Raw genomic sequence first — 72089 nt, forward strand, 5'->3', positions numbered from 1 at the left:
TCATTATTGTGTCAGACATTGCAAATTAACAAGAATTTTCCTATTGGGGAAATCTAAAAGCCACACCAGTTAGCACTAATGAGATGTGAACTCAGAATAAGCTTGACAATTAAATAATTCAAAAGTTATATAAAAAGCAAATCTATTTAAAAATTAATTTATCCCAATAACGTACTACAATTTTCAATTTGTAAATCACTCTAGGAGTGATTTCGTGGGGCTTTACTTCTATGCCTTAATACGTTGAAAGAAAATGTTGTACCCAAGTCAGACATAAGAAAGGAATATGTCATTTAATCTAAGAACTTAAAGTTAATGATTAAAATAAATACATTTTGTCCCTTAGGAAGGCATATAATAACTGTTTAAGTCTACTAGTGCATCAGTACTCCATGTCATGGGGCGCAGTCAACATGGACTTGTCTAGCCATCTCTGCTGAAGTTGGCATTTTTATTGCAGTAACATTGATTAAGGGACATAAAGACTGGCTAACTGAAGCATATACTATCTGTTTCAGCAGTCTTCATAATCTTAGCTGAATCTCTTGAAATGTGGGTAAAAAAGTAGCAAAAACAGGAAAAAGAAGAGAAGTTTTTTTTATCAAGTAGCATTCATGGAGTGGGTGATCCCAGAGGTCTCTTCTCCCTGAATCTCCTTGACAAATTTTGTGACAAGGCAATTCACCTCCTCACAAAGCCTCTTCTTCCATTGTCAGGTAGCTTTCATTTATTAGGGAATTTGTTTTCCTATACTTTCCAAAAATCAGTGATGCTTCTGTCTTCTGGGACCCCATAGAACAAGTCCAGCTCCTTTTTGTATCTAACAGATATACAAGGACTACTAACATAGCTGTCAATATCTCTTTGTAGGTGAATGGAATTGCTATTATGGGCGAGGAGAAGGGACAGAAGGAGTTGCTATGGGTTTGATGATGCTCCTGGGACCTGGCTGCTATCAAATTAAAGGCAGTGGGAAAAAAACACAGTTGGTACTACCTAGCAAGGGATCTTGGCCTATTGTCACTGATCTATACCCCTGCAACCATTTCTCCCTGCGTTCTCTTCCTTTACATTCATACATGGAATGGGTGGATCTAAACCCCTGAGAGATAAAATAGGAAATACTCCAAGAGGCTCAGAAATAGATTATGAGGGGCCAGAAAAACAGAAAAGGGAGAATAATGAAGGAAAGAAGTCAGAGAAGCTTAAGGGAGAGATTTCATTCTATAAGAAAATTAAATAAACAACTACTAAAGTACATAGCCCACTATTGGCTAAAAAGTTGGAATCTGGATTAATATAAGTGGTTTAGAAAGTAGCAGTATGCATACTTCATACACAATTTTGTGCAGATAGGTGAGGTGACAACATCAGGTTCAGTGTAGCGAGGAAGGAGAGTCGAGAATCTAAGCTCTGAAAGAGAATGGAAGGTGGCAAGAGAAGCACCCTAAGGGGGACTCCAAGCCCTGTTGGGAGAGGGGGCAGCCACACACACATGTAGTGCTGATTTGGGCATGAATGCATGCTCTCCTGGGTGAGTTCCTGGCCTGTTGTGTGTGTGAGGGAGATTGTTGTGTGTTGTGTTTGGAGATTTTGATGGCTTTATAATATATGAATATTTTTACAAAGCAACCTCATCAACTTCCTTACGAACCGTATTTTCTTGCTGATTTTACTACATCAAGTCATTCATTTGAGAAATATTTATACAACACTTAGAAGAAACATTTTGCCATTGTTGGTGAATGGGAGGAGATATTTTAAAAAAATAAGTACACTAACAACTCTGCTTTTGAGGCACTCACAGCTTTATTTGGAGCAAAAGATAAAAACAGACATTTTGATATCATGGTGTAATAATATTACAGAGATACGGGAGCAGGGAGACCAGTGCAAGAGTCCTTTCGACAATACTAGAGAAGTCTCACTGAGGACCTAATATTTGAGCTGAGTATTGAGAGATAAATTGTAGCTTATATAAAAAAAATGGAGTGAGCGGGAATGTTTTAGGAAATGGGAAGAATTTATGCATAGGCAGTATCATGAAAGGGCCTGGTATGTCCAGGACTTGAGAAAAAATCAGTGAGGCGGTAGAGGGAGAGAGAAGAAAAGATTTGAAAGATAGAGTGCGTTGGATTGTGAAGAGCTTTGTTTGGCAAACCATAAAGCTTTATTCAATATCCAACAAGAAGCAAGAGGTTGTGTTTGCTGTTGTTGTTTTTTGTTTTTGTTACTGTGTTTTACTTGAGGAGTGAAGTGTTCAACTTTAACCTAAGTGATGTTATGATTAGGTATACAATGTGGAATGGGGTTAAATCAAGCTAATTAATATATCCATCACTGCAAATACTTATAATTGTTTTGTGGTAAGAACATTTGAAAGTTACCCTCTTAGCAATTTTAAAATCTATGATACACTTAATTATAGTTACCAAGCTGTATGACAGATCCCCAAAATCTTATATTTCCTATCTAACTAGAGCTTTGACCAACAGTTCTCAAAAATATGTTAGAAGGAAGGTTTCTCTGGAGTCAATGTGAGAAATACAGGTGAAAAAAAATCAGGAGACCTTTTCAACAGTTCTGGGAAGATGATGCAGGTTTGAATTGAAAAGTGGTGGCAGCAAAGACCAAAAAAATACACTTTTAAGAGTGCTTTCTGAGACATAACTTAAATTTGGTATCTAACTAGATGTTGATGATGAAAGACAGGCAAATGGACTTGTTTAAGCTTTTGAATAGGAGACTGGTTGGAGGGTTGCACCCTTATTGAAATGTAGATTATAGGAAGCTAACATTTTTAAAGAAATCACATTTGAGGCCCCTGCATACATGGAAGCAGAGACTGCTATAGACCGTGTGATTATTTTGGTATGTAGATTGGAAAAAACAAACACTAGGTGCCTGGCGTACAGGCACCTAGTTTGTTTACTGCCTCAGAGTACCGTATCTCAGGGAGCGCCATTCACATCATAAGACATAGCTGCTGGAGGCTCTTAGAGTAGCAGTGGGGAGCTGTCTCCTATACACATCCCTCCCTCACACACACACCAGGCCAGGGACTCACCTAGGAGAGCATGCATTCATGCCCAAACCAGCACCACATGTATGTGTGGCTGCACCCTCTCCCAGTAGTGCTCAGAGTTCCCCTTAGGGTGCTTCTCTTGCCACCTTCCATTCTCTTTCAGAGCTCAGATTCTCAACTCTCATTCCTTGCTACACTGAACCTGATGTCACCTCACCTATCTGCATGAAACAGTGTATGAAGTATGCATAATGCTAGAGGCAAGTGAGACCCTGGCGTCTGGGGAAGGAGGATGTATGAGTGGGCAGGTGTGTGTGTGTGTGTGTGTGTATGCATAGGTGTGTGCACTCGTGTGTACATCTATGTAGAAAGTGCCCACAAGCTGTTCATGTTGTACAATAATATGTAAGGTTAATTTTTTTCTTACATGTAGGTGGGGGTAACTTTTAATTCACACAAAGCTACTGTATAGGCTAGCACAGCCTTGCATAAGGGCTAGAGACACAGATTTGAGAATCATCAGCGTAAATGGCCTTCAAAACTACAGGGTAGAAGAGGTCACTCAGGGAATGTTAGTAGAAGAATACTATAAATAAAGGTAATGATAAGAAACTTTCTCATAATGCAATTGCACTCTCTCTATGGAATATTATCATTAAAAAATTATCTAGTAACGTATCATTCATGTAACTTTTTTTTTTTTTTTTTTTGAGACAGAGTTTTACTCTGTCTCCCAGGCTGGAGTACAGTGATGCGATCATGGCTCACTGCAGCCTCAACCTCCCTGGCTCAAGCAATCCTCCCATCTCAGCCTCCCAAGTAGCCAGGACCACAACTGGATGCCACCGTGCCTGGCTAATTTATTATTTTTTGTAGAGATGGGATCTCAGTATGTTGCCCAGGCTGGTTACCAGCTCCTAAGTTCAAATAATCTTCCGACCTCAGCCTCCCAAAGTGATGGGATTATAGGCATGAGTCCCCATGCCTAGTCCATTCACAAATGTTTAATGAGCACCTACTTATATGCCTTATTCCATGGAAGTGCTAGGATATAATATTGAGCCCAACAGACACAGTCTCAGCCACATGGCTTTTAAAGTCTAGTGGGAGAAATGGACATTAAGCAAATAACTTCATACAAAAGCTGAGTTGGGGACAATAAAGCAAGAAATAAGTTCTATCTATGAGGATTCTAGTTAGGCCCCAGGGAAATCCTCCCTGAGAAAGATCCAAATATGGAGCTGGAGTTAACAAGGCAAAGCCAGTATGGATGTTGGGGCAGGGAGTGGGGAGGTGAGTATTTAGGGACAGAGCATTAAAAGCTGAAAGAACAGCATGTGCATAGGCCCTAGGATCAGGGGAAACAGAGATTTTACCAGGAGGCCATTGTGAGGAAGAGGGTCTAAGACCAGGTCAGAGACGACTGTTGAGTGGGACAAGGTCATGATGACAAGTATGCATATGAAATATTTTGATCTAACGGCAAAAGAAACCATTGAAGAGTTCTAGCCAAGAGAGGTACAATAATCTAATTTATACTTAGAACTAGGTTTGATTGGGATTGAGGCATTTCCCAGGACTTGGACATTCGATACTAAAACCAGAAAGTTCTAAACAAGCTGAGTTGTTTACCCTGCTTTGGACAGAGAGCTCTCGCTGCTGTATTGAAAACAGATTAGAGAAAAACAAGCAGAAAAGAAGAGAGACCAGTCAGTAGGCAGTGGCCACCGTCCTCTTTCAAGATAATGACATAGGACCAGGATGGTGCTACAGGAGGGTCAGGAAAGTGAGGAGAAGTGAGAGAGGGACTTGGAGATGGTTTCAATGGAGTGGTAAGGAAGATCAGGTTTTCAAGGTTCGCTGCCAGCCTTGAAATCCAATTCATTGTAGAATTGGATTGATGATAGCGTCATTATAGGAAACATCCTAGGAGAAAGGATGGGCAGGGTTCTGCATTCTGAGTACAAAATAGAGTAGTGATTACACAAGCTTTGGGATAACACCGGCTGAGACTGAGTGACAGATTTTTCACTTGCTAGCTATGACCTGGGTCAAGTTATTGAATTTCTTTAGCTGCAACTTCTCCATCTCTAAAATAGGTGTTATAATAATAATACTCATTTCACAGAGATTTAAATGGATCAAATAAGATAATGTATATAAAATTCTTAAGTCAGCCTGAATATTTATTAAACTGATTGTTTTGGATATTATTGTTATTTTATCGCCCTTTCTAATATCAGAGGTTTTATATAAAGTGTTTTAGGAGTTTCATGCTTTAGAGATGCTTACAAGAATAATAGCTATGCCAAAAAGGAACAGGGAACATAACGTCTTTACTATTGCCTCAAAGAACAAAGATCCAAGATGACACTATTATTTACTGGTTGAAATACTTTTTAATTTCAGTTGATAATTACCAGGATATATTAATAGTTTTTATATTTCTCTTTTATTTCCTTTAGTCAATTACTTATTTCATTTGTTATATTTTCCATAAAAATAATTTTTTGAACCATTTGCTATATGGATATTTACTGGTACGGTGATACTGACTTTTGTTAATTTTGCAGCTTGATCTCAGTTTCTGTTGCAATTTTATGTTTGTCCCATCTGGGATTTGTGGCTTCAATTGTAGGCTCAAAGACCATGGGACCATGTTGAGCTTGCTTTCTTGTGGCTTGATTTAGGGCTGTACATACGCAAACGTTGTTTGAAAAATAATTGTGGATAAAATATACACATCTAAAATTTAGTCTATGATTATTTTGCCTGAAGTACCTCTATTAGAAAACAAAGTCCTCTTTGAAAAGTAAAATCATTCCACATTTATTTCTGAAGCACCTATCTTTTACCTTAAACTCAGAACACATGTAACTATGCATTAGAAAATCAGAAAGTATTAGAGGCTCTACTAGTTATGTATTATTTTCATGATTCAATTTAGAAGTAGAAAGAAAACAATCATTATTAAGTAATATCTGAGGCAATATAGAATTAATGTAATAGAATTAAGTGGTATCTGAGGCAATACAGAATTAATGTTTAAAAGATTAATCTCTGTTTGACAATGGAAGAGTTATTATTCATTTTGACCTTGTTACTAAGATAGATAGAAAGATAGATAGAGATATATACACACATGCTGTGGTCTGAATGACCATCAAAGTTCATGTGCTGAAACTGAATCACCCACATGATAGTGTGAAGAGGTGGGGCCTTTAGGAGATGATGATGAGGTCATGAGGAGAGCCTTCATGGATGGGATTAGCTAGCTTGTAAAAGGGCTGGAGGGAATGAGTTATGTTCTTTTTTTGTCCTTCCAGCTTCAGCTGTGGGGACATAACATTCAAGGTGCCATCTTAGAAGCAGAAAGCAGGCCTCAATAGACACCAAACCTGCTAGCAACTTGTTCTTAGACTTCCATCCCCAGTACTGTGAGACATACATTTCTGTTCTTATAAACTGCCCAGTATCAGGTATTTTGTTATAACAGCACAAACAATGCACACACACAGGCACATATATGTAGATAGAGAGATGTCTTTGATACAGTATCCTAGGCTCCCAGAATCCTGCCATCGATTGACACCGGCTGCAAGAATGTTGTCAGCAACTTCAATCCTAACCCTTCCTGGATATTCCACTTTGGAGAATCATGTAATAGGACACCCAGTTAAAGAGCTCTGGAGAGTGAAGGGGATAGCTAGCATAAGAAGAAAATCATCACAGATATTTCCATCTTTAACTGGAAGCAAAAAGGTTATTAAAGATAACATTTTTGTAAAATTTGAAATGGGCATATTTTTTTCCATCTTTATAATTTTATAAAACCAAATCAATCAATTATCATATTGATAGAACTTAATATGAAGTCATGTTGATAAAATTAAATGTACAGTGCAAGTATACTTATTTCATTATAAGTGTCTTCCAAGCCTATTTGGATATCAGAGTCATCTGTGAAGATTGTTAAAACTTAGATGCGTCAATTCCATATATCACTGCTACTTATTTTAGGCAAGTCACCTAAACTCTCTGTGCCTCAGTTACCTCATCTGTAAAATGGGTATAACAGCCGTATCTTCTTAACAAGAATGATATGCTGATTCAATGAGTTAATGTATGTAAGGTCTTTTGAAAGTGCCTGGTACATTAAAAAAGAAACACATGCCGACATATAGTGATTGCTCTTCTTATTATCTGTATAAGTTACTTGGATCTTTGTTTCTAGGGATTCTGGTCTGACTCTCACTATGGGTTTATTCCTAGAGGGAGCTCAATTTTCCTAGCCAGGTACTGTGAATTTGGGGTTAAATGGAGAGAAAATGTTGCGCATGTTGCTGCGGCTGTTGGGGCAGTACTTCTATTAGTATGTGTGTAGGGCAGCTGAGGGGCAAGACAAGGCATTCGGAGGTCAAGCTTTGGAACTGGAAGCAGGTCATCCTGTACCCTAATAATTCCCGAATGGGATTTAGCTTTGTCGTTTCCCCAAAGTGTTCCATGGCCTACTGAAACACGTATTTTCTAAATGAAAATAGATTTGTTTATGCAACCATAAATAAAACTTTGAATTTATTTCAAAGCATAGATTTGCAACCTTAAAATTTAATGACAAAATGGGGAACTAATCTTGGACACAAATAAGCTTTGGCAAATATTGTAACAGACAGGCCCCACTGAAGCTGAATGACTCTGCAGGTTGATACACTGGACATTTTTGGTGAAACCTGTGTGAACAGACAATTGGAGGGTCAGATGATTTCTCCTCTCCCCAGTACCTTGGAACAAGGTAAAACTTCTGGATGTTTGATGCAACCTAGAAGGGGTTGGTTACAGTAAACAAATGAAGTTCCCATTTCTTATGTGCTCAGCAGTGGAGGAATGAGAGGATTGAACAGAAGGTGTACAATTTTAGAAAGATACATGCTTTATTATGGAATAATTTTTCTGGTATTATTAAGAATTTTTATGCATGGTGACAATTATCAATTTATTGCCTTTCAGCTCCAAATCTACCCTTCTATTACGTGTTCTGAAACAGTGGACAAGACTTTGAAGTGTTTCCTCTGTACTAAGCATGATGCTAAGTTTGTCAGTAGAGGGCGCTGGAGGGCCATTGCAGGAGGAAGGAGTTTCCTTTCCAGGTTCCAGTAAGTTGCAGGTTTTTTGCTTCTTACTCTTTCTGCGTTGCTGCCAAACTGTACTGTCCCAGCCATGCACCCAGATTGTGCTGCCTGACTTCCTGCAAACTCAAGGCCCCATCTTAGCTCAGTAATCACCTCACTGTGGCCCCCTAGATGTGGATGCCAGGTGGCTAGGCCTCCGGTAGGCCTGTCAGGAAACTGCCTGCCAAAGTCCCACTGCCCCAGTTTGTGCTCCCGCCAAGCTCCCCCTGCTGAAGGAAGTGTGCTTCCTGTTTGTACATTGACTATGAACCAGGTCTGGCCCGGGCAATGCAGCCAGTGGCTCCACCATCCAGTATGCTGCAAACACATCTTCTGGAATAGGTTTAAATCCCAGCCTCAGGAAGATGGCCCCCTTGGCAAGTTATTCCTTTCTTGGGTGTCAGGGAATTCTTTGGAACAGGGGCCCTCAACACCACCTGTTGGAGTTTGTAAATAAAGACTTATTGGAATACAGCTGTGTGCACTGATTTATAATTTGTCTCTGGCTGCTTTGATGCTGTAATGGCAGAAACGAATAGTCGCATCAGAGACCCAATTGTCCAGAAAGCACATACTCCGTACTATCGGACTCTTTACAGAAAAAAATTTGCTGACCTCTATTTGAGAGTTGTCTTTTCTCCTTTATAGTCACTCCATTGTTATAGTTAATAATTATTTTTTGACCAGGCGTGGTGGCTCACTCCTGTAATCTCCCAGCACTTTAGGAGGCCAAGGCAGGTGGATTGCTTAAGTCCAGGAGTTCAAGACCAGCCTGGGCAATGTGGTGAAACCCCATTGCTACAAAAAGTGCCAAAAATTAGCCAGGCATGGTGGTGTGCAGCTGTGGTCCCAGCTACTTGTAAGGCTGACGTGCGAGGATGCCATGGGCCCTTGAGCCTGCAGTGAGCCATGATTGTGCCACTGCACTCCAACTTTGGTGACGGAGACCCTGTCTCAAAAAAAAAAAAAAAAAAATTGTCATTATAACTTGTGTTAAAATTTCCCAGTTCAAATTACTATGTCATTTCTGTCTACTGATTAGACCTTACTGATAGATGCAATATATACTGTAATCTGACAGATTACATCCCATAGAATGGTGCCATTTTAATTTGAAAAAGAAGCACCTACTATTTTACCTCTGGCTAATAAAAATCCCCCAGGCAAAGAAATACTCTGAGTCTGACTACTGCCTACAAAGTGGGAAAGGGAAAAAAAAAATAGAACAATCCTTTAGCATATAAGTTAATTATATCGATAAATTATTTCACTACATCTATACTTTATTCATTTGTTGCACTTGGAAGCAATCCAGATACCTAGAACGTAGTAAGAAGTCAGTAAATGATTTTGAGTGAGTGAATTAATGAGTGTATGAATGAATATAAGAAGAACTGAAAACAAACTATAGGCAGCATTTTCCTTTCAATGCAAAGAAATGATAAATAACAAAATGTAGATAAGCTCTGGGTAATTTTTTCCTCAAATATTTACTGATTGTATGAAAATTATGGAAAATATATAAAGAGATGTGTCTGTGAATATATTATCTTTAAGCTTATATGCAAATGAAGTGGAAAACACAAGAAAAATAATTTTCTCCTGAAACAGTCTGATAATTGAATCAAGTATTGCATTTTTGGTTTGAATTAGCTGAGCTGAACTGGTGATTCATTTCACTTTGCGTGTGAGGCCACAGCTATAGAGAGGTTCATACTGGGTTCACTTCAATAAACAGCTGTGGACTGGGGTCAATTTTTATTTTATTTAGCATTATTCATTCATTCAGCTTCCATATTCAGCTAATTACTTGCAGGAACAGTACTCATTAAGAAAAATAACTCATTTACATGGAAGAAGGCTGCAGTTTGCCCTTTTGCTTTTATCTCCCTTCCTTCCTGTTGCATTTATTCTTCTTGCATTTTGAGTAACATAAAGCATAAAATCAAATCAAGGCACTTTAAATTCTGATTTCTTGTTTCCCAAACATTCAAACCTTTTTATGGACAGAAATTAGCCTTTGCCAGGTAATTCAAATAAAGAGTTACATTCTATTTTATCCTCTTTTCAAGGGAGCATTTTGCCATGTTGCTCACATCTTCCTGTCTGCTCACAGACCACTTTGCAATGGTTTGCTCTGCCTTCCCTTTAGCTGATTGCAGGGCATTCAGTGGAAAGCTTCAGATGCTGGTGATATTTTCTCCACTGTTTACAAAAGCAGAAAAGAATTTCACACTTTTTTGAGCACTGCAGCTGTTTCAGCACCTTTAAATGCCACTTATAAGCCATTCTAAACAAACCAACCTGCCTACCAGAAAACCAAAATACCCGTTAGTACTTTTTTCTCTATGAGGGATGAAGAGTTTTCTTTAATGTTCCAAATACATTCAAGGAATGCATTTTCATTCTAGGCTTTCATACAAAGACAGAAATGTAGGTAGATCAACATTAAAGAGATAAAAGTAGCTCCCATTTTTATTAGCAGTAGGAATTTGAGAGAGCGAGAAAGTAGTGATTATTCTCTAAAAGCAGTCTTAAAGGAAAGTATGTAATGCTAGTTAGCTTGTCGTTTCGTTTAACCTGACCTCTAGGTTAGTGGTTCTCAACCTTGTTTGCAAGTTGGAATGACATGGGGAGATTGGAAAAAAAAAAAAAAATGGAATCTCTGTATCCACCCCCAGAGGTTGGGAATAAACTGGTCTGGGCTATGGCTGAGGTTTGGAAGTTTGAAAAGCTCCTCAAGTAATTGTAATGTACAGACAAGTTTGGGAACCAGTGCCCTGGATTGACCTTTGAGTCCCAGGTCTTGTGTCATGGCTGTCCAACAGAACTTCCTGAGATTACGGAGGTAGTAACTGCAGTGAGAGCTACTACCCCTGGAGCAGAAGAAACAAAGGGAAGAGATTGGTGGTTTTGATATAAAAGCTAAGAAGAAAGTACTTAGGCAGATAGTGAGGGTATGGGAATCCTCTGTAAGGTCTTCCTTTTAATGAAAAGCAGCCCCCAAATCATGTTCTTTTCTAATAAAGAGCGGACTGTAAAATCGAGCTGCAGACATAGGCAAGCAAGCTGGAAGCTTGCACAGGTGAATGCTGGCAGTTGTGCCTATACAAATATACCACCGGGAAGTAAGCATGTTCAAAATGGTGGCTCCATCTTCTCTTTTGGCCAGGCATGTGTACAGTGAGGACCAGACAAGATGGCACTGACCAAGTGGGAAGGCCATTTGCATAATAAGATTAGGGTGGGGCAATCAGCCTTTACCATGCCCTATGTAAACATCACACCTGGTTAAACCAATCTGTGGGCCCTACAAATCAGACACCGCCTCCTCAAGCCTGCCTGTAATATCTGCTGCCATCTGCAGCCTTTCCGTTTTGGATGCCTCTCTCTCACAAGAGAGCGGGAGCTGTTCTCCTCTCTCCTTTCTGCTATTAAACTTTCCGCTCCTTAACCCACTCCAGTGTGTGTATGTCCGTGTGGTTAATCTTGGTGCGAGAAGATGAACCCCGGGATTTACCCCAGACAATGATGCTGCTTCATTTTCACAACGAGGACTCTACAGAATTGACACTGACTCCTGAAAAGAGGAACTGCCCAGTTGGTGCTACTATCACTGGGGTGGAATGTGTCATTCTGGAAATGTGGAAAGAAAATATCGTCAACCAAGGGCTGCTGCCAGGGAAAAGAACCATTGCTGGGAAGACTGACGGGAATAGACAAGAAAGAAGTCTTTTCTCCTCTCCTCCTGCATTGTAGTCTCACTTTTAATGCCCTTAGTCATAGAATCTAACAAGACAGTAACTGGTCAAAAGGACACAGTTTGCAGAATCCCAACTCCAGTCAGCATCTCCAAGCCAGATACAGAAGCAAACTATGGACTGCACAGTTGACTGCAACCACAAAAATACCACAATGGCGGTATTTTAATAATAATTTTAGTAGTAGTAGTGAGATAATAATACTGTATTTTTTACCATATCTTTTCTATGTTTTGATATGTTTAGATACACAAATACTTATTATTGCATTACAATTGCCTACAGTATTGAGTACAATAACATGCTGTATAGGTTTGTAGCCTGGGAACAACAGGCTGTACCTAGAGCCTAGGTGTGTCATAAGCTTGTAATAACAATCATTATTTCCACAGATCAGCTGTGTTGTTCAGTTGATCTAGGTTGTGCTCACCTAACGTTTTAGCCTTCTGCAGTAGTTGGATTTATCGTTCATCAAATATCTACTCCCTGTTAATGTTGGGCTTGGCTGTCAGGTATGATACGGCTGTTGGAATTGTAAAGCAAAAATAAAATCTAAATCCTCCAGCTCACTGAATGGACCCTTCTCTTGGCTAAGGGGACCTGATAAAACCTGAAAAACTAGTTCAGGCTATGATAGGAAGGTGGGTAGATGGATATTGGACATGCTTCATTATACTCTTCTCCCTTTGGAGTTCAGGCATAAAATTGACCAGCATTAACGTTAAAATAGAAACTCTAAGACTGACAGAACAGACTCTTCCTAGCAATAAGATACAAACTCCAATCCCACCCAAGTGTAACATCACATGGCGGATAATAGGCTCTAAAAGGAAATCAAAGTATTTTACCCCGAAATGTGTATCTTTGACATATTTTGAAATTGTATCAATCTACTTAGAAGTTTATTTTGCCAAGGTTAAAGATCAGCTGTTCTTGTAGGGAAATTTACATTCTGTAGAGACTCTCCTTCCTTTACTAGGTCTTTCCAGAGAGTCTGACCCTTTGATAAGAGACATTCACTTTTCTCTGAAGTCTGCTACCTGGAGGCTTCATCTGTATGACAAGAACCTCGGCTTGCACGATTCTCCTCTTACTTTAACTCAGAGCTGATTTCACCTCTTCAGGCAGAGCTTAACCCTTTCAACCAATTGCCAATTAGGAAATCTGTAAATCTATCTATGACCCGGAAGTGCTATACCTCCCCCCCACAATCACTAAGATATCATACCTTTCTGGGCTGAATCAATCTATACCTGACATATATTAACTTACATCTATGCCTATAACTTCTGTCTCCCTAAAGTGTTTAAAACCAAACACCAAACTAACCCAGCCACCTTGAGCACATGTTCTCAGGAACTTCTGAGGTCGTGTTATGGGTCATGATCTTTAACCTCAGAAAAATAAACTTCTAAGTAGATTGATACTGTCTCAGACACTTTATGGTTTACAGAATGTTAGTGGACACAAATAGATGCCTTAAGTGTGTTTGCCAGATTTGGAGATGCACCATGAGAAGAATCTGACTGTATTAGTTCATTCTTGCATTATTATAAGTAAATACCAGAGACCGGGTGATTTATAAAGAAAACAGATTTAATTGGCTCATAGTTGTGCAGGCTGTACAAGAAGCATAATGCTGGCACCTACTTAGCTTCTAGGGAAACTTATAATCATGGCATAAAGTGAAGGGGGAGCAGGCATGTCACATGGTGAAAGCAGGAGCAAGAAAGAAGGAAGAGGTGCCAAACTCTTTCATACAATCAAATCTCACGAGAACACAAACTCACCATCATGACAGCAGTAAGGGGATGGTGCTAAACCCTTCATGAGAAATCCGCCCCATGATCCAGTCACCTCCCACCAGATTCCACCTCCAACACTAGGGATTACAATTAAATATGAGACTTGTGTGGGGACACAGATCCAAACCATATCAATGCCATTTCAGCCTAGGCTACAGAATGAGATGTGTGTCAGAAGTCTGTGACCTGGAGCAGAGCAGCCCAGTTGAGCACATACTGGATTGGAAGAACCACTTTTGACCTGAAGACTTGTGAGTGAGAATAAACACTGTTGTAAGTCACTGAGTTTTAGTTTGTCATGTGGCATTATTGTGTAAATAGCAGGATGAATCACACCCTGAGCTTGTACCTTTGGCTGTTTAGTTGAAGATGAAAAATTTTAAGCACACTAAAACTGCCTCAAAAAACAGCAGCATATTATCACACAAGATAAAGAATGTGTAGAAGTTCTCTGAATTGCGGCTAACATAATGTTATCTGAATAAATGTTGAATTCTTTTTCTTCTTAGGCAGTAATAAGTTTGCTATTGTTGTAGGATATTTCAAAATAGCAGATAACCGTAATTAGTATGTAATTTGTTGGTAATACTTTTTAGCAGTTCGAATGCACAGAAACTTAAATTCATAGTTATCAGTAATGTTTATTGTGAATGCTTTAATGTAGCAATTCTTGCATTTTTATGCATCTTGTTAATTAATGAGCTACTATTTCTTGGTCTTATGTATCCATAGTCTCATTTAATTTTAACAGTTATGTCTTCTAAATTAAGGAATTAAGGTCAGAAAAGGATGTAATCGTTGGACTGATCAAAGGGATCTATTCGGGTATCTTAGATTAGGTAGGGCCAAAGCTGAACCTAGAATCTAGGTAAGATTTGGAAAGGAGCAGAAGAGGGCATCCCTATTTGGGCCAAAACTATTAGACGAGTGACTCTTGAAGGATGAGGATAGACGTCAATTGAGATTCCAGCATACCTGGAATAGAGGATTTGTTTTAGGAACTGGTAATAAATATGTTACATAAAAATAGCAAGAGAAAAAGAAGTTTGCACTTGGTGGAGTAGGCAGTGGGAACTTGTCTAAAATAATGTTAATAATGCTTTATGGAGATTTTTCTTGTGATAATATTCAATTAAAATCTTTAAAGTTTGTAAAACATGTTTTAACTCCCTCGTATATGTTTACTACATGCCAGACACTATGCTTGGTAGTTACATTCACATAAGTGGAGAAGTAGCCATTGTAGGGGTTAAAAAATTTAATAAGATATGGCCCTTGCTCTCAATAGAGCAGACAGATGTTTTTACAGCCATAATACAAGTTATAGTTTAATAAGTACTATAATAAAGGTAAAAGAATTAAGAGAATAGAGATGAGGGAAAATTAATTACTATTAGGAGGATCAAGGAAGTTTTATAAAAGAGGTTGTAAATGGACTGCTAGTATATTACTCATAATGGACAAAAAAGAGGGCAGAATCAAAAGTGATGTCAAAACTTTTAGTCCAGGAGACAAATAATGGTTTTGTCATGGCCAGAAATAGAAACCTGGAAATTATGATAATATTAACAACAACTTTGCATCAATTTCATAATTGATGCGTGTTGTGATGAGTCCACTTAACTTTTCTGATTCAATTCTAAATGCTTTCCAAGGCATGGTTTAAAGCATTAGATCATGTTTGTATTTAACACTTAGCCTCATTGACTCAGCGTGTTTAACCCAGTTAGGCTTGGAATTTAAATGAGTAAGACATGAGAAAATACATCCCCATTTGGTTCTTCTTGTACATAAAGAGTGTTTTCAAAAAATATGAATAAACAGTGGTCTTTGCTAAAATTATATTACCTTGTGTAGGCTATCTATAGTATTTTATCTATTAGAAAGTTTTGGGCATGGGATAGAAACCCCCAAAAGTTTAAAAATAATCAAGATACATACAGATACATAGACATATAAAAAGAAGAATCTCATATAGTAGTACAACAGAAATTTAGCAAGCTTAAGCTTTGGTCTAAGGAAAGAAAAGTTTAAACCAACATCATGAAGTCTTAGAAAATATGTACAAAGACATGGCCAGTAACATTACATTCCAATCAGTAACACACGCTTTTCTTGAGGTTAAAATTACTCTTTTAAATAAGTCAACAAAGACAGTAAATTTCTGCAGATGCTATTATAAGTTCCTTATTAATGCTATAAGTGAGACTCTCCTTTCCCATATAAGATGAAAACTGCTCTGGCCTGGCTGACTCTAACATGTTACTTCAGTAAACTGGGTAAGGCCACTTTTATCTCTCAGAACTTCAATTTCCTCATCTGAGGAATGAGAAGGTAGGACTTGATTCCTCCTCCCTTTTTCCTAGTCTTCCTCTCTCTCCCTCTTTCCCTCCTTTCCTCCAAAGGGAACCTCCTTTTGGGACTTCCTTTGTGTCCTAGTTTAGATTCTTATACATTTTACCCAGAGTACTACAATCCCTAGCAAGTCTCTTTACTGCCAATATTGTCTTCCACAAAGCTATTCTCAAAAAAATGACCTGAATAAGAATCTAAAATCCTAATGTGACTATGCTTTTTTCTTAGTTGGCTACAGGTGATTCTACCTGATGTAGCCCCTGTTGTTTTTGCTATAGCTTCATTGTGGGCTACTTTCCCCTACTCTCTCATCACCTGGTTGCTGCTGTCCTCTCTGAATGTAGTGAGTGCCCTCTATGACTTTGTGTATGGGAAAACTCCTATTCATCCTTCAAACTCTTATCAAATGTCCTTTCTTCTGTGACACCTTCAAGAAGAGTAAATTCTTTCCTTCTCTTTTGTCATCATGCTTGGTTTTTGCCTCTACAGTGGCACTTATTCCATTGTATTACACTTACATTTCTGCATGTCTGACTCTTTACGCCCTGGGCACAGTGACTTGCACATAATGGGTGGTCAATACATATGTATTGATTTGTGAGCATTTTGGTGATTTTTATTGGGGACTAAACTACATAAGTGTTTTCAATTTTCAACTTCTTTCTGATAAATCTATACATCACTGAAAATTAAGGGAGCATGAAAATGTGACTTTGGTATTTCCTAATACTAAAAAACGTATCTGAGATGTGATTATTGATCAATTTCAGTATTTTAGAAACTAAATAAAACAGTAAAATTTGTGATCACTCTAAAGTATGGAAACATGTTTGGGCTTCTTCTAAGTGTAATGAAGGCATTGTGTGATTGTTCGTGTTATGAATTCCTGAGCTATTTCTTTACCAACTGCCCAAAAAGCAACACATCTGTTTCCTGAGTCTTGGAGAAAATCCTTTACTCACTTGTAGCCCAACTTCACGTTATGACTTCTGATATGCACTTGGAAAGCCTGTGTGACACATTTTCCTATGAATTTGGCTACAGAATTCATTTGAGCCAACTTGCCCACTTTGCCTTACAAAAACACTGGAAATTTCAGGATCTAATTGGCACAAGAGTTATTTTTCCAGAAAGGAAGCCAGGTTCAGAGCAGTCACCAGTTATGGTCCCTTAGCTAGAATTTTCTTTCTTGTTTTCTTATTGCATCTCTTTAAACAATATCAGGGAATGGAACAGAAAAAAGTTATTTGAGGGGCAGTTAAACTATGATTTGGAGAAATACGTAGAAAACGTTATCTTTACAATTTTACTACCTAATTTTTTTCGTGTGTGTACCTAAAACGGTTTTACTGAAACTTTACTTTTTAAATGCAGAGTGTTGCCTTTTGCTTGTTTTAAGTATAACTATCTTAATGAAAACCCTTAAATCATATATAGGTGTCAAAAGAATTATCTTTTGGAAAGAATAATATACAAATATTTTGTTTTATTAATATTAAAACATTTTTAAAAATTAAACTGTAGGTTGAGGTTGAAATCTGAAATTAAGCCAACTAGTAAAAGACAAGCAAGGTTAACAATTTTACATGCAACTTAGAGTGAACAGGCTTTTTATCCTGGTGAGTAATTACTTGTTAGTGACTTTTATATGAACAGATATAATAAAGTGGTACAAACTTAAGCTATTCTATAGTAGATAAAGACGGTAATGGAGAGTGAGAAAAATAAATCCACTATATGTAAAATGTATTGTAATAAACTTGGAAGGGAAAAAAAAATGCTACCTATATTAGTCTGTTTTCACGCTGCTGATAAAGACATACCCAAGACTGGGCAATTTACAAAAGAAAGAGGTTTAATTGGACTTACAGTTCCACGTGGATGGGGAAGCCTCACAATCATGGTGGAAAGCAAGGAGGAGCAAGTCACATCTTATGTGGACAGCAGCAGGCAAAGAGAGAGAGAGAGCTTGTGCAGGGCAACTCCTGTTTTTAAAACCATCAGATCTCGTGATTCCCATTCAGTATCACAAGAAAGACCCACTCCCATAATTCAATCCTATGTCACTGGTTCCCTCCCACAACATGTGGGAATTATGGGAGCTACAGGATTAGATTTGGGTGGGGACACAGAGCTAAACCATATCACTAACTAAAGAATTGGGGCATAATCATCAAATAGAATGATTTTTAAATGAATATTTATGTATTATAAAGAAATGGGGAGAAGAATTTGGTTAGAATTCAATCCTTGAAACATGGCTGACATCTATGTTCATTTTTGGTTAAGGGTTAGTCTATGATGTGGGTGGGCAGAACTTAAGCTGAAAGCTATAGTGTTACTAGCTTTTGGTATTAGAGGATGGAGTTTGAGGCTTTCAGGGTGGTTGAGAATTGAGGAGAACATTCTTAAAACAATGAATTCAAAAGCAGAGAATCCCTGCATTGTCATACAAACTGAACCAAACTAAACATGCACCAGGGGGACTCCAAGAAACTTATCAGAAAGCAAAAGCTAGATGGCTGAAAATGTTGAACAGAGATTTTAGCTGCTGCTAAATCAGAGTATCTAAAAATAATAAAAATAGTTGACCACACAAAATAGTTCTGGAGAAATTGCAACTTTAAAACACCTCTGGTGAGAATACAAAATGGTAAACCACTTTGAAAAGTGTTAAACATCCATCTGCCATATGACACAGCCATTTCATTCCTAGGTATTTGCCAAACCAAAATGAAACCTATGTTTACATGAAGATTGCATGAGGATGCTCATAGCACCTTTATGTGTAACAGCTACAAAATGGAAACAACCTAAATGTTCGACATCGGCATGAATAAACATATTGTGGTGTATCCATACGATGGAGTACATTTTACTCAGCAGTAAAAATGAGCAAACGGTTAATACATTCAATAACATTGATGAATCTCAATGCTGCTATTTTAAGTGAAAGATGCAAGTAATAAAACAGAGTATACTGTATTACTGAATGTACATATCATTCAATGAATTTCAAATTAATTGACAGTAACAGGAAGTAAATCATTGGTTGCCTGGGAGAGACAGCAGGTAGAGGCAGAAGGAAGGGGCTACAAAGGGCAAGAGGACACTTGGGGGGGTGACAGAAATATTTTTTATATCGGTGTGGCAATAGCTTCATGGGTGAATACATATGCCAAAACTTATCATCAAATTATATACTCTAAATTATGTGAGGTCTATTGTTCTTCAATTATACCTCAAACAACTGCATTAGTCTGTTTTCACAATGCTCTAAAGAACTACCTGAGACTGGGTAATTTATAAAATAAAGGGGTGTAATTGACTCACAGTTCCACATGGCTGGGGAGGCCTCAGGAAACTTACAATCATGGTGAAAGGTGAAGGGAAAGGAAGGCACATCTTACATGGCAGCAGGAGAGAGAGAGAGTGAGGGGGGAAGTGTCACACTTTTAAATCATCAGATTTTATGAGAACTCACTGTCATGAGAACAGCATGTGGGAAATCTGCCACCATGATCCAATTACCTCCTACCAGGTCCCTCCCCTGACACAAAGGGATTACAATTGGACATGACATTTGGGAGGAGACACACAGCAAATCTGTATCAATAACCTTTTATTTTAATATTTTATATTCTCTGTTGAAACACATGCTACTTGCTTTGCTTACTCTTTTCTCACAGCAACATTTAATTGTCCTTGAGAACTCAAAATGCAGTGTGGTGACTGATCATCTTGGACCATGTTAGGCACTACCTTGAACTGTTCCTCAGGGAACAGTTATTTCCCTGTTTCCATTGTTTTGAAGACAGATATACTAACCTATATGAAATGTTCTCACCAGACTTATAAATGACCAAAAGTTGGAAGTGTGAAATGGTGACACATAAAATGAATCTAAGAGATATTTTAATTTGCATTATTGATTATCTTACTTTGAACCTTCATATATTCACTGCCAATATTAAAATGAAATTCCCATCTCATGTATGCTAAATAGAAGTTCAGACTACCCTCATACATTTAAAGGATGATTTTCTAACACCAGAATCTTTAAATGATCATCTTTCAACAATGAATCCTTCCATATATATATATATATATATATATATATATACACACACACACACACACACATATATTTATACCCTTATGTATATACCCTTATTATCCATACTAAGTGTATGGATAACGTATTTCTTTTGCAAACAATTTGTTTTTCATCCAGAATCAGCCAGCATTCATTGTGACTTAAGGAACATTGTGTTTCAGTCTTAACTAACTTTGTGAATTTACACAACAGTAGTTAAGAGAGGTAGACATTGCAGTCTTTGTTTTTTAAATAAATAATTATATAAAAAAACCAGATAAATGCTTTCCTTTGAGAGGCAGTATTAGAATTCATATTAAAACTCAAGAATCCTTAAATGATCAGACCATTAATAGCACTCTGTCTTTATGAAAAAGAAATGGTTTCATAGATGGAACCAGGGAACAGTGCACAATTTAATGGTGCAAAAATTCTACCAACTTTACAAAAATTATGCATAAGAACTTGGTCTGCCTTGTCACTTAAGATAGTTCTTACATTTTGCATGATATTTATTTGCTTAGTTTGCTTAAAGCCTTTTTACATACTTACATAACTTAATTCGGACAAATTCTCCACAAAAGGTGGAGTGAGAAACATCGTGATAAAATTTTTATAGTCAGAAAAATAAAGCTTTAAAACGCGTATTGAACTCGTAACATATTTAGTAGCAATGTTTCTGCTCTGGTAACCTCCATACCACCAGATTTCATTTTCCCAAGCATTCTTAACTTTATTTTGGAAAAATTTTTGACATATATTGTTAGTATTAAGAAGCAAGTACTTAGAAGCAATTATTATTATAACCTCTACCCATGTGTTACTTATCTCTAAAGAACTTGGATATATTAAAAAAAAATAGTTCCTTTTTTCCTCACAATTGCCATGTAAGGTAGGTTAAATAAAGGTGTGGACAAAGTTATCTGAAAAAGAACTTGGAGGAAAGACTTTATTCTGGTGAACAGTTTGCAAATTAGAAAGACCACAGTCCTCTATGTACAAGGAAGGTGCTTTCTAGAGAACAAAGAAAGGGTTCAGATTTTATAACAAAAGTTTACACCCAGGTTTCCAGTCAGATCTGTTTATGCAAATGAAAGATTGACAGTTGTTTAGTTCTGATTGGTTAATAAGCTGAGATCTGATTGGTTGAGGCAGTTAAGCTGTGATTGATTGGTTGGTTCAGGTGAGCATTGAAAAGTCTCAAAGTTAAAAAGGTACAGTTTTCCAGGGTTTTCAGGCAACTCAAAGAATATGTGTAACCTCTACTCACCAAATGGCCACTTGGCTCTATTTTAAATTTAGGCACAGTTAGCTACTTGGGATCCATCATGAAGGACTGGCTCTTTCAGGTTCACATTTGTTCACCAAGTGATGAACCTCATTTTAGAGTGTGGGGACTGGAACTTAGGGAAGTGATTTGTAACTTTGCTCCAGCTTGAGACTTGGCTTGGAAATAACCCTGAGCTCCTAAGGCTTGGAATACCAGCATTGACAGCAGTACCAGGGTGCACCTCAGGAGTCTGCTCAAAGAAGTGAGGCGATTAGGTGGTGAACTGCTGATGAGAACCCAGTGCTAACAAGACAGAGGTGATGCATACAATCCCTTTAGACACCAGTTAGCTCAGCCCTGGTCTCTAATTCAGTCAAATCCAAATAAGTATTTTTACATGTATGTTTTCCTAATTAGCTCTTACTCTAGCTGGAGTTCAGAGATAAAAGACACATGCTTAAGATTTCTTCTACCTTGGTAAACTAGGTCTAGTATTTTACCAACACCTAGAGAAGAGATCTGTACAGAATTAAAAAAGAAAAAAAAACCCTGACAAAGTAAAACCGATATCAAGATGGGCAGGATGTTATATTAACCTGGGGTGGAAGGCATGTTTGACAGGTGTAAATATTAAAGAAAGAAGTTAACATGTCATAATTTTAAATTATTTTATTTGAATTTTTATGAAAGTGCTTTCTATATTTTTAAGGTTTGATCAGTATGGAAGAGAAAGGTACATTATTATATATGGAGATATATATAATTTTTCTATGAATATTTTTAAAGAACTCTATCACTAACTCTATCATATGTCTTGCATGTATTGGGAAAATGGGTAGTTACAGAGGGGAGGTGGCTTGCTGTGTCCTAATTTGATATTGCAGATATAACCTTGTATGTTTAGATTTACTAAAATTAAGAAAGTTTAAAATGTAAGGACAGGCACAGGAAAAATCAGTGTGATTCTTATTTTTATTATGAACAATTAGATATTTATGTAAACTAAAATAGTATCTGTAGATTATTTTTGGAGAAAGTCTTGCCACTCCCATGTTTTAAAGACCAATTTTTTTTTTTTTTTTTTTTTTGAGACGGAGTCTCGCTGTGTCTCCCAGGCTGGAGTGCAGTGGCGTGATCTCGGCTCACTGCAAGCTCCGCCTCCCGGGTTCACACCATTCTCCCGCCTCAGCCTCCCAAGTAGCTGAGACTACAGGCGCCCCCCACCACGCCCGGCTAGTTTTTTGTATTTTTAGTAGAGACGGGGTTTCACCATGTTAGCCAGGATAGTCTCGATCTCCTGACCTCGTGATCCACCCGCCTCGGCCTCCCAAAGTGCTGGGATTACAGGCTTGAGCCACCGCGCCCGGCAAGACCAATTTTTTATTAATTAAATTATTTCTTGCAGTGAGAAAGGAGTTTGGAGACAGAAAGACAGAAGAGTTGATATTCCACTCAGAGATGTCAATTTTCAAAGAAATTTCTGCCCATTACGGATGCACCACAAATACTAGTCTATGCAATATATATTTTGAAAAGAATGTTTTTTCATGAAACTATAATTTTCATTCATAAGAATATATTTCCTGACTTAGCATTTTATAGACTAGATTAAAATTTTGTTCCCCAAAGTAATTGTGTGTGTGTGTGTGCATGTGCGTGTGTATGCATTCCTGAGGATTATTCTAAGGCTGAACTCGTTCATAGAAATGGAATTTTTCTGTCTATGCTCACATTTTAAAACAGCTCACACAAGTCAGGCAGAGACTGCCAACACCTTGGTTTCTAATTCTTTTTGCTAGTTCTATTAGAGGGGGCAAGTATAAACTGACTATGGGAAACAGTACTCCCGTTCTCATATTCTTTATCAACATACATAAATTGGAAGAAAGATAGAGAAAGAAAGAGAGGGGTACGGAGGGAGGAAAGGAGGAAGAAGAAAGAGAGAGGAGGGGAAGTAGGAAAAGAGGAGAAGGGGAATATACTGGGGGAAAGAGAGGAGAGACAGAACCTTTCCACTAAAGTTAGCATCTGAGAGAGAGGCCCACGGAATTGAATTTTTTTTTTCTTTTTTTTTATCCGTTTGACAAACCAGCATTTGGTCCTTGCTTTGATTATCCTGAGACAAGACAGTGCTTTGTTTACCTGAGCTAGCTGACCATCTCAGCTGTGACAGTTTAAAATTAGGCCACTATTTATAATTCAAGCTATGTGTAAACAAAACAAAACACAATACAACCAATGAAGGAGGTTGGTTTGTTTATTTTTTAAAGGTAGGGGCATTTTGTAAATCAGACAGAGATAGCTTTCTTGAATAAAATGACATTTTTAGTTCTTTGTCTTGAACTTTCTCCTAAGGCACCTTTTGCCTGGCTCACTAGTCAAGAGGGACTGAAGAGGAATTGAAGGAATTCTAAACATCCCCAAAGCCTCTAGTGATTCTCCAGATGTGTCTTTTCAAGAGGTTGGCTACTTGTAGGGAGGGTGGCTATACCTTAATTATTCAATCACTTTTAATGTTTTACCTAAACTCTTTGCCAAATAGGTAGTCATTGCATTTCTTTAACTATATACAGCCATCATTTGATTATAAATTCTACCAAAGATTGATTGCTTGATTTCAGGTTTAATTTTAAGATTTAAATGGCTGACTCCTTAGCTTGCTCAATTGTATTCTTTGTCTCTGATCACTTACTCCATAGAACACTGCTTATCTTTAAATAAAATGCATTAAACTCCTTTGTTTTCAGATGCTCTAATATTTATGCCTATTGGGGATTTATACCCTAATAACTTGGGCTACTAGTCTGTCATAAAATATAAACTCTAGCCATATTAAATATGGTAGACTTGTCCTAAAAGTCAGATTTATACCTTCAATATACCATGGAATTTATAATACAAATAAATTACTTTTTTTGTATTTGTTTTAAAATAAGAAATTGTAGTCTCTTGAGTTCTAGAGTTTCTGTAAGAACAACAGAAGGAACGCTCAGCTAATGTTTAGTACCCATATGCTTCATTAAAGTGACCAGATGTCCTGCATTTGTCAAGGGAAAAGGGGAATTGTGTTCCTCTCTCTCAAATATTTCCTTCAAAAAGTCTATCATGGATACATTTTGTGCCTTCACTGCCCTTTTTAAATAATTCTTATTCATGCCTTATGATAAGAACATTACAACTGGTAACAAACTGCTTTTAAATTTGGGGTTTCAGATTTTCTACAGCAAAAAATTGATTGTGTTTGTTGGGTTTTTTTGTAGTTCTGTAGTTTAGTGTTACAAAAATTTGTATCAGAATTCTCATCCTGCCTACATAGTCCTAAAACTAAATTTATAATGTAAAGCAGGCATGATCCTGTTTACTTTTTTAAAGCCTGAGTTCCAACACACATTTTAAATCTCAGTAAAATGTGGCTTATTTTCTCAGTAAATACTGTCAGGAAAAATTGTCCAAACCTTGGAAATGGAAGAAGAGATTATGGAGCATCCTTTAAATGAAGTGCTATGTTTTGTCTGTTGAATTTTTCAAGGTTTATCAGATTCTGAAGAGGTGTGCTCCTTTGAGTGACTTCCTATGAGGCTAAATGTCTCAAACCTTTTAGTCTCAGGACCCCTTTACACTCTTAAGAATTTTTGAGGGCCCTAAAGACTTTTGTTTATTTGCATTTTATCTATTGATATCTACCATACTATAAATTAAAGCTAAGCAATTAAAATAAATATATGTGTGTTAATTTATTTTAAATAACAATAATAATTCCATTGCCTATTAGCATAGGACACCGGCTTATTTTTATAAAAAATAATTTTTTATTTTGAAATAAAATTTTCAGGTGAAGAGTGACATTGTCTTTACAATTTTGCAAGTTTCTTTAATATCTGGCTTGATAGAAGGGAACGGATTGTCGTGTCTACTTCAGCCTTCAATTGGTTGCACTGTTATTTTGGTGGATGTATATATAAAATATCTGGTACCACACAGTTACGTATGGAGTTGGAAAAGGGAGGAGTATTTTAACACCCCTTAGCTATAATTGTGGATGTTTTTCTTTCACATTACACCAAAAGTTGGCAAGTGGTAGTTTCTTAAAGGTTAGTTGCAATGGGGTATCTAAAGCAATATTGATGAGCTTTAAAACTATTCCTTTTGACTCTGTTGGCTTATCTTGCACATTAAATGGGCCATTTATCTATGTCAAATTATGTAACATTATTTATTCGTCATATAGAAATTATTGGTTTATGGATATATGCAGATTTTCAAAATGTTAACACGTTTGATTGCCCAATATTAAAATATCAAATTTGTCTATATTACTACCAATCCCATTAGACAGTTTGCAGATTAGATGTTCTAAAGGAAAGATTCATTTATTGTTGTTTGGAGAATAACTTTAAAATGCTCGTGACATTAGACACAGGGATCTTACTGAAATATATTTTCTTAAAGAGATAATTGCACAAGTGTATTAGTCTATTCTTAAACTGCCATAAAGAACTACATGACACTGGGTAATTTATAAAGAAAAGAGGCTTAATCAGCCCATGGTTCCATGGGTTATACAGGCTTCTGCTTCTGGAGAGGCCTCAGGAAACTTACAATCATGGCAGGAGAAGCCCATCTTCACATGGCTGGCAAGAGACAGCGAGCAAAGGGGGAAGTGCTACACACTTTTAAACAACCAGATCTCATGAGAACTCACTCACTATGACAAAAACAGCAAGGGGGGAAGTCCACCCACATGATCCAATGATCTCCTACCAGGCCCCTCCTCCAACATTGAGGATTATAAATTGACATGAGATTTGGGTGGGGACACAGAGCTAAGCCATATCATTCTGCCCCTGGCCCGTCCCAAATCTTACATTCTTCTCACATTTCAAAACAAAATTATGCCTTCCAATTATCCCCCAAAGTCTTAACTCACTCCAGCATTAACTCAAAAGTCCAAGTCCAACATCTCATCTGAGACAAGGCAAGTCCCTTCTGTCTATAAGGCTGTAAAATAAAGAAAAAGTTAGTTATATCCAAGACACAATGGAGATACTCACATTGGGTAATTTGCTCCTATTCCAAAAGGGAAAAATTGGCCAAAACAGAGGGGATACAGGCCCCATGAATGTCTGAAACCCAGGAGGGCAGTCATTAAATCTCAAAGCTCCAAAATAATTTCTTTTGACTCCATGTCTCATGTCTAGGTCACACTGATGCAAGGGCATTGGGGATAGGGTCCCAAGGTCTTGGGCAGCTCCACCCCTGTGGCTCTGCAGGGTACAGCCCTTGCGGCTGCTTTCACAAGTTGGCATTGAGTGCCTGCAGCTTTTCTAGGCTCACAGTGCAAGCCGTTGGTGGATCTACCATTCTGGGTCTGAAGGACAATGGCTGTTTTCTCACAGCTCCACTAGGCAATGACCCAGTGGAGATTCTGTGTGGGGGCTCAAACCCCACATATCCCCTCCACACTGCACTAGTAGAGGTTCTCCATTTGGGGTCTGCCCATGCAGCAGACTTTTGTATGGACATCCAGGCATTTCTGTACATCCTCTGAAATCTAGGTGAAGGCTCCCCAAGCTCAACTTCTGTCTTCTGGGCACCTGCAGGTCTAACATCATGTGGAAGCTGCCAAGGCTTGGGGCTTGCACACTATGAAGCAACAACCTAAGTTGTACCTTAGCCCCTTTTAGCCATGACTGGAGCTGCGACAGCTGGGAGGGAGGGTGCTATGTACTGAGGCTGCACAGAACGGCAGGGCCCTGGGCCTGGCCCATGAAACCAGTTTGCCCTCCTAGGACTCCAGGCCTGTGATGGGAGAGGCTTCCACAAAGATCTCTGAAATGCCTTGGAGGCATTGTCCCTTTTGTTTTGACTATTAACATTTGATTATCTTTACTTTTGCAAATGTCTGCAGCTGGCTTGATTTCCTCCCTTGAAAATGTTTTGGTTTTTTTCTACTAGGTGGTCAGGCTGCAAATTTTCCAAACTTTTATGCTCTGTCTGTTTCCCTTTTAAATGTAAGTTCCAATTTCCGGTTATTTCTTTGTTTCTGCAGATGAATGTAGACTTTTAAAAGCAGCCTTGCCACATCTCTCTAAGCATTTGTTGCTTAGAAATTTCTTCTATTAAATATCCTAAATCATTTCTCTCAAGTTCAAAGTACTACAAATTGCTAGAGCATGGGCACAATGCTGCCAGCCCCTTTACTAAAGCATAGCAGCAGTGACCTTTACTTCAGTTCTGAACAAGTTTCCCATCTCCATCTGAGACATCCTCAGCCAAACATCTCTGTCTATATCACTATCAGCATTTTGGTCACAAGAATTTAACAAGTCTCTAGGAAATTCTGAACTTACCCTAATCTTTCAGTCTTTTTCTGAGCCCTCCAGCCTCTGCCCATTAACCAGTTCCAAAGTTGCTTTCATATTGCCAAATATCTTTATAACAATACTCCATTTCTCTGGTACTGATTATCTGTATTAGTTCATTCTCGCACTGCTATAAAGAACTACCTAACACTGGGTAATTTATAAAGAAAAGAGGTTTAATCAGCTCACAGTTCTATGGCCTGTACAGGCTTCTGCCTCTGGAGGGCCTCAGGAAACTTACAATCGTGGCAGAAGGTAAAGGGGAAGCAAGCACATCTTCACATGGCTTGCAAGAGTCAGGGAGCAAAGTGGGGAGTGCTACACACTTTTAAACAACCAGATCTCATGAGAACTCACTATCACAAGAACAGCAAGTGGGAAGTCCACCCCCATGATTCAGTCACCTCCTGCCAGGCCCCTCCTCCAACACTGAGAATTATAATTTGACATGAGATTTGAGTGGGAACACAGAGCCAAACCACATCAACAAGTATGTAAAACGTGTGCGCAATATAAACACAAAGGTATTCATGAGAGCACTGTTTATAATTGAGAAAGATTGGAAATTACCTAGGTATAGAAAGCAGAGATTATTTTACACATTAAAATACTGTGTGTGTGTGTGTGTGTATATATATATGTGTGTGTGTGTGTGTATGTGTGTGTTTAGTGGCAAGAAAAAAATATATGTGCTTCATGTAGAGTGAAAAATTTGTTATAAAATAGCATTATAGTAAGATCACAAAGAATTTTTGTGTATGCATATTAGTGTAGATAATAGAGAGACAGAGAGATAATGTTTCAGATAAAGTTTTGAAGATTCACCACAATGATAATCAAATATCTCTGAGTTGACATATTTAGGAGATGTTGTTTTTCCTTGTAAGAACTTGATTGTTTAATTATTTTGTTTTTTAGAGAAGCATGTATATTTTACAGTCAGAAAAAAATAATAAACCATTAGCTTTTTGGAAATGAAAGTCAGTTTTGTTTCTAAAATTAGATAAAATAGATGTGTTTTGTTCTGACAGCTAAAGTTGGCAAGATTTCAAGGCAGTATGTAGCTTATGTGGTACTAGTAGAAGTATTAGTGCAATCTACCTGACAAGTAGTTGGGGTTAAAAGTCTTAACATTTTCATTCCTGATAATTTATCTGATTTACTTCTACTAATTATTCCTATGGACATATTCAGTGATCTATTCAAAGTTTTGTATAAAATGCAAATGTCAAACAATAGAAAATAATTAGAATGTATTATATTATAGTGTATTCATTTGGTAGACTACCTTGTAGACATTACTATAGATCACTCAATATTTTTGCCTGGTTGTCTATAGTTGCATGCTGCTGTGATTTGGGAAAGGAAGGAAGTAGAAAGTTGAGAAATGGGGGTCATAAGCCATTTTTCCTTTTTTTGGTAGATTCTGTGGGATTTCTTGCCTCTCCATTCCTTCCTTTACTTGTCCCCACTTTGATCTCAAGTCTCCACTTATCCTTTCTCCACAACCTTGATTTTTAGTGGTCCATGAGTCTAGTTGTTACTTAGAATGACAGGTCCACATATCTAAATTTTTCTTATGGTATTTTACTTCTGAGATTCAGAAATACTGTTTCAAAAAACATTGAAAACAATTATTCTACATTGTAAAGAGGTATGCAAATGAATATGAGTATGCAAGAGATACTCATAGGTGCCTGGGAATACACTTTTCATTCAGAGAACAGCAAAAAAGAAATTTCTAATGCAGTCATGCCTGACTGAGTGATGGGGAGACATTTTGCACAATGTGTCTTTAGGCTATTTGTCATTGTTTGAACATCACAGAATGTGCTTACACAAACTTAGACTGTGTAGCCTACTACACACCTAGGCTGGGTAGTCTCGCCTACTACTCCTAGGCTGTAGTTCATGTTACTGCCCTGAATAGTTTGTGTATCTAAACATTTCTAAATGTAGAAAAGGTACAGTAAGAATACAGTATTAGAATCTTATGGATCATGCTCACATATGTGGTCCATTGTGGACTGAAATGTTGTTATGAGGTGTATAACCATAGTTTCATGTCTTTTTTTCTAAAGGATGATATAAATATCAATTTTCTTTTTATTTGTTTTATAAAAGTATTAACAGTTGTTTATTTATTTATCTATTTATTTATTTTTTGAGATAGAGTCTTGCTCTGTCAACCAGGCTGTAATGCAGTGGCACAATCATGGCTCACTGCAACCTCCGCCTCCCAAGTTCAAGTGATTCTTCTGCCTTGGCCTCCCGAGTAACTGCATTACAGATGCCCACCACCACACCCAGAAAATTTTTGTATTTTTAATAGAGACATGGTTTCACCATGTGTTGAGCCAGGCTGGTCGTGAACTCCTGACCTCAAGTGATTTGTCTACCTCAGCCTCCCAAAGTGCTGGGATTACAGGCGTGAGTCGCTGCCCCGACCTGTTATTTGAAAGTACATTTCCTAAGTACATTTAAAACAGTTTTGGGAAAAAATTATGTTAAATTTAGGTTTCTGTATACTTGAGAGCAACTAGAAAGCATTAAACTTTATGATCTAGCAGATACAGATTCTCAAAGCTAAGAGCTAGAAAAATTTCTCATGAGTAAAATTAAATTGCTCATCTATAGGATCTCTGAGTCTTTTCCAAGTTTCATAGCAAAAGAGATTCCCCAAATTACCTTTATTTACTTATTTTTAAAGTAGAATTCTGAAATCCTAGGTTGAATGAGATAGAATAATATGCATATTTTAATATCTAAATTTGGGTTTTTCTAATTAGCAACACATCTATGTTGAATTGCTAATGAAAAATTGTCAATCTTAATATTATCATATATTTTTCAACCATAACCCCACTCTGAAGATAGTATTATTAATGCTTTCAGTGAAGTCATAGTTATTTTCTTTGGCTGTACCAACACAAGAGGGACAAAAACCATAGTCTTCTCACATTTAAAAAGCCAAATAGAATATAATTTTCATCTTAATCATATGAAATGATATTTACTATCCAAAAACTTTCCTATAACTCTGTTATAAAAAAATATGTTCACTATGTCTGGACAATGTCAAACTCATTTTTCATGCATTCCCATTTCATTGCTATGTTCAATGATTAAATCTAAAGAAAATTTTAATAGATCCCTCACCTAAAGCAAACACAAAAAGCATCAGTGGCAACAATGAGGATGAAAGGAAAATACTGTAGCTCTCACTAAAGGGCCTAAAAAAACTTCTGCTTTAATTTCTCTAAATCCATGATAATGCTGTGTTCTTTTTAATTATACTTTAAGTTCTGGGGTACATGTGCAGAACATGCAAGTTTGTTATATAGGTATACACTTGCCATGGTGGTTTGCTGTAGTCATCAACCTGTCATCTACATTAGGTATTTCTCCTAATGCTATCCCTCCCCTAGCCCCCCAACCCCCGACAGGCCCCGGTGTGTGATGTTCCCCTCTGTGTCTATTTGTTCTCATTGTTCAACTACCACTTATGAGTGAGAACATGTGGTGCTTGGTTTTCTGTTCTTGTGATATTTTGCTGAGAATGATGGTTTCCAGCATCATTCATGTCCCTGCAAAGGACATGAACTCATCCCTTTTTATGGCTGCATAGTATTCCATGGTGTTTATGTGCCACATTGTCTTTATCCAGTTTATCATCGATGGACATTTGGGTTGGTTCCAAGTCTTTGCTCTTGGAAAGTGCCACAATAAACATACGTGTGCATGTGTCTTTATAGCAGCATGATTTATAATCCTTTGGGTATATACCCAGTAACGTGATGGCTGGGTCAAATGCTATTTCTAGTTCTAGATCCTTGAGGAATCACCACACTGTCTTCCACAATGGTTGAACTAATATACACTCCCACAAACAGTGTAAAAGTGTTCCTATTTCTCCACATCCTCTCTAGAATTTGTTGTCTCCTGACTTAAGGATTGCCATTCTAACTGGCGTGAGATAGTATCTCATTGTGGTTTTGATTGGCATTTCTCTAGTAACCAGTGATGATGAGCATTTTTTCATGTGTCTGTTGGCTGCATAAATGTCTTATTTTGAGAAGTGTCCATTCATATCCTTTGCCCACTTTTTGATGGGGTTGTTTGTTTTTTTCTTATAAATTTGTTTAAGTTCTTTGTAGATTCTCGATATTAGCCCTTTGTCAGATGGATAGATTACAAAAATTTTCTCCCATTCTGTAGGTTGCCTGTTTGCTCTGATGATAGTTTCTTTTGCTGTGCAGAAGCTCTTTAGTTTAATCAGAACATTGTTGTTTAAGTTACTGCCTGTGTAGATGATTTAAAATGATGTGATAATTCAGGGAAAATTCACAGGGTTTGGGGCTTGGGTTTATGTGGATTTATCTCCTGTAGTTTTAGTTAGGTTAAGTTTCATATACAACATTTCTAAACAAGGTCTGATAATACTGCCAATATTTGCATGGCTTAGAGTATAAACTATTATTAACCCTAATGATAACAAATGCAAAATTGTGCATTTTAAATGCTAATTGCACACAAAATGCCTAATGAAATTTTCAACTTTTAAGAGAGCGTGTTTATAGGGTATGAATTTGAACTTACTATGCTAGAAGGCTGGTTTTACAGAATTTTAACACTAGTAAATTGGAAACAACTCTAATTTTCTTTCCATTGAAAAACAAGGTCACTCACTATGGATGAAGAAAAAATTATATATATTATTCATTAATAATGTTACATCATACATGCATTTATATGCTCTGAAACAATCTGGATGCTGCTAAGAAATAATTTTTCCAAAGAGCAGCTTTTCAAAAAGTGCTTTAATGCATGTTCACTGCATCATATTTTTTTTCTCTCGAAGACATTTGCTTTTATATTGTGCTATCAAATGACTTTGCTTTTTAGCTATACCTATTACAATGTCCTACTAAAAATAATTCATGCAACCAATACAACGTTGGTTAGGGAATGAGTTTTCATAAGGGATTCCTTATACTTACAAAATTATCTTTACAAAATCATTTACATGTAGTGTCTCATTGCTCATCAAAATAACTTGATTGTGCAAATATTATCTGTAGTGACCAGAAAATAAAACTATGACCCAGAGAGATTAATAATTGCTAGTTAAATGGTGAATGTGAAAAAAGCATGCAGTTATCTTGACCTCTTATTGAGTGTTCTTTTCACTACCACATTGAGGGAGGGGATCATTAACTCACATCCTGGAGGCTATCAAACTGACATGAATCCTTGATCATAATTGACCTAAATTATTCTGATCTACCACTGTTTAAATTAAAATTCAACAAATAATTGCTCAACTTCAATTTTATGCTGACTGTAGAGACCTGGCCTTGGAGGGCTTCAAAAAGGAATCTATCTCTCAGAAAATAAAGAAAAGCTTTTATTGGATTGAATTAAAGTGATTTATTTCTTTTTTCTTCTTTAAAGATCTTTTCATTGATTGCGATTTTTAAAAATCCCTTAGGAAATTCCTTATAAATGTATAAAGTTGATTTTGTGGTAAAATTCTTTTCTGCTATTTACTTTTTTTATTCCTTGGAGTGCTTGCAACTTTTTTCCTCTTCATGTCTACTTTCACTTCATCCATGCACCCATGATCTCATATAGCTTTTCCACCCTTTAATCTTTTTTTCTGCTCACTTAAGATAGGCTTATTGCAAACATACATTTCAACCTTATGGTGGAGAATTTAAAAGTGAAATTGGAAAGAACAGAGGGATGTATTTAACATTCTCTCAGTGTTACTTCTGCCTTTATAAACTGAGGAAATTTCTATTTTAGTAAAATTTTATTTAGTAAAATTCATATATAAGCTGAGAAAATTTTTATTTTATTAAAATTTGTAATCAACCTTTATGCTCTTGACCAATATCATTTGAGATTTCATTAGGTGTAAAGGCCTGTGCTAAGTGATGGGAATTAAAAGATGTTTAACACCCAGTCTTCCATCTTGAGATGTCTTGGCTTGAGTAAAGGCTGCCAGTGGAGTATTTTGGCATGTTTATTTTTGACCAATTTTTAGATTTTTAACAGAATCTTAATAGATTTTTTATTTAACCATAACTCTGTGACTCTTACATATCATACAATGGAATTTTATTAGTTACATTAAATTGGAAGGAAGAAATGAGTTAGATAGAGAGGTTACTAAGCCTTCTTGGTTAATAAAAGTATCCTTAAATAATTCATGGCTTATATGAATCAGTATTGTCAAATGTCGAAGAACTAGAATTTGGAGAGCCATAATTTGTCATGTATAAAAGAAAAATCACAACTAATTTTCTTGCATTCCATTTGACTAGCTGAAATTCCTTTTTTTTTCCTTCCAAAATTGGCTTGAAATTTTTAGGCACTATTCAATATAAAACCTGTCTCTTTTCAGTTTAGAGGAATAATATTTTGCATATATACTTATACAGATATATATATGTATGTCTGTGTGTGTGTGTGTGTGTATAAAGCATTTCATACACACAAGTACTAAGACTTTCTTTTTTTTTCAGTTTAGCTGATTAAAATATTAAATTTTGTCTAGCTATGGAGTAAGGCTTTTTCCATGATTTTCAAAGCATGGTTACTGAAACAGTGAAAGCCTGTATTTTATTGGCAAAGAATTATAAGATTTTGAATCTTTAATCAAGAAGTGTTAAATGCTTCAGTTTATAATGGGTTATGAATTAACCAGAATTCTCCACACAAATCTGTCTGCTTGAGTGAAAAGACTGATTCTCTACTTGCAGTATCCCCTACAGTACAGCCTTCTACTGATCACAAGTGACGGTAGTCCAGGTGACATGAGAGTGATCTGATCATGTACAGAAATGCTTAAGTATTGTTGGCATAAATCCACTCGGAGTTGCTGGGTTTTCACTTGAAAAGGAGTCTGGAAATGTGATTTAAATGACATTCTATCTTTTCTTCTGCTTGTGTCTTAAAGTCCTTGCCTGTCTCTTGTAGCCAATGTAATGCATAAACTCTTCCAAGGAAGACAGGCAGACAAGCTCAGGGTTTGATTCACTGCCAGTTTTGTTCCAACAGTTGTATGAGTGCCACATTCATGAAGCTAATGCCCCTTTTCTGGCCCTACCACAGGATTCCAAGTTTTCTTTCCAGATGGCTGTGCAGCTTCTGCCCCACCAGCAGGCTGGAGTCCTTATGCACTCAACAAAAGAGATGTGTGCTTGACTCTGAAATGTTAGCATGGCGTTTCTAATTATAACAATACCAAGAATCATGCAACTGGAGATATACATGGAGAAGGCAACTTGTTTGGTAAATAGTGGTGTGGATTTTTTTTTTGTCACTTATCTGAAGAAATAATATGTCCTATTTTTAATATCAAGAGAATACATTCCTTCATTTAAGCATTCAATCATTTATTAAAAAATTACTTTGCTGAATATAATTCACTGTGTTTTTCTCTTAGCTAGGTGCTGGGACTATGGAAACAAATCTTTCATTTCTATGGGCCATGGACTCATAATTAATTTTGAGACAGGTAAGGAAGATATGTCTGAGGATAACAAAGAGGGAAGAGTAACCAATATACCTCTGGGGACAGATAACTGTAGAAACATGTAAGGTTCCGGAAAGGAGGGGAGTTCAGGCTGAACATGGAGGTTTTGATTTTTTTCTTTCTCTCAAAGTGAAAGAAATTTTTTCTTTCCCAATTTCAAATTCATAGTTTTTAATCTTCCACAAATGATCTCTTAATTCTCAGGATAAGGGTCTTATATGTGTGTGTTATTCGCTCTTTTCACATATGAAAAAGTTGAGCCTCAGAGATTAAACAACTTGCTCATGTCACATGGCTGGTACTTGAAGAAAGAGGAGCTAAAAATACTCCTCTGAAAGTGGTACTGCCCCTTTCGGCAATACTCCCTTGGCATCTATGGCCCTGCCATTTTCAGCATGTGTCTCCTTTATTAGATGGTGTTTTGGCCTCAAAGTCATAGTATTTCATGACTTAAAGTAAACTCACAATTGAGTATCCAATTTGATTTCGGTTGACCCAGAAACTAAGGCATTATTTCTTGCTTTTGTTTGCAGATATTTGAGAGAGGAACAAAGTAAAAACAAAGTAAAATGATACAAGTAATATGTTTATTGAACAATGATGGGCAGGAACTACATTTAGTACTTTAGTGCTTTAGCTCACAATAATCTTATGATCAGTTACTTTGTTTCCATTTTACAGATAAGCAAACTGAGTCTTGGAGTAATTAAGTAACTTGCCCAATGTTCCTCAATTTGCATGTGGAAGACCTTGGATTCAGCCCTGGCAGCCTGATTCTAGAGCTCAGGAACTTCACCACCATCAAGACACAAGTTTAGTTTCCTCTATGATAGTTCAATAATTAATAAAATATATGATCCAAACTATCTGGAAATAGGTGACCCAAACTATCTGAAGAGCCTTTCTGAACTTTTAAACTACAAAATTATTCTACTGTATAAACATTAAGGAAAGGTAGAATAGATTTGATACACTTACTGTGCTTTTTCTCAATTCACCATGTTATATCAATTTCCTTATATTTAAAACATAAACTGATGTAACAGCTTCTTATTTGTGCACAATACATTAGCATATTAATGATGACTTTTTAGACAACAAGGCAGAGTACACAGAGGTGTTTAATGTTCTTACATCTCTTCTGCCAACGCTGTCATAAAAGTGCTTTTCCAAAACTATAGTAATACATTGTTCCTATCACTTTGGCTCACCTTTCGGATTTGGCCAAGAATTAAGAGAATCTGTCTCATCAACAGATTCAAATGTGTTTGCATTTTCTCTATCTTAGAGGAGCTTCTGAATTATTCTCTCCAAGTGTTTAGGGAAAAGAGAAAAGATAGGAGACAAGAGAAGTAAGATAATGTAAATTCCAGGAGACAGAGAATTAACATTCTCTGTTTTTGATTCATGATTCAGAATAGGGTTCCATGGAGTGTTAAATCAGAGTGTGATTCTGTGGTACAGGAACATTGTAGTTGGTGTAGTGTATCCCACAATCCTAGAAATGAATGATGAAAGGTATTTCTGGAGAAGCTGGTCATTACTACAGCAAAAGTTAAGGGTATATGCCATATATAGTTCAGGCAGCGACGTAGTCTTGAAAATTGGATTTCTTTCTTGCAGGCTTGATTTTCCTAACGGTAAAATTAATAGTGGGTATTATATTAACTAAGATTATTCAGAGCTGTCAAGTTAAGGTAAAATGGACACGTTTTGTAAGTTTACTTGACAGTGGTAAAATGTCCACATTCTTACTCACTTATGAAATTCTAAAACATTTCAGTTGTATTTCCAGTTGCAGCAGGATATGATATAAATTAGATGTCAATAGGACATTTAGGAGTGTTATTTACCCCAATTAATTTAACCTTCTTTGTGTACATTTTGCACTGCTTTAGTACTTAACATTTTAGGACTAGTTGACTTGTACATGGAATATAACATTGCAGCTTCCTCAAATAAAAAATGCAGGTGTATTTAAAATGAACCTAAATAGCTGGTGAAAGAGCTTCTTAGAAGTTGTACTTATTTTAAATTAGAATTTTAAAATAAAACATGAAAATGGTTTTTGCAATTGCAGAATTATATTTTTGCTGCCATTATAGGAGAATAATTTTTAGAGTTCTCTTGAAATAGAAATATATATTTTAAGTGCTAGTCCAAAATTAAAAGAAGATCACTCTGTAACACCATTAGAGAGAAAGAGAGACTGAAATGGGGAAGATATAAGTAATAACAATTAGAAAAATGTGATAACTGCAAAAACCTCATTTATGTACCATTTGATTTCTGAATTACTTTGCTTTGTTCTTCCACAGAAACAGGAGGTACTGTGTCACATGAAATTACTAAAATAATAAATTCTTATTTTCTTGAGGGGAAATTATGTAGTCTGATTTAAAAATATAATGTAGTGACCAAAACAGCAGATTAGCAGAGAATATGATTGCCTCTGATTGTCCTTCAATATCACCTCAGATTCTAAGGTTATTATTCATTCATTTGTAATGAGGTATCTCATCTCCTCTGCCATTTACTATGTTTAAAATCCCACAAGAATCTATACTGCTTCCAGAGAAGTGACATAACACAAAGATTGGCATGTCCTTGTGAGCAAGTTGTGTACCAAAAACATAACGTACTCACCAAAAATGAAGCCATTTTACATCTTTTGTCACTGGATCTAATTGGGTAGTTAGGTGACTTACAAGAACATTTTCTTTGCTATATCTAAGTTGAAGTTAAACTTGTGAGTCCTTTTTCTTGGAAGGAGATTGAAAAAGATAAACTTTCACACAGAAAGTGATTTACCAGTCATTTAAAGAATTCATTTCTGTTTTGTTTCATATATTACTACTGGGCTAAATCTGTTTCTTTCCGGCTTTTTCTTAAAGCGGGATTTCAATTGTAATGCTGCCATCATAGTTCACAGGAGAGAAATTCTTCAACTTTCTCTGGAGTCAGACTACATGTAATGAAGTTATTCCCGAGGTGATTAGTCATTACAAATTCAAGTTATGATATGCTTTGGCTGTGTCCCCTCTCAAATCTCATCTTGAATTTTAGTTCCCATAATCCCCACATGTCATGGGAGGAACTCAGTGGGAGGTAATTTAATCACAGCGGCAGTTACCCTCATGCTGTTTTTGTGACAGTGAGTAAGTTCTCATGAGATTTGATGGTTAAGTGTTTTTCCCCCTTTGCTCAGCACTTCTCCTTGCTGCTGCCGTTTGAAGAAGGACGTGTTTGCTTCCCCTTCCACCATGATGGTAGGTTTTCTGAGGCTTCCTGAGCCATGCTGAACTGTGAGTCAATTAAACCTCTTTCCTTTATAAATTACCCAGTCTCAGGTATGTCTTTATTAGCAGCATGAGAATGGACTAATACAAGATATAACAACAACAAGAACAATAATAATGTCAAGGTATTTATGCATATAATCAGCTGCAGCCACATCACATCAAAAGTAATAATGACAACTATTCATTAAAAAAAAGAAAGAAAGTTCTAAGGGAAAATGAAAAAGTGCCAGTGTTTCAGTGGAACTCTTGGAAACTTTGTCTCCAAATTGATTTATTTTTTAATTTGTTGGGGAGGGAAAACAAAAATACATTTTCCTTCCCCACATCATAGGTTCATTGACTGGGGCCTCTGTCATAAAAGACAGATTAACAAGAGAAAGGCATACACATTTATTTAATATTATTTTTACATGATACAGGAGCCTTCATAAAGAAGTGAAGACTGAAAAAAAAATCAGTTAAACCTGAGTGTTTTTTAAATAGATTTGAGGAAGAATAGAGAATCATGGAAAAACATGAGGCAAAAAAAAAAAAAAAAAAAAAGAGCAAGAAAGAAAGAGAAGAAAGAAGAAAGAAAAGAAAGAAAGAAAGAAAAAGAAAGAAAGAAAGAAGAAAAGAAGGAAAGAAAGAAAGAAAGAAAGAAAGAAAGAAAGAAAGAAAGAAAGAAAAAGAAAGAAAGAAGGAAAGAAAGAAAGAAAGAAAGAAAGAAAGAAAGAAAGAAAGAAAGAAAGAAAGAAAGAAAGAAAGAAAGAATTAAAGGGTAATAAGCCAGGGGAAGCTTAGGCCTTTTTGTTGAGATTCCTCTTGGTGTCCCTGTGATCTGTGTCTTTAGGGGTAAGGATGCTCCTTTCCTCCAGGCATTGAGAAGCCACCTCTCACACGAAGAACTATGACCTTCTCCAGGGGAGGAGTGAAGAAGTCAGAGATACCTTCCTGAGTATCTATTTCACAAATTCCTTCAACTTAAAATATTCCATAAGTCAAGGTGCCACATTTTAGGAGAGCCTATCTTGAACTCTGTCAAGTTCTATTTTTTTTTTTTCTTTTAATGTGATGGAGTTTTTGGGGTGTGTGTGTGTTTAGTGTTGGGTGAGAAAAATACCTTCTATCCTAAAATACTAGTTGTAGTTATGTACAAATAGTCATAAACTCAGTATTTTAAAGAGAAAAAAGAAATCTTAACCATCATTTAACCCAATAGTTATAAAAATGTCAGATCATCAGAATTACCTAGAATTGCATGTGTGTATTATATGATCTTAAATTGTATCATATGTGTGTGTATATATATATGTATGTATAGGTGTTGCTGAGTTTCATTTCTGGAGAGTCAGTGCTAATTCACAAGGTATGGAGAATGACAATGCAAGGTTTCCTCTATGAGCAGCCAGGTTGGGAAACCATTTATGTTACAAGTTCTGTAACTTTGCACATGAGGCAACTGAAGGCTGTGTAGATTGACCGATCTACCAAATATCATACAGCCGTCGGATACCATAGTCAGTAATAAACCCAGGCTTTCCGACTCTTGACTTTTCCCCATAACCGAGGTTTTTTTCTTCAAGATATTTTATGAGACATTGCTAATCCCTTGACTATGACTTTGAATGTCTGACACTTCACAGATACTCAGCTCTTGTTATTTGTCTAATAAATAATTATTTATGCTGTTGATTCACTACTTATCCTTTAAAAGTAACGTTAAAAATAAAGTTGTTAACACTTGTTTCCTTTCATTGGAAATGATTTTCACATTTTCTCATTTCTATTTGTTAACACTTATCTTCAAACTTGTGGTTTTTCACTTCAAAGTTAAACTATTTAAATTCAGAAAAAGTTGTTTATTAAATTCACTTGTTTAACAATTTCAGAAAAGTCAGCCAATGAATTGTTTATTGAGAAGGCTGTTCCCTCCCTCCCTCCCTTCCTTGCTTCCTTCCTTCCTTCCTTTCTCTCTTCCCTCCCTCTTATAATCCCCAGAGGAAATGGCAGATGTGAATGGCTGAAATGTAATGTGATTGACTTGTCTCCCTAGTTTGTGTATTACTGCCCTCTGTTGGATACAATTAGGTCTGCTCTAATATGTTAGACTGTCTTGCCCCCTAGTGGTTTGTGCAGAAGACAGTAATGAGGACATTGGAAAACACTGTGTGAAAGATCAGCTAATTATTTATTTACTTTTAAATAACACAATTTGACCAAAGCCTGATTTTATAATAACTAATTTAACATGTAACAACTCACCTTGCTTGTGTCTCAAATTTCATTTATGAACAAATCAATAGACTTATTACTAAGTTAGAGAAATATGTTGTTATACAAGAAATATAAAACTTACAGTTACTTTTTATGCACAACTCAATTTATCACTTCATTAATTGGAGACTTCTTCTTTTTTTTTTTTTTTTTTAGAAGCACACTACAATAGTTAATTTTATTTGTTCAAGAGCTCATATTGCAAGCATTAAACCAAGCATAGGCTTTGATTCTATGAGCCCAAATTCACATATTGAAGATCAAAGCAAACTGCGATCCACGTACACAGATGAAAACTAAAGGCTCAGAGTTAATAACATTGTAGTTTTTAAATTTCTATAGCCTAGCGCCCAGTAGTCACAGGTCTTTTAGGTCCTTCTGGATGTCCCACAGGGTATCCGTACTTTTCTTGAGTTGAGCAACTTCATCATCCTTTAGCTTCTGGTTGATAACGCTGGTTAGTCCTCGGGCATTGAGGATACATGGAAGGCTCAGTAAGACTTCATTCTCGATGCCATATATCCCCTTTACCATTGTTGACACGGGATGAATCCTGGATAGATTTTTCAACATGGATTCAATAAGATCAGCCACACTTAATCCAATAGCCCAGTTGGTATATCCTTTTAGCTTGATGACTTCATAGGCACTTTCAACCACCATCTTATGCACTTGCTTCCAATTTTCACGATCATTGTCCGTTCCCATTTCTGGATTCAATTCCTGGAGAGAAACACCTGCCACATTCACGCCACTCCATACAGCCACACTTGAGTCGCCATGTTCCCCCAAAATCCATCCATGGCAGCTGCTGGGATGAAAGCCAATTTTTTCAGCCATACGGTAGCGAAATCTAGCAGAATCCAGATTACATCCGCTTCCAATCATGCGGTGTTTGGGTAATCCACTTAGTTTCCAGGTAACATATGTAAGAATGTCCACTGGGTTGGAAACCACAATTATGATGCAATCAGGACTGTACTTGACGATCTGAGGAATAATGAATTTGAAGACATTAACATTTCTCTGCACCAAATTGAGCCGACTCTCCCCTTCTTGCTGAGGGACTCCTGCAGTTACCACTACAATCTTAGAATTGGCAGTCACAGAATAATCTTTATCTGCCACAATTTTAGGCGTCTGAAGAAATAAGCTCCCATGCTGCAAATCCATCATTTCTCCTTTAAGCTTATCTTCCAAAACATCCACAAGAGCAAATTCATCAGCCAGAGACTTTCCCAGAATGCTGATAGCACACGCCATACCACTTGTCCAACACCCACTACAGTGATCTTATTGTTTGGGACTGTTGCCTCTTCTTCCGCAACTGGTGCAATGAGTTTTTCCTTAAGAGTTGCCATTTTACACAGGAGGGAGAAGGCGCTGGAGACCTCAGTAACAGCAGTGCGGAGAAGACAATGTGAGCTGCCTGCGTCTCCAACTGGAGACTTCTAATGGGCCATTTTCTGAAAATTGAATTTATTTCCTCTTCTTCTTCTTTCAGAGATAGGTCTGTCTCTGTTGCCTGGGTTGGAGTGCAGTGGCTTCAGGTTCCTAGCCTCAAGCGAACGTCCTGCACCAGCTTCCTTTGTAGCTGGGACTACAGGTGTGCATCAACACACCAGGCTAATTTTTAAATTTGTTTTTGGAGAGACAGGTCCCGCTTAATTTCCCAGCTGGACTCGAACTACTGGCTTCAAGAGATCCTTTTACCTCAGCCTCCCAAAGGTCTGGGATTACAGATGTGAGCCACTGAGCCCAGTCTGAAAATGGAGTTTCCTGAACTGGAATGAGTTTTATTCACTGTGGCTGAGATTCTGCAAACTGAAGCAGAGACATGCAGCAGAGATTTTTTTTTTTTTTTTTTTTTTTTCTGAGACAGGGTCTCACTCTGTCACCCAGAGTGGGGTGCAGTGGCATAATCTTGGCTCACCACAACCTCTACCTCCCAGGCTCAAGCAATTCTCCTTCCTCAGCCTCCCGATTAGCTGGGATTACAGGCGTGCAGCCCTACAACCCAGCCTTTTTTTTTTTTTTTTTTTTTTTTTTTTATTTTTAGTAGAGACATGGTTTCACCATGTTGTCCAGGCTGGTCTTGAACTTCTGACTTCAAATGACCGACTTATCTTGACCTTCCAAAATGCTGGGATTACAGGTGTGAGCCACTGAACCTGGCATGAATTTAAATTAGAAAAAAAGAGACACTTTAAGCAAATTTTTTTGACAAAATATGAAAAATAAGTAAGTTGGCTATAGTACATTTACTACTATTTCAAAATAAAACATAATCTGCATAATCACCCATTCAATTAATTCATTAGAAATTAACCTAATTTGTCCAACTCTCAGATGAATAAGAAGTAAAAAAGACTCTTGGTTTCTTGGAGCCTACACTCCTCAGATTTGTAGATCCTGTCAGGTTGAGTCTTATATCTAAGAATAGATTAAATTTTCCCCCTTTCTCCTATCACTCCAAACTTACCACTCTCATGGCTCTTATGAATTCAGTTTTTTTTCTTGTTTATCATCCCAATAATCCATATCTGTATGTCCTAGGGTATAGTACCTGAACCAAGGTGAGTTTTTAATGAATCTTTGTTTTCACTGCCGCCTGTCTCTTTATAACCCTTAACTCTTCTCTTGCCCCCTCTGGTATTCAAGAAACCCTGAGACTTTACCATGAAAAATTCCTCTACTGAAAGGTCGATCAGCCATCTATTGCCTTAAAATGAAGTCTTTGCCCAGAAAGTAACAATGTATTTGCCCAGAAGTAAATTAAGCTTTATCTTGAGTTTTAAATCAAGTATGTATTTAATTCATCTTCCTCTCTTCCAGGCCTACACACACGCGCGCGCGCACACACACACAGACACACACACACACACACACACACACAGACAGACAAAGGATAGACTCTGGAGGACAAAGGGCAGGAATTTACGGCGCAATTGGTCTTCTCACTCCATAAACAGTATGCCTTAAAATAGCAAATCTACCTCATCTTTTTTTTCTTCTTTTATTCATTCTTTTTGTTCTTCTTAAACTAAAGAACTTGCCCTTCTCTCTCAGTGTCAGCAGGGATGACACTTAGTCAGGTATGGCTGTACTGGTTGTGAAGAGCTGGTATCTGTCTGAATTGATTGCTGCATCTGTCCTGATGAGCTGCTGCTTATTACAGATTCCGAAGATTACCATAGGACAGCAGGCAGTTTTCATTTGTCCACACCAGAGTTTTGTGTGTGGTGTTCCCTTTTTTCTAGAATCACTTACCTCTCTCTCTTCTAATCCTGAATTCTCAGTCATATTCTAGTAGTCTACTTATATGTTATTTGGTGACCCTGAAAAATTCCAGGATAGAATTGATCACAGCCTCATTTGAGTCCATTCTGTGCTTTGTGAAAACCCTGTTAAGGTACTTTATCATTGTTCTGCATATTCCTGAACACTGGGAAACTTCAGCTATGAACAGTATTTTTTTAACTTAAAAATAACTGTTAAACTTGCCTTGTATTTTAAAATTTGCTCCTTTTCACCCTTTTTGGGGATCACTTCTTAGTCAGATGTTATGGATTCTTACTAGGTCTTTTTGAATTTTGTTCTTTCTTTCTATAAATCTTAGATTTTTAAAAACTTTTATCTTTCAATTAATTAATCCTCCAATCATTTTAATTTCTAAAAGCTCTGTCTTTTTCTTTTTTTTTCATAACCTTTCATTCCTATTTGGTGGATACTGTATCTTCTTTATTCTTTCTGAGAAAACATATTTGACTTTGAACAAATTTTCATCATTATGTTACACAAATTATCTGTTTCTATTGTATCTTTTTCATGTTGCAGATATCCTGTGGTCCATGTTGAATGTTGGTTTTTATGCTGACACTTAGAAGGAATAAACAGGAAGCACTGTGTGTGGTCAAGTTCAGCAGGCTTCACTTTAAGGTTAGTGGGCGGGGGTAGCCATTAAACCAAATCTTAATGCTGGAATAAGGAAAACTGTGCTCTACAGTTTATTTAGAATTTCACTGATTAACCAGAGGTAGATGATGCAGTTTCTTTGGAGAAGAGTCCTGTGATTTTTGTCCAGAGCTAAGTGCCAGGTAGCAGGATATAGTTCATCCGAGTACTGGGAGACATCTACTGTCTGCTGACCTTGGGTCCCTGAGACAAAGCCACTCAAGAGTCTCCTTAGTCAGGTTAAATTTATCCTTGAGTTTGTCTTTTGCAGCTTCCTTCCCAATTTTTCCAGTCTGCAGTTCAGTTTCACTTCTGCTTCATCCTTTATCTTTTTTCATCTTCTGGAATGTATAATTTTCTTACCCATTGACTTCATTGTCATTATTTTCTTCATTGCTGTGAACTTTACCCTTCCTGATTATCCTTCCTATCAATTTAATAGGTTTAGGGATGGAAAGAAATAGTTGTCTATGATCCGCCCACCATCTTGAAACAAAAGTCCTAAGAAGGATCAAGGGAGAGGACATCAAACACTAGTATTGCCTTTGTGATGAGAAAATAGAGAGTGGCAGATAGTAGTACAGTGGTGATGTTTTAATTACTTTCATGTTCTGAAAGTCTATCTATTAAATTAAATATACTATCTTTGTTTACATCCAATAATAAAATAACAGCATATTCTCTGAGGCCATCTTGTCAAACTTCAATTTGGAGGTTAGCATTCCTTTTGCACCATTTCATTCAATCTGTTTCCAGAGTATACTTAATCACCCTCACCAAAGACTTACTGAAGCAATGCACAGTGTCGGAAATTCCGCTTTGTCTGAAGCAATGCACAGTGTTGGAAATTCTGCTTTGTTACACACCCCTTTGAATATGAAGATGAAATCACCTTCTCTCTTAGTTTGACTAATTTATCCATTATAAACATGTGCTCCAGGGGACTCTATGGACACTTGAAATTGTATGTAAAAATTGTTCTTGTATGTGCATAAGAACATTTTTCTGGGAAGATGATCCCTTGGGTTTGTTATATTCTTAACCTAATCTGTAAACGAACAAAAGGCTAAATGCCACTTGAAACTAGCAGAGAAAGCTAGGTTTCTTTAATTTCTGAAAATTCTCCAAATATCCAAGAAAAGCTGTAATTCATTTTTATTTTTGGTATGTACAACAATGAAAGCTTGAAAGTCATCAAATAGCATAGATCTGTGGCTGTCTGAATAAGATTCAGATTTTGAAGAGCTCAATCTATAGTTATTATATACCTGTTCGTACTCATCCTCATACATTTAAAGTCAGTAAAACAAAGTAATAAATTCAGTATACTCTAAATCACAGAATCTAAAGGTTTCTTGACTTTCTGAAAAAGTAGAATAAGCAAAATAATACTGCTTTATTAGCCAGGGTTCTAATTAGAGGGATAGAACTAATGGAATAGATACATATGTAACGGGGAGTTTATTAAGTATTAACTTACATGATCACAAAGTCCCACAATAGGTTGTCTGCAGGCTGAGGTGCAAGGAGAGCCAGTCCGAGTTCCAAAATTGAAGAACTTGGTGTTTAATGTTCGAGGGCAGGAAGCGTCCAGCACGGGAGAAAGACGTAATCTGGGAGATTAGACCAGTCTCTCTTTTCACATTTTTCTTCCTGCTTATATACTAGCTGGACTGGCTTTTGATTAGACTGTGCCCACCCAGACTAACGGTGGGTCTGCCTTTCCCGGTCCACTGACTCAAATGTTTATCTCCTCTGGCAACACTCTCACAGACACATCCAGGATCAATACTTTGTATCCTTCAATCCAATCAAGTTGACATTCTGTATTAACCATCACAACTGGAAATTATCTCTATGCTCTTACGTTAATTGCCATACTTGAAAGTCTTCAATAACAAAGGATGAGATCAAGAATGAAGGATGGGATATTTGTGTTCACTTACAAATATATCTGCACTATCTTTTAAAAACCATTGTAAAGTCTTCAGCACATTTTAGAAAGCATACTATTTTGCTTAAAATTATTATGGCTTTTTGAAAAGTATTACAATTATAAAGACTTCATGGGAAATTTAATTTCTTCAATTTGATAGCATAACATTTTCTTAAATTATTTAAATAATGAACAATAATTATAGATATAAATTAGAAAAAATAGGGAAAACTAATATGTGAAATATTAGTATCGAGTGTATAGATATTAACTCTGGTGTATACTGTCAGAATAAAATATACTTTTTGATCTGTATCTGTTTATTTATCAATATATTATGAAGTTTATTTCACAAGAGTGAATGTAGATGAACCTACCTTTTCATTTTATTAATATTAATAAGTTATAGCATAGTTTTCCATTGTTTAGGTGTACTAGTTTATTTAACCTTTCTAAATAGATATTTTGTTTCCATTTTTGCTTCTAAAAACAATGGTATAATGCAAACCTTATGCATATAGATATTGTCCATTATATATATTATACCGCCAAAATTCTTTGAGATATATTTATATTTCTATCCACAGTGATTTAGAATATTCTCTTTTTGGACATTCAGGCTAAACCAAGATATCAAAACCCATTTTAGTTTTTGCTAATGTGTAAGGCAACCTGTGGTGTATGTCTTTGTTCTTTGTTTTATGATACCTACTTTTGGTGGGGACTGGGGGGGCGGTTATTGCAAAACACCCCTATTTCTGTCTAGAGGTAATAACAGGGTCAGTGTGAGTTCTCTTGGTTTCTGAGTTTGTGACTTCATGAATAATAAGAGTTATTGTAAGAAGTCTGAGAAGATCTCATAGTCTTGAAATAGGCTTTGCTTGATAATTCAAAAAGATGAATTCAATGCATCTCTATAAAGAAAATTACATCCTCATACTCCTATAAGGATGAAAAATACAGTATAAACATCAATACCTATTTCAGTGAATTCCCAATTTGTGCAATATGAGAATGATAAATAGTAAAAACAAAAATGCTGACAAAGAAAGGATTATTGGATTCAAAGATAAACCAAAAACTTCATTCTGACCAATAGCTTATGTGAATCTCTCACATTTAATATTTTCCTCAAACTGCCAACAATAAATTATTTAAAACAAGTAAAAACTGAAAATAAAATTAAAGTTAATTAAATGCATAAAATAGTTCTCTTTTATAACACCTTAGTTTAATACAGTTATTAATGAGCAAAAACAAAAACAAAAACAAACAAACAAAAAACCAGGCAGAAAGAGCAGAAAGACCCAAGTTTGGACAAATTGACAATGACTTCCTGAAAAATTACATTAGCATTCTTATTCAATTATTTTAACTACAATGCATCTGAAAAATATTCTGTTTATTTTACTCCAGACTTTTCAACAATTAAAATCCAGAAAATAGATCCAATGAAGTAATACATAATAGGGTTCTTTAAATTTAAAATATATATATACAGAACAATTTTATTTCTCATTATATTTTAAATATGACAACCAACATTTAGTATTTTACTTAGAGACTAACTGAAAAGAAGTTATGATTATCTATATTTTTTCTGAAGACTATGTAAAGGTAAAAATGTATAATACTTTTTTTGCACCCATTTCAAAGTGCATGACTGACGTTCCTATAACAAAGGACAGATTAACAAGAGGAAAAGATAACAAATTTATTTAATCCAAGTTTTATGTGTCCCAGGAAACTTCAGAATGAAGACCTAAAGACCTAGGAAAAACTGTGCATTTTTATGCTTATATGCAGTAAAGAATTGATGGCTGTGTAGAAATAAAATTGGCTAAAAAGGGTATGATCTAATGGTAATGAACTCTGGGGGGAACCCAGCAAGGCCTGTTTGCTGATTCTTCTCAGCCTCTCAGTGTAGCATCCCTTTATCTAGGTATAGGTTAGGTCACTTATCACATGAGGATCTTCAGGGAAGAAGAAAGAAAATCAGAGAGTGACATTTCTAGATTTTATGACTTGTTTTAGGTGAAAGGAGTTCTAGTTTCTGGGATCTTCCTTGGGGAAGAGGAATTCTAGTTCTATGAACTGCTTTGGGGATGAAACGGAGAAAGGAGAACAGGAGAAGGTCACAGAGAACTTCTTGCTTCTGAGGCCCTTCCAGTCTCCTTCAGTTCAAAAGGACTTAGCATGGCAAAGTGCCTTCTACCTTGAGGTATCATAGTTCTGCATCCCAACACCTCAATAGATCTTGCATGAAGTTTATGGACTTTTAAAGCCCACATTCAACAAAAAAAGGCAATTATGGACCTGAAGTGTCCTGGAATTAAACTGAATTGAATAGTATTGCCAAAATATAGATAATGTTAAGTCGGTTTTTTCTCTATTTCTGTACCTTTGTCTAGCAATAAGTTCTGTAATTTAAGTTTCAAAACTTGAATTCAATGCTTTAGAAATATTTGCCACACCCAAACATATAAATGATTGACATTATTCCCAGTGCTTTAACAGAGAGACCTAGTGCTTTAACAGATGTCACTGTGATGATCCATTTTTATTTCATCTGAGCTGTCTGTATCACATGGATTGGGCCTCCTTAGCAGCCTGATTGGTCATGCATAGCCTGGCTATCATGATTTTATTATGTGCTGTGCACAATACCAGATTAATTTCCTCTTGGTCCAGTCTCAATAGACTGCTGCCTAGGCCTGCCATGTCCTTGGCATCCTGGCACTTCCCTTCAGTCTGATCCTCTTTGCCTTTAGTATCATTCCCTATTCCCTTTGCATTTCTTCTGTGTTGAATGCCCTGTCTCCTCTTTTGGGGGGCCCCATACTTTCTTCTTTTTTTCCCCCTTATTTTCTTGGAGCAGTTTCTCCCTTACCTTCCTGAGAAGCAAGTTTTGAGAAATGTATTTTTTTACCCCTGCATGTTTTAAAATTTTTATTCTACCCTCATTTGTGATTGAATTGCATCAGGATATAGACCTCTAAGTTAGAAATAATTATCTTTTAGACTTATACCATTATCTTTATACCATTAAAATCATTATACTATTGTCTTCTAATCTCCATTGCTTTCATTGTGAAGTCCCATACCATTCTGATCCTGACATTGCATGTATTACACCGACAAATACAAAAGGAAGAATTTATATAATCTTTTTGGCTGACTCAAGGAAACACACTCTTAGTTCCTTTAGATGATTGTTATTACCGCTTTGCTTGAGGGTAGATTTGGGCAAACGTCAAGATTTCAGGGCAGGATTTTGTTGCCCAGATAGCTGGAATTTGTCAACCAAACAAAACACCCTAAAGCCCCAGAGTTCACAGCTAAACACAGGACCACTTAGGAATTCAGCTCAAAGCATCTTTCCACTTAAAGGAAATAGATCTAGCTGGCTTCTTATATCTGCTTATGCAACCAAGAAGAGTCTCTCAAATACTTTTATACAATGATCCTATCTTGGGAAAAATTTAATTTCAATAATGAAAATTTACATGCAATATTTATCAAACTAGTCAACATATTTTACTAACATTAGTATATTAACTATTCAGCTTTGGATATTGATTAATATATGGATAACAGAAACAACTGTATTAGCTACATTTTGAGTAGGGGCTTCCATAGAATGCTGCTGATCACAACTCAACTGTACATTCTTGATTAGTGTTTTAGCTGGTTGCCATTGGCTTGGACATGCTCGATTAGTACCTGGGTTACGAGCTAAGCTGAGTAGCACACATTGCATAACACACTACAGGTCCTCAAGTTTTAAATAAAGTCCATTAAGACTTTGCCACATTTATCTTCTAAGGAACCAATCCAGGGCTCTTCAGAACTTATTGGCTTGCTTATATTGATCTATGTTTTCTAAGCATTCTCCATTCCACTAAGTCATCCACTTTCTAGTTGTCAAAAAATTGCTGACATCTGTCTTCTGTTGCCGAATATTATCTCATTTTCCATGTCCTTCTGGATTTAACATGCTTACTTCTTTTTAGCAAGGATAAAGAATAGCAATAAACCTAAATTATTGATGCTGCATCTCTTAACCAACATTCCATTAAGCTTATTTTCCTAAAAGTGAAGACACTGTCTTATCAGATTATTTAGGTAACATTGCGTAAACATATATATTTGCTACCAAAATTTCTTATAAAATAAGAAAAACCTATGGAATTAATTGTTTTTAACATCCTCTGTATCCTTATCTGGAGAGAGAATTATCTACAAACAACAGCAATGAATTGCCAGAAATAATAACAACCATTAGTTTGACTTGCATTATTTTAGAACTTTTCTGTTATTTAAAATATAGGTCAGCAGGAAATACAAATTTCATAACAAAACAAAGCATAAATAATAAAAATATCCCGTTGAGCTCTTTAATTGTTATCTAATGAATATGGATGCTTTAAACTAGAGTTAGTATTGTTATAGTGTTATAGTTGATTAAAAGATTGTTTAAGAACGTCTCTGTGCCTGGAAAAGTTAAGAGTGAGCTTTATGGAGATTGCATATAAACAAGCTGTGAGAGTTGATCACTGCAAAAAATCCAAGGAAGAAGTGTCCATGCCAATACTGAGATTTGCCTTAACTACCTATAAATGACATTTTTTATTATAGTTTTTCATAGACACATCTTTGTGCTGGAAGTAATTCTAAAAGTTGGATATCAAAATCTAATTTCTTCTGTGTGGCTATGTTATAACAATTAGGATTGTTCCTGTTGTTTCTGTCTCAATTTGGGTTACACTGATTAAAAAAAAATAAAATCTATTTTTGTCAATTATAATTAAGCTGCAAAATAAAAGCCACATTGTAAGTTAGATATCCAATAGGCTGTACTTTACAATAATACCATAATATTCTTTGAAAAAATTGTGATTTTTAGAAAATGAACCCACACATTATTTTCACAATTGGTATTTTTACTAGCCCTGAACTATGCAATTACTATCACTATTTGAAATATCCTTATTCAAAACCTCTGGCTTTGAAAATATGCCTTTTAAAAAATCTAAGTAATAACTGCAAATATGAGAAAAAAAATCCCTTCTTTTTCTAGAAATAATTTGAAGTCAAACAATTAATATTTTCATTTTCTTTTTGAAGTAGAGACATTAAATGGAATATATAACCTATTCACCAGGCAGTCTTTTGCATCGCAGATAATCAGTGCCTAATCTGTGCCCTTATTAGATTGAAAAAAAGTCTAGAGAAATCCTTTTTTTCTGTAAAATGTTTTTTTTTTTTTTTTTTTTTTTTGAGACGGAGTCTCGCTCTGCCGCCCAGGCTGGAGTGCAGTGGCCGGATCTCAGCTCACTGCAAGCTCCGCCTCCCGGGTTCACGCCATTCTCCTGCCTCAGCCTCCCAAGTAGTTGGGACTACAGGCGCCCGCCACCGCGCCCGGCTAGTTTTTTTTTTTTTGTATTTTTTAGTAGAGACGGGGTTTCACCGTGTTAGCCAGGATGGTCTCGATCTCCTGACCTCGTGATCCGCCCGTCTCGGCCTCCCAAAGTGCTGGGATTATAGGCTTGAGCCACCGCGCCCGGCCTAAAATGTTTTATGGAATGAAGCAGATGGGAGAAAGGTGTGCAGGAAAATTGGCAACTAGATTTATACCATATCCCTTTGGCTGTTGACAATCACCAATATTGATAACATAAGTTACTAAAAATGATCCTACCCTTCTTATTTCACTACGATGTAGATTAGTACTCTATGTAGACAAACTCTATTATATATATATATTTTTGAGACAGAGTCTTGCTCTGTCACCCAGGCTGGACTGCAGTGGCATGATCTCGGCTCACTGCAAGCTCCGCCTGCACCAGGTTGATGTCATTCTCCTGCCTCAGCCTCCCGAGTAGCTGGGACTACAGGTGCCCGCCACCAGGCCCTGCTAATTTTTTGTATTTTTAGTAGAGATGGGGTTTCACTGTGTTAGCCAGGATAGTATTGATCTCCTGACCTTGTGATCCACCCGCCTCAGCCTCCCAAAGTGCTGGGATTACAGGTGTGAGCCACCGCGCCCAGCCTGTATCTATTTTTTATTTGATTAAGTTTTCTTTCAGGATATGTCATTTGATTGGTTTATATATAAATATAACAAAGTCCCACTGTGTAACACATGGGGATTGAGCTTTCAGTAACAATAATTACAAGTTAAATGTGTCAATTATTATTTATTGAGTTCATGTTTGTACCTTGTTTTAAAACAACCCTATGGAGCAGGTACTATTATTTTCATATTTTACATTTTCACGTTTTATTGACTGTGTTAGTCTATTCTCACACCACTATAAAGAACTACCTGAGATTGGGTAATTTATGAAGAAGAGGTTTAATTGACTCACAGTTCTGCAGGCTGTACAGGAAGCATGGCTGGGAGGCTTCAGGAAACTTACAATCGTGGCTAAAAGGTGAAGGGGAAGGAAACATGTCTTCATATGGTGGCAGGAGAGAGAGAGTGAAGGGGGAATTGATACAAACTTTTAACCAGATCTCATGGGAACTTACTCACTATCACAAGAACAGCAACGGGGAAATCTGACCCCATGATCCAATCACCTCTCACCAGATCATTCCCCCAACATTGGGAATTACAATTTGACAGATTTGAGTGGAGACACAGAGCCAAACCATATTATTGAGATATACAGAAATGTAGTATATTCAAACTGTATGTAGAGTACTTAAAATACTCTCTGCACACTGGGTGAAGAGTAATTTTATATGGACTAAAAAATCATCAAATTTTGTGTCTATGATCCCATTTAATATTTATGTAAGTCCTAAGAAGGATATTATTATTTCTGTTCTACAAGTAATTGAGACTCAGAGATATTAAGTAAATTAGTAAAGGTCACACAACTAAAATGTAATAGATTCTAGAAACAACTCAAAGTTTTCTGACTGCATGTCAACATACATTTTAAAAATTATGTGACATATTAAATATAATGTTTATAAAACTATACTTCACATTTATGCTAACAGGCACATGAACATTTACAGTGACTTAAAAATATACAGTTTTCCATATTGACTTCTACTTAAAACATTTAAGTCAAAGGGTAAACATTTCATAACAAATAAAACCAGTTTATGTCATGTAAAAAGATTTCTTTTTTAGTATCATTCACTCATGAGTAAAATGAGCAAAGATCCACCCTATAACTTTACTCAAATCACTTGGAAAAGGTTGCTTTTTTTTTTTTTTTTTTTTTTAAATTATTGCCACATGGATGTAAGTTTAAGTTATAGGTGAACTAACAAGTGACAAAGCGATTGAATCAACATAAAGGCACTGTGCCGGTGACCTCAGCATTGAAACTAAAACATATGATTAGTTTCAAAATAAATGAGTCTTTATTATTAGCACCATTATACCCAGTGAAGTTCACACAACTTTATAATTTTTATATATATATATAATTTTTTGTTATAAATTAATAAAGAGGAGGGTATCTATTAATATTAGTAATGTATTACAATAAAAACATATTTATCTTGAATATATTTTTTTTTCCCCTTAACATACATGATGGTTTGGCTTTGTCCCCACCCAAATCTCATCTTGAATTATAGCTCCCGTAATTCCCACGTATTGTGGGAGGGACCTGGTGGGAGATAGTTGAATCATGGGGGCAGTTTCCCTAATACTGTTCTTGCCACAGTGAATAAACCTCACAAGATCTGATGGTTTTATAAGGGGAAACCCCTTTCACTTGGTTCTCCTTCCTTTCTTGCCTGCTGCCATGTAAAACATGTCTTTCTCCTTCTGCCATGATTGTGAGGCCTCCCCAGCCACATGGAGCTGTGAGTCTGTTAAACTTCTTTTTCTTTATAAATTACACAGTCTTGGCTATGTCTCTATGAGTGGCATGAAAACAGACTAATACAATCCATATTCCACATTGTCCAGAAAAATTATTTTAATGTTCACATATTTGCCATTGCTTAAGACATTTATGTTAACAAATCTAAAACTTAACTGTTTCAACTCTGTGTAGCCCACAACCAAAAAAAGATGAATACAATGGGAACTAATTGTATAACTATCTTAGAAACTTTGGGACATGAAGACTGGAATCCAGAAGAGAGATTTGCACTAATCATCCCCATACAAATGGCAATCAAAGCCACTGATCTGAATATTAATAGTAGATATTCCATATTCCATGAATATGTTGCAGCTAAATCTTATATTTCCCAGATACTCTGTATGTGTGTCATAATATTCTTAAACTATTCCCTTCAAATGTTATTGATTTCTTTATAGCAAAATTTATGTTAAGAGAAGGTTAGTAATTTGGAGACAGATCAAGATGAAGAAACAAATACCAGAAAGGTTGTTTTTCAGAACTAACACAGGGTCCAAATGAAGGAGTCAAGACTAGAAGTAGGTAACAAAGAAGAAAATATTAAATAATATGAGTCTTTTATGTATTAAAACAAACTGAACTAGAAGTTTTACTACAAGCATGAATTCCTTTCTGTACACCAGAAGCTAGAGTGATACTTATAGGAGACCATAGTTTTCTACTTACAGAGGCTGAACATGCATGAACTTAACTATGTGAAGATCGACAGCGATGGCAATAATGAAAGATTTTTAAGGTAATAATGATTAATACTAAAATTCTAGAAAGGTAGTTTTTGAGGTTAAACCAGGCAGGTTAATCATGTTTAACAGAGAAAACTTAGTGAGAAATGAAATACAGTCTGAAGAGGAAGTGGTTCTTGGGCTTATAGTACTAATTTATTAATTTTTTTGAACATTTGGGAAGTAGCTTTAAAAATTCTGTTTTGTCAGAAATTTGTATCTGAACTCCTGTCTTACCACAGAATTTGGGCCCTTCTGACATTGCAGCATGCCCTGTGGTACTTGGTTATTGGGATATATAATCCTCGATTACCCTATTTGCTCTCTTTTCTTCTCCCGGCAACCACGTGGAGCCAGTTTGTGAGCAGAGTGGTGTAAGATGTAGTAAAATTGACATGAAACATGTATTTACTTGCTTCATGAAGTTTTTTTTTTTTTTTTTTTAATAGTTAAAGGGGTGTCTATAGAAAAAGTTAAGAGCATAGAGCATTATCAGAAAAAAATTGGAGTTAACATTAACAGAAATATTCAATATTAGGAATGTTAGCTATTGAAGTATGGAAATGAGTTTCTATATATTATGGGAAAAAATTTAGAAACTTTACATGGCATAAACCCAAACGAAAGTAAAATTTGATTTAATATTCATTAATTTGCTCAATTATTAAATAAATGTTGCATGAATGCCTACCATGTAGAAGTCTTATGCTAGACCTTGTAGGTAGAATAATGAAGAGTAAAACATATCTCTTGCCAGGGGGACCTCAGTGTTACGGTCTAGTGAACAATAATAATAATAAAAAAACTAAGTACATGAAGAAAGGGATTTGTGTGATCAATGTGTTGGGAATTGAAGGCTGGTAGGCCATCTAACCACAATGGTTGGATTATTGATTTTTACCTTATCTTTTTCTAGAAAGAATGTTTTAGAAATGAGATAGACAAAATGAAACAAACATGAAATCTGGGGTGTTAAGAACAACAACAACAAAAAACCCTTATAAAGGTGGAAATATGTATGCACCTCTCCTTCTGAAAATAAACTACAACCCAACCAAGTTTGAAGTAGGGACAGTAAGAAAGAAAAAAGAGTAGAATGTTGATTTCTTTCAGACAGGAATAAAGAACCAATTGTATATATTTCAAATATTGTTAAAGTTACTCAGTAAGGCTTTGAAAAATTAAATATCATCTTCTCAGTGTGAGATGATATCTATAAATGTGCTTTAAACTCTTTAAAAGGCAGTATGTGGCATTCACTCTTTGCTATTTTTTAATCTCTTTATACATTTTTATTTTGCTGCTTATTGTCATGTCTCCATGACATTAAAAATGGATAATGAAAAGAGATGAAAAGCTTAAATCACTGTTATTTTCTTACAGCTTCAGTAGAGGTTTGATGAAAAAAATTATATTTTGGCATCGTCTTGACTCTTGAACTTGCTCCCAGATCAGCTACAAATTTGTCCTATGGCCTGAGGCACTGAAAACACGACAGAGCTCTGCAATAATTTCCTGTCAGACCAGACAACCTAGTTATTCCCTTTTCCCAGGCGTCCTGGTGACCTATATTATTGTCAACAACAAGGCATGAATCTTCAGCTTCAAGTCTTGCAAAATCTATTGGATTAGAAGACCAGATATTCATTTCACCATTTATCTGAAAATGCACAGTGCATTTTAGAATGATGGGGTTTGTTTAGCTCATCTATCCATCCATCCTTACTTTTATTCTGTTGGGTTCTTAATTCAAAAGAAAGAGTGCCACCTACTGGATATGAGATACAAAGAACATATTAGCATTAAAATATACTCTCTCATTAAAGGTTTTCTCAAAAGAATTGCATAAGAAAATATTCCAAAGAATGTCTAATTTTTACAGATAACTATTGAACATATTTCCTTAAATGGTTTTATTATCAACAAATACTGAATAAAAATTATTTAACAATGTCCATCTAATTATTTAGAAATAAAATTCCTTCTTCCTGTTGTCTTATTTTAACAAATTAAAAAATTAATTTACCTTTTTTCCGATAATACAGAATAATCAAGCATTCTCTTATGTTGTCTATATAAAAATTAGAATAATTATCTTGACAATCTAGTACTATTTTGTGATACAAAAACTCAGGTTATAGAAATACTAACAACTTTTATAACCTACATTCTAGTAATTAAAAACAGTCAAATTTGAAAAGGAGAAAGGAGCTCTCATGTTTCAAATAGAATCAATGATTGTTATCAACCCAAAGTTAGCACTTAAAGTCTAAATGGTTGGTTCTGTAACTTGCTATATTATATTTCTTATGTCTCTATTATTACTTATTCTGTAGAGTACTAGTTAGCCTTAAGAAATATTCATTAGCTCTTTTGCCTTCAGATGCCCTAATATTTATGTCTATGGGGGTCCACATCCAAAGAACCACATTTTATCTGTTTGACTAGCCACATTTCAAGTGCTCAATAGCCACATATGTTAATGGATACTGTATTGGACAGCTGGATTTATAGAACATTTCCATCATTGCAGAAAATTCAGTGGGACAGTGCTGATAGACATAAATACTGTAATGTTCACTCCATTTCCCTTGTATAACTCTTAAAAATGTGCCATAATGTTATCTTTAAGAGTCAGTACTCTAGATTCCGTCTGGACTTTTATCTCAGTGTGGCCAATTACTGGATGATTTTCAGTACAATCAAGAAAATAACTGGGGAGGAAAGCATGAGAGTAGTGGTAGTATGGGGGGGGGGTAAATCAACAATTAGTAAGCAAATACATATAGAACACCTACTAATCATTGGCGTGACTGGAGCAGAGTCCCTATTCTAAACAGTTTATGCTCTAGCCATGAAAAAGAGAGAATAAGCATGTAACCAAGTAAAAAAAGAACATTTTTAGGTGCTGTGCAATGACACAGATAAAATAAGATAATATTATAGAGACAAGAGGGCTGCTTTGTAGGTAGATTTATTAGAAAATGCTCTCTGAGTTATCAGTTGATTGATAAGAAAATGATAGAGGGCAAAAATCTTGGGGAAGAGTGTATGAAGCAAATAAAACAATAAGAATAAAAGCCCAATTGAGAAAAACCTTGACATGTTTAAGGTACAAAGGTCAATGTGGCTGGAGATTAGTGAAAGGGATAAGAATAGAGGGAGATAAAATCAGAGAAGTCAGCCTAGTAGTTTGTATTTTCTTTTGGTTGCAGTGAAAAGCTGTTGAAGAATTTTAAACAAAATAGTACTATGATCTAAAATATACTTTTAACAGTCACGAATAAAATGATTCATGATTCATGCATCTATTCATCTATTAAGGAGACAAACTGAATAAAAGTGACCCTTCATCTGCGTTTTGAAAACATTGCAGCTGCTTCATCATCATCCATTATTTCGCACATTTCCAGGATATGAGAGAAGGAAGTTCTCCCATATCGTTTTCAATAATAAATTCTTTTTTTCCAGGCCACTTAGTGAACTTTCTGGGCAGGGATCTTGGTGTGCGGAGAGATTAGCCTGGAGGCTGGGGTGGTGAATTAAGGTACAACTAAAGTGGATGTTAGATTTACTGGGAAGAAGTCATGAATGTCAATTTGGATAAGTCGGAAAGAGAAGAAAAAAAATGCTGCATGTAAATTTTCTGCAAATAAATGAAATGCCCTCAATTGACTCCTGATTCTATTGCACAAGTAATGTAAAAACTAAGGGTTTGATATTCTGTTTTAATAATTTCAATTACGTATACCTGCAAATGACTATTGAAGCCCCATAATGCAGCTGTAATGGGGACAATGCAAGATCAAATCACTGGAGGATAATATTTTAACCCTGTTTGCATTGTTTAATGAGACAATGAATTCAGTTGATTTCATTGTGACATGTCTTGTAAATCACTGAATTATTATCTTTAACAGGGTCAATGTATGGTTCCCATCTCCATTTTACAGCATCACTATACTCTAGATAACTCCCGGGGAATATGGGCTAATAATCTCCACATTATTGGCCCATAAGTAGAGTAACCCTGTTATATATGAAGCATTTAAAAGGAAGATGCATTTATGTGCAAGAGAAAAAAAGAAAAATAAATTCTTAGCTTTTAGGTACAAAACAGAATTACATTTTTTCTCTTTCCTACTTTGTTCAGTCAGAACATGAATATGACAGCAAATTAAAATTTGTGTTTATGGACACAAGTTATTCAATTTTGGTGATTTCCCTAACTTTTAGTGATCTTATGGGTTTTAGTTTTAGTGCAACAGTGAAAAAAAATTATAATTGCTCTTCTTCTCTGTGCTTTACTTAGAATCTCCCAGTGTGTTTTTCTTAGAGGATGGGACTGCCACCAGGTTACAGTTCCTATAATGTCGTTCTAGTGGCCCCAGAGAAATGAGATACCCTAGTGCCTTAGTGACTAGTGCCCACATGCTTGAGTGATTTAAATTATTTCTATCTAGCTCAGTATATTTTGAAAGGATTTGACATTGATAATAGCTGCACTGGTTATGGGTATGAGAAAATTCTCCATTTCACGGGCTAATTGATGTATCAAGAGAGTGCAGCAGTCATAATTAAGAAGAAAAGACATTTAAGCCACCAGACACAAGATACTGCTGTAATAAATCGAACCTACAAAATCTGAAGTGAGTAGCCCAGTTACACACATGCAATCTGGTTTCATTAATATCTTTTCCTTGTCAGAGTGTGAATCTAACTTCTAGCTTTAGGCACCAGGCCCAGGAAGCATCATTACTTGGTTGCCAAATGACCTAGATTTAAGATTTCTATCCATCCATAGGTTTGTGAGCTTTATCAAAAAATTATGAACAGGTAAGGAAACACTTTTGCCTTTTCCTTTGACTAAATTAATTCCACCTAAATGACAAGGGTCTTGATTCTGAATCCCACTTGCCATTGAGCTGTTCATTTAATTAAATTCATATGAATGTTCTGCCTAGTCTCTAAAATAATTTTAATTTCTGTACCATTGCTGGTATCAGAGAAAAACAATTGAATGTAAAGTAAAACACAGATCTAGATTAGTAGTGTAGTTTTCCAATTTTCACTAGAGGAACCAATCTTGGTAACTTAGTGCTGTGAATTCTTACTTGTCTATGCTAATTGGATCTAGAAGGGAAAGAAAAGTTTCCTGCCCTCTTGTTCCTCCTGGATTTAAAAACACTGAACAGATGCAGTGATATAAACCTGCATTCAAGTCCCTTATACTTTCCTTTACAGACACAATTGTGAATTGTGTTCTTCCTGCATTTGTAATTAGAGGGTGAAACAGATGGCAAAGACTCCGTGTAAAGAGATGTCCATTAAAATAACTTATGCTGCCAAGTGATTGTTCACTCCAAGAGAGGGATTCAATTCAATTTCCTCCATGCAAAATAAAGCAGCAGCACGTACAGGCTTTGAAGAAATGTCATTATGTAAGGCAACGAACACACTAGCTGGACAACACACTGAAAATACTGAAACTAAAAATGCATAAATGACTTCATCTTTTTTTATAAATGAGGTTTACTGAAGGTGGAAGTTGAGGGAAGTTGAGGTTTAGATGGAAGTCCTTCAAAGTACAATTTAATATATTAACAATACCTGCTGTAAATCTGCTGTGGGTATACAGAAATGTAGAGTAATATGTTTCTCTCCAAATTTTTAACCGGACTTCCGGAAGCAAATGTAGAATCACTAGTAAGGATGTGAGATATATCCCTCTACCTGTTAAACATTTATTTAGGAAGGATAATGAAGATATTTTAACTATTATGTAAGGCAACACAACATAGTGGTTAAGAATGAGGATTCTGGAGTCATCCCGTCTGGGTTTGAATTGCACCAACCATTTACCTGCTAAGTTACCTTGAGGAAATTATTTAACAATTCTGTGCTTCAGTTTTTTCCTATATTTAGTTGGAATGACTAAATATATCAATCTCAATGATTTATAATTATCAACAGATGTAATTGATATTTTATTATTAAATAAATAAAAAACACCTTGACTAGAATTTTATTTTATATCATTCCAATATTAAGTATTAACTTAATAAGTTTTAAACAAAAAGAACTTTAACAAATCATTTCCAGAATTAATCAACTGCTACTTTTCTGCTATAAATAGGTATGGGAACACCCTGGAAAATCAAGGTGGATCTACATATAACCGCACATTTGAAGTTTCAAGCTGGGAAAATTTTCTTGTCTGATGCCTGTGTTTTTGATAGCTTTCCTGTGTACCCAGAACTGAAGAATATAAAACTGTTATCAAGATGAAAATTACAGAGAAATAATCTTTCAGAATGAAAATGATGTAATATTATTTTGGTAACTTAGTATCTGAGAATCCTCAGTGTAAGTGACATAAACATGTATGTGTTCTTGTCACTTGAAAATTTTGAAAAGTATTTTGAGGTTTTACCCTACACCTTGTACTATTCTGGCCACTGCATTTTGAGAGTCACTCAAATTCTGCTTGCAGGGAGCTTACATTTTAACAGGAAGATCACCTCTGCCTTTTCTTCTCCAGTCCCCCTGAAAAAAAACAACGAAGGGAAAAGAAAGATCCACAGGTCTAAATCCATCTGCAAAGTTGGTAGAAGCTACAAAACCTAGGAGTTTACTCAGTCTGTAGAATTGCAACCAGAATTTAAATATTGCCTCAAACTTTGCGTCTAACCTTGGCCAAGTTGCTTAACCTCACCTTCATTTTAAAAGTCAAATTGTGGCTCTGTATCTTAGAGAGTTATGAGGAATAACTCAGTCAGTCTCAGGCAGTTCCTGGATCATATCTGGTATTCAATGAATAGATGCTACTTTTCTTCCCTTTCTTTTAGATACCAACCCAAAATTACTTCAATACACCCTATTTAAGATATTAATACGCTTTGAAGCCTAATGTTAATGCTATGCAATTCTTTCTACTAATATTTGATAATAGTCCAAATTTCAGAGATTGTATCTAGACCTGAGGGCATTAAATCATATCAAACATCATATTTAATGTCAAAATAGGAATAATAATAGTTAACATTTACATAGCACATGGGCCAGGCACTATTAAAAGCAGTGTTCGTATATTCACTCACTCAATCCTCACAACAACCCTATAAAATAAGCATTATTATTCTTGAGGCACAAGGAGCTTAAAACTTGCTCAAGGTCACACAGCTAGTAATTGGTGAAGTTGGGATTTAAAGTTATCGTTTGGCACTAGCATCAGCAATGTACTCAAGTACTGCATATACCACATCTCAAAGCTACAAGGACCTTATAAATTCAGGTACAAGAAAAGCATTCTATCCTACCGTATTTTACTTGAGGCCCTAGACCTGCAATAGGAACAATAAAAAATGAAATATAAATATTGGAGAGAAAAATATGAAGGCATCTTTCTATGTGAACAATATTATACTTTACCTAGAAAAACCCAACACAATCAACAAAATATAACTGAAGAAATAGTAAAATAGGTCAGTAAAGTGATGTTATATAAAATTAAAGCATAAAATCATTATTTTTATAAATAGCAAACATTCAAATAAGAATATAAATCATAAAATTGTAAGAATAAACCTTGTGTACAGGCCTAATACTGGAAACATAAAACTTTAAAGCTAAAGGAACTAAAAGAAGATTTGCATAAATGAAGAACTATAACATGTTCATGAATGTAACATCTCAGTATTCTAAATTTTTAATTTTCAAAATGATCTTTAATGTTAATATAATAGCCATGGAATTTCCATCAATATTTTTCATGGAACCTGAAAGTCAACTCTAAAGTTCATATGAAGAAGAAAATAACAGAATAGTGGAGACAGTTTCCATGAAGAATAACAGATGTCATATTAGATATTAAAACATAATTGAAAAATATAATAGATAATAAGTTGAGATATTTAATGGAGCACAACTGATCCAGAAATTGACATATAGAAAGCTAATATACCAAAAAGTCTTTTTCAGATCAGTTAATAAAAGATAGACTATTTAATAAATGGAGTTGAGGTAATTTTCTATCCATTTGGAAAAAAATACTTGGAATCCTACCTTGAAGAGTCTCAAAAATGTGTTCCAGATTGACACAGTATCTATATGTAAAAATAAAAAGTATTTACTATTTGCAAAAAAGAAAAAAAAAGAAAAAGCATAAAAATAAGAAAAACAGGAAAATGTTTCTGTGACCTTAGAACAGGAAAGACATTCTTTAAAAAAGATAACGGAAAATATATGAATAAAAATAGATAAATTTGATCATGGTAAAACAAACTATACCACAAAGTTAGAGAATAAGTGACAAGCTGGTAGAAAACATTACAGCATACAACACAAAATAAGTTCAACAAATACCTAAAAAATAAGGAAAGCATATGAACAGTCAAAAGTCATATGAGAAGAGTAAGTCAATACACACATGAAAAGATCACTTTTAATTACTTGCAATGGGGAAAATGAAAATTAAAAGAATGAGATACCATTTTCACTTATCAGACTGTTGTCAAATTTAGTCTTTAAGTACAAAGTGTTAACTATTGTGTGGGGAAACAAGTACTCTCTGTTACTGGTGGTTGACTACAGGTCTAGCATTTTTTTTTTTTTTTTTTTTGAGACAGTATCTCACTCTGTCAACCAGGCTGGAGGGCAGTGATGCAATCACAGCTCACAGCAGCCTCAAGTAATCATTCCACCTCAGTCTGTCAAGTAGCTGGGACTTGAGGCACGCACGGCCACACCCAGCTAATTTTGATATTTTTTGTAGAGACGCAGTTTTATCATATTGCTCATACTGGTCTCAGCCTCAAGTTCTGAACTCAAGCAATCCTCCAACCTTGGCCTCTCAAAATGCTAGGATTGTAGGCACGAGTCACCATGCCCAGCCAAGGTATAGCAATTTTGCAGAGCAATTAGATACTTTCTATGAAAAAATTTTAGACATCTATAATTTCCAATAATTATTTTAAAGTTTCTACTCTGGAGAAATTCCTACACATATACAATGTATCTCGTCCAAGAATGTTCTCTGTATTATTTGAAATACAAAAACAAAAGGGAAATGGAAACAATGTAGATAAATATCAAAAGAAAACTGTTAAATAAATAAATTATGGTACCTACATACCATAGAATGCTTTGGGGCAGTTAAAAAAAAAAGATGGACTTTATAGACTGCTATGGGAAGATTTACAAGACAATGCTTTTGGGTGAATCAGTGTGGTATAATTAATGTATATTATCTGTAAAATCTCTACATATGTATATACTACTTGTACAGTTTTATAAGACTGGAAACTCTTTTTACAAGTTTAAGTTGTTGACAACAGAGTGGCATCATTCTGGCTGCCAGTGATTAGATAGAGTCTCTGAAAGAAAAGACTCCTAAATTAGAACTTGATGTGGAACTAAGGGAGCAATCACGGGATAGAGAAATACAGGCCGAGTTCTTATTTCAAGATTGGTTAGCATCTTGACAGCGTACATTTCATCTAGAGTAACTAAAGTTAACATTAGAGTAACTAAAGTTAACAACAATATCGTCATAAAAATTGACGATATTGTATTTTGTTCACTTCATATTGAATTACCATTAATGTGCAGTCATTTTCAGCCCTTCGATATGTTTTGAATTCGTAATTTGGGAACAACCTAGAATGTAATGATTGTGCATGTTAAAATAGCAATAGATATGTTGTAGCTTCACCAAATAGATTCTTATTAGTAACACTCTTGCGATATTTTTTCTTGAGCTCTTCAGTTTGGTTCTAAATCTAGTTTAGTATATTTGTTATTGCCTCAGTTTGATATTGAAATAGCTGTAAAAATAAGAATGTCATGGGTCTTACCATAACAAATATTAAGGTAGTGTAGTGAAGCACTTAATCATCAATCCTGTTGCCTCTGTTATTATTTCAAAAATTTCCCAAAATATTGAGGTTTAATAATAGTTTTTAAAATTACGTGGACACAAAGTTTTTAAAAAGACATTTCTAATTCATTGTAAAATTCTGTAGTAAAAGTTATCTTGTCAATTTGGATTTTTTAAGGCTGTGGTGAAATTATTTTGTTAACATATAAAAGTATTTAAATGGGGAAATAAGTTTTGTTTTTCTTCATAGAGAATACTATCGGGAATTTTAGTCTGTACTAAAATATTATCAAAATGGAATGAAATAGACTTTATATCTCATTTTGAAAAAGAAGACAACCTTCCTCAACAGTGTTCTGGCTTCTTAGAGTCACCTCAACATTAAATTGCGTTCTAATGTCGGATTAGCTCTGAGAATCAACACTAAATGGTACAGCTGCTGAAAGTGCAGTATGGCTCTGAGGCTGCAGGATTTGACCAGCAGAGGGATATATAAGAAGCATGAGAAGCATTAGCCAATAAATAGAATCACCTCTGAGACTTTAAATTTTTTTCTTTTTAGAGAAAAAAAAATTATCGAAACCTTTCTTAGAAGAGCATGCTGGTGAACTGACTAATAGCATGAACTTTCTAACCAGACACATGTCAGTTGAATTGACTCCATCATTACTAGCAGTGTGATCACAATCATTTTTCTTTTTTCTTTTTCTTTTCTTTTTTTTTGAGATGTAGTTTCACTCTTGCTGCTTAGGCTGGAGTGTAATGGCACAATCTGAGCTCACTCCAACCTCTGCCGCTCGGGTTCAAGCGATTCTCCTGCCTCAGCCTCCCGAGTAGCTGGCATTACAGGCACTCACCACCATGGCCAGCTAATTTGTATTTTTAGTAGAGATGGGGTTTCACCATGTTGGTCGGGCTGGTCTCGAACTCCCGACCTCAGGCGTTTCGCCCACCTCAGCCTCCCAAAGTGCTGGGATTACAGCCGTGAGCCACTGCTCCTGGCCAATATTTTTCTTTAACTCTAAATTGGACCTACAAAATGATGATAAGAATATCCACCCTTGGTTACCATGTGTCTCAGTCTGTTTGGGCTGCTGTAACAAAAACACTTACAATGGGCAGCTCAACCAAACATTTATTTCTCACAGTTCTGGAGGCTGGAGAGGTCTAAGATTAATGCCCTGGCAGATTCAGTGTCTAGTGGAGGCCACTTTCCAGTTCATAAATGACTGTCTTCTCTCTGTGTTCTCACATGACAGAAGAAGTGAGGGGGCTCTCTGGAATCTCTTTTATAAGGGCACTAATACCATTTTTGAGGGCTCTGCTCTTATGACCTAATTACCTCCCAAAAGTCCCACCTCCAAATAAGATTTCAACATATGAATTTTGGAGGGGCACATTCATTCATTAGTAGCATGATAATTAAATGAGATAATGCCTATAAAGTAATTAGGACCTGGTACATCACAGATGCACAAACTATTAAATTTCATCAATCTAAGATGCCATCAGTGTAAAATGGACCATTATTTTATATACCATAAATAAAAAGACTATAAATTTCAAAAATGTTAACATGAAAAATTTGTAATAGAATAGATAAAATATAGTGATGACCTCATTTATCAGACTGTTTTTCCATTCAAACAAATGTAGCCATTTCAAGGAATACTTGACATTTAAATTGAGTATTTAACAAGAATTTGTTTTCTTAAACACTACTTTCATAGGGAAATATATAAAAATACAGACACATGTATCTTTCTTTCAAAAGAATTTATAATGTATTTGGAAAGGACAAATGTTAATTAGTCATAAGGAAGTTCAGGCTTCTTATGAAGAAATTCCTTCAATCCTGTATTAGTCTGTTTTCATATTGCTGATAAAGACATACCCAAGATTGGGTAATTATAAAGAAAAGGAGGTTTAATGGATTCACAGTTCCACATGGCTTCGGAGGCCTCACAATCATAGCAGGAGGCAAAAGGTGCATCTTACACACTGGCAGACAAGACAGAATGAGAACCAACTGGAAGGGGTTTCCCCTTATAAAACCATCAGCTCTCATGAGACTTATTCACTACCATGATAACACTATGAGAGAAACTGCCCCCATGATTCAATTATCTCCCATTGAGTCCCTCCCACAACATGTGGGAATTATGGGAGCTACAATTCAAGATAAGATTTGGGTGGGGATACAGCCAAACCATATCACTTCACCCCTGGCCCCTCCTAAATCTCATATCCTCACATTTCAAAACCAATCATGCCTTCCCAACAGTCCCCCAAACTCTCAACTCATTTCAGCATTAACTCAATAGTCCACGTCCAAAGTCTCGTCCGAGACAAGGCAAGTCCCTTCATCCATGAGTCCATAAAATCAAAGGCAAGTTAGTTACTTCCTAGATGCCCTGGAGGTACAGGCATTCGATAAATACAGCCATTCCAGGCTGGGTGCTGCGGCTTACACCTGTAATCCCAGCACTTTGGGAGGCCCAGATGGGCATATCACCTGAGGTCAGGAGTTCGAGACTAGCCTGACCAACATGATGAAACCCTGTCTGTACTAAAAATACAAAAATTAGTAGGGTGTGGTGGCGGGTGCCTGTAATCCCAGCTACTTAGGGGGCTAAGGCACAAGAATTGCTTGGACCCAGGAGGTGGAGGTTGTAGTGAGCCGAGATAATGACACTGCACTCTAACCTGGGCAACATCACGAGACTCTGCTGGAAAAAAAAAAAAAAAAAAAAAAATCCATTCTAAATGGGAGAAATTGACCACAACAAAGCGGCTAGAGACCCCAGGCAAGTACAAAATCCATCAGGGCAGTAAAGTTACAAAGTGATCTCCTTTGACTTCTTGTCTTGCATCCAGGTCACACTGCAAGAGGTAGGTTCTCATGGTCTTGGGCAGCTCTGCCCTTGTCTTTGCAGGGTACAGTCTCCTTCCCAGCTGCTTTCACAGGCTGCTGTTGAGTGTCTGTGGCTTTTTCAGATGTGCAGTGCAAGCTGTTGGTGAATCTACCATTCTGGGCTCTAGAGAATGGTGGCGCTCTTCTCACAACTCCACTAGACAGTGCCCCAGTGGGGACTCTGCATGGGGGCTCACACCCCACATTTCCCTTCCACACTGCCATAGCAGAGGTTCTCCATGAGTGCCCTGCCCCTGCAGCAAACTTCTGCCTAGACACACAGGCATTTCCACACATCCTTTGAAATCTAGGTGGAGGTTCCCAAACCTCAATTTTGACTTCTGTGCACCTGCAGGCTCAATACCATGCAGAAACTGCCAAGATTTGGGACTTGCACCCTCTGAAGCCACGGCTCAAACTGTACCGTGGGCCCTTTTAGCCATGGCTGGAGCAGCTGGGACATAGGACACCAAGTCCCTAGGCTGAACACAGCAGGTGGGCCTGGGGCCCCCACCCAGGAGACCATATTTTCCTCCTTAGCCTCCAGGCCTTTGATAGAGGGGCTGTCACAAAGGTCTCTGACATGCCCTGGAGACATTTTTCTAATTGTCTTGGCGATTAACATTTGGTTCCTCGTTACTTATGCAAATTTCTGCAGCTCACTTGCATTTCTCCTCAGAAAATGGGTTTTTCTTTTCTATTGCATCATCAGGCTGCAAATTTTCCCAACATTCTGCTCTGTTTACTGCATGTCTCTAACAGCCCAAGTCACCTCTTGAATACTTTGCTGCTTAGAAATTTCTTCCACCAGATACCCTAAACAATCTCCTCCAGTTCAAAGTTTCATTAATCTCTAGGGAAGGGGTAAAATGCCACCAGTTCCTTTGCTAAAACATAGCAAGAGTCACCTTTACCCCAGTTCCCAACAAGTTCCTCCTCTCCATCTGAGACCATTTCGACCTGGATTTCATTGTCCATATCATTAATACCTTTCTGGTCAAAGTCATTCAACAAGTCTCTAGGAAGTTCCAAACATGCCCATATTTTCCTGTCTTCTTCTGATAGCTCCAAACTGTTCCAATCTCTGCCCGTGACCCAGTTCTGAAGCTGCTTCCACATTTTTGAGTAGCTTTACAGCAGCGCCCCACTCTACTGGTACCGGTTTACTGTATTCATTCGTTTTCACACTGCTGATAGAGACATACATGAGACTGGGTAATTTATAAATCAAAAGAGGTTTAATGGATTCACAGTTCCACGTGACTGGGGAGGACTCACAACATGGTGAGAGGTGAAAAGCACATTTTACATGGTGCCTGACAAGAGAGAATGAGAACCAAGTGAAACGGGTTTCTCCTTATAAAACCATCAGATCTCATGAGATTTACCAAGAGAACAATATGGGGGAAACTGCCCCCAAGAGTCAATTATCTCCCACTGGGTCCCTCCAACAACACCCAGGAGTTATGGGAGCTGCAATTCAAGATAAGATTTGGGTGGGGACACAGCCAAACCATATCAAATTTCTTTGACCAAGAGGCATCTAACCGATATACTTGAACACCTCCTGATGGTAACCTTAGTTCAATGAGCCTGCCCTGTCCTTCCATTTCTGGATAGGCCCAGTCTTTACAATGTTACTATTTCTATGTTATATTAAACCTGTGTCTCAAAAAGCCACTGTGTGACCCTAGTTCTTTCCTTAAATCACACATAATTTTAACTAACTGTCTTACACAATGGACTGACAACTATTAGATGGCAGCTATTTTGTCTAATTCAAAAAGTTGTTTCTTCTTTCTATAGTAGTAATAGTTAATATTTCAGAGAACTAAATACATTCCTGACAATATTCTAAATGTTATGCATGTTTTAGTTCATACAATTCTCCAGTGATCCTTCATGTTTAGCACATACTATTGATGTCGTAATTTAACAGTGAAGCAAATGGGTATGGAGAAGTGGAATAACCCGTCCTAGCTTCCCTGGGTGGTAAGGAGGTAGAGTCAGCATCCAGCCCCAGGCCTCTCTAACTGTTGAGAAAACAGTGATTACTAGTGGGTTGCATTGCTACTTAAAATAGTCTCAGCTGTCTCGTAGGATTTTCGTAATTTGTATTACATTTCTTGAAATATGCTGTAATTAATAAAAAAGTCCCTCTTAAAATGTAGTATCTCAGTAAAGAAGCAGTTCTTCAGAAGTGGCCTGATGCCACAGAGTAAAGTGAACCTATCATCTGCCTTGTCAGTTATGTAGTAGTGCTCTGTAACCTAAGTTTGTACTGCACTTGTTTCTTAAGTAGATACATTGTGCAGGAGGCTCGTTCGGAAAGGATGTTCAAGTGAGAACCTTAGGATTTTATTCTAGAAGCTTCTGTCAACATTTGTAGCTTCTATTTTTTAACTTATATAATTGATTATGTTTTCCATTTATTTTTGAAACAATATAGAAATTTACATTCATACCTATTAAAGCTTGCGGTGCTGTGGAGAGCTATTGAGATATATAATTTGAGGTTTATTCCTCAATGTGTTGGCTATTTTTCCTGGGAATAGTTAATGTACAAATTTTAGTATTTCATTTACATTTATAATTATACATATTCATTATAAGAAGTTAGGGTATCTTTAAAAATAATTCTGCCTCTGAATTCCCAGTACTCTGTGTGTATGGGTGTAAACCCACCACACTATTTCTGCATGTTTCCCCTTTTCTATATCAAAGCATCATGTGGCCATTTGTTAGAGGAAATCATTTCTGGTATCTGACATATTGCTAACTAGTGTTTACTTTCTAGTTATCAAATATTGCATCTCTTTTGTGTTTTCATAAGTATTTCATAGAGGAAATGAGTTATCAAGTATCATGTAATATTATGTTGTCATCTAACCCACAGAGTGGTAGAAAACATTCACAAACTATGCATCTGACAAAGGACTAATATCCAGAATCCACGAGGAACTCAAACAGAACAGCAAGAAAAAAACAAATAATGTCATCGAAACTAGGCAAAGGACATAAATAGACAATTATCAAAAGAGGATATACAAACAGCCAACAAAAAAAATTAAAAAGTGCTGAACATCACTAATTATCAGGGAAAGGCAAATGAAAACCGCAGTGAGATACCACCTTACTCCTCCAAGAATGGCCATAAAAAAAGTTGTTGTGGATCTAGTGAAAAGGGAACACTTTCACACTGCTGGTAGCAATGTAAACTAATACAACCACTATGAAAAACAGTGTACAGATTCCTTAAAGACTAAAATCAGAATTACTATTTGATCCATGCCACTGCTGGGTAGCTCCCCAAAGGAAAAGAAGGTATTATAGGAAAAAGACACATGCACATGCATGTTTATAACAGCACAATTCACAATTGCAAAGATATGGAACTAACCTAAGTGAGTGTCCATCAACCAATGACTGGATAAAGAAAATGTGGCATATACACATCATGGAATATTACTCAGCCATAAAAAGGAATGAAATAATGTCTTCTGCAGCAAGTTGGATGGAGGCCATTATTCTAAGTGAAGTAACTCAGAAATGGAAAATCAATATTGTATGTTCTCACTTACACGTGGGAGCTAAGCTATGAGGATACGGAGGCATAAGAATGATATAGTGGACTTTGGGGACTCAATTGGGGGAGGAGGAGAGGAAGGTGAGGGATAAAAGACTATGTATTGGGTTCAGTGTACACTACTTAAGTGATGGGTGCACCAAAATCCCAGAAATCACCACTAAAGGACTTATCCATGTAACCAAAAACCATTTGTATCCCAGAAACTATTGAAACGGAACACAAAATTAAATTTTAAAAAAAGTCTTCTTCATCA

The 72089-nt window shown here is 36.3% G+C and overlaps 1 long non-coding RNA gene and 1 pseudogene across 1 annotated transcript; one reads left to right on the plus strand and one right to left on the minus strand.

Annotated features, from left to right (window-relative positions):
* The first annotated feature begins 34967 nt into the window (after positions 1–34967).
* LOC144333238 (uncharacterized) lies at positions 34968–39196 on the plus strand. Its single transcript, XR_013401749.1, has 3 exons — positions 34968–35141; positions 35296–35367; positions 36067–39196. It is a non-coding gene; the product is annotated as an uncharacterized LOC144333238 (long non-coding RNA).
* Positions 39197–41091: 1895 nt separating this feature from the next.
* On the minus strand, positions 41092–42357 carry LOC713520 (L-lactate dehydrogenase B chain-like; annotated as a pseudogene).
* Between the last annotated feature and the right edge of the window lie 29732 nt (positions 42358–72089).

Source organism: Macaca mulatta, chromosome 11 (genome assembly GCF_049350105.2).
Source record: "Macaca mulatta isolate MMU2019108-1 chromosome 11, T2T-MMU8v2.0, whole genome shotgun sequence".
Classification (NCBI taxonomy): Eukaryota; Metazoa; Chordata; class Mammalia; order Primates; family Cercopithecidae; genus Macaca; species Macaca mulatta.